This window comes from Miscanthus floridulus, chromosome 5 (genome assembly GCF_019320115.1).
Source record: "Miscanthus floridulus cultivar M001 chromosome 5, ASM1932011v1, whole genome shotgun sequence".
In the NCBI taxonomy this organism is placed as follows: domain Eukaryota; kingdom Viridiplantae; phylum Streptophyta; class Magnoliopsida; order Poales; family Poaceae; genus Miscanthus; species Miscanthus floridulus.
Window position 1 is genome coordinate 130308918 of NC_089584.1, and position 70495 is coordinate 130379412.

Consider the following 70495-nt stretch of genomic DNA (forward strand, 5'->3'; position numbering starts at 1 on the left):
AAGGCATGAGCTACTTTACTACATTCACGAGGAGAAAATTTAACTGAGAAGCTAGAAAAACTAGAGCATATCAAAGTCTTCAGTTCGAAGATACAGTAAGTCCTCCACAATGTGCCAGCCTGAAACCATCTCCCTCAATGTTTTTATTTAGAGTCAAGCAAAGATTTGTCCATTCATAAATTTCATCGATACATGAAGATCTTGCAGTTACGTTACATGGGCCATAAGTATATTGGACTCCAGAGCATTGGGCCGCTTACACAGTATAGCATTGGGCGGTTTGTTACATTTGTACCGAAGGAATTGAACACGGTTGGCCATTTCGTTCTCCACTGTTGCTGCCTGTTGGTCGCCTGGTGAGATATTTTTTTATTTTTAACACTTTTTTAAACTATTTTCAAATCTGACAATGTTTTTTTTTTCAAAACTAACACTTTGGCTGCGCCATGCATGGCGGCGCAACAGGGGCGGTCAATGGCTGCGGCGATCAATGACATGGTAGGTCTGCCGCGCCACCCGTCACGGCACGGCGGGCCTGCCGCGCCACACATCACGGCGCGGGGCTGCCGCGCGCGGCAGACCTGCTACTCCTACTCGCCTTGTACTTCTGTTGTTGTGCCTGCACACAAAGCCTGTATGGCCCTATGGGCTGGCTATGGTAGAGCAAGCTAGGAGGAGGCGTGCACACAGAGACATGTGAGTGACGTGACACCACGGTAGCGCAGGCTTCGCCATTGTGACCTGACACAATGACACCTCTCCCTCGGTCTCTGACTTGCTTTTTGATTGTGCACTTGACGCAGCGCCATTGTGACATGCACAATGTTTGAGAGCAGCTCAGGGGCTACCAGCATCTGACTGACTGTGTACCAGCCTCACAATTATGAAACAAATGCAGGACACGGCATTAATATACATAACCCATAAAAACAACTCACAAGTCACATCCTCCTCATTGCTTCAATGTTATTGGTGTGAAGTGTCTGCTTCTTTCCTCTGCCACCGCTGCCTAGGTGGCTAGCCGTGAGGCTGTCTTCTTGATGCATTAGCTCTGTTTCTCCTTCGATGGCCTGAATTCTTGGGCTTATTGCTACTGGCATTGTTTGCCAGGCCATGTTGCTCTGTTTCTAAGGTTGAAGTAGTGGTGTCTTTAGTCCCGTTCGTTTGGAGGAATTCTGGAGGAATATGAAGGAATCTAGATGAATTTGGAGGAATTTGTAAGAGAAAAACATTGTTCCGGATGAAAAAAGATGCGGATCAAGCCGGATTTAAGGGCACACGAACGGAGCCTTTGCTGGGATCAGCATTCTCTTCTTCAGCTGTTTTCTGGCATGCTGGAAGGAAGAGAAACGTACATTCCTGGTTGTATGGCAAGGTTTTTCTTTGGTTCAATCAGGCCGATTAATAAATGACTCGATTCTTTTTCTCCTGTGCCCGTGAGCTGCACACAGTCAGATGTTGGTAGCCCGTGAGCTGCTCTCAAGCACTGTGCATGTCACAATGGCGCTTCGTCAAGTGCGCAGTCAAAAAGCAAGTTAGAGACCGAAGAAAAGGTGTCACTGTGTCAGGTCGCAATGGCGAAGCCTGACCTACCATGGTGCCACATCACTCACATGTCTCTGTGTGCACGTCTCCTCCTAGCTTGCTCTACCATAGGCAGCCCATAGGGGCCATACAGGCTTTGTGTGCAGGCACAGCAGCAGAAGTACAAGGCGAGTAGGAGTAGCAGGTTTGCCGCGCCATGACGCGTGGCGCGGTAGCCCAGCGCCGTGATGTGTGGCGCGGCAGGCCCGCCGTGCGCACGACGGGTGGCACGTCAGACATGCCACGTCAGCGGTCGCCGCAACCGTTGACTGCCCCTGCCGCGCCGCCATGCATGGTGCGACAGAGTGATTTTGCTGCACCATGTGAATAGGCATGGTAGTTTTTTTTAAAAAAATTAAACAGTGTTAGATTTAAAAATAGTTAAAAAAAATGTTAAAAATAAAAAAAAAATCCCTGGTGACCAACTGGCCATGCACGCTGGCTCGAAATGGAAACCATCCGTCCGCGACCTGAGCTGCTGCGTGATCTAGGCACATGTGATGTGCACAATGACACGGAACATGGCCGCCGCCGCCGCCGCCGCTGCTGCGCGGCGTGCGGTTTCCGGTTTCCTCACATTGCTACGACCTATACAGGCTACAGCGCGGCCGATGCCACCTACGCGCACAGAAAATTCCGGCTAACTCGCTCGCACTGGCCAGTGGCAATTATAAAACGGGCAAGTACACGAGCCGATGCGCTCAAGTGCGCAAGTGCGCGCCGAAAGCCGCTACTTGATATCACTCCGCGCGTTTCCTACTCAACCCAGACTCCCAGGGCCGTGGACCACAGAGCCCCCCCGCACGTTCCCTGGCGCTCCACGGATCATGGGTGGCGGGCTGGCGGCTCCTAGGCTAGCCTGTTGGTTTGCTGGTACATGATCGTGGATTATAAGTTGGAATAATATTTTTCTCTCATATCAAACCAGTCAGTAGTAAATAATCCACGATCGTTTACGGTCTGCCGAACAGGCTGCATGAACTGGCCCAATCATGAGCTCGACGAGGCGGCAGCGGACGCCGGACGGGGCTGGGCGCTGATCGTCGCTGTACCAATGTGGCTGGCCGCTGGCGTCCCACCTCCTCACTTCGGTTCTCCCCGTCCGCCACCCGTTTCAGTGTTTCACCGAGGTGCCGCTAGCTCTGGAGGAAGACCGGCCGCGGTCGATTTCCTCGACGAGAACTAGCCATCTGCAGCGTCGTTTGAGTACACTCCATCTCCCTGTGAAACAAGACAAGGGCGTTGTTGCTGCAGATCTAGGCGCGCGCGCGGCGCCATCCGGCAGGGTGTCCATCCTGGCATCGACCCGGGCCCCGGCCGTGGCACATGGCGCTCACGCGACACGCAGCCTGGCGCCAATGAATTTCTGTTGTGATTGTCTTGGCTCCAAGTTGGCACGCTAGCTGCTGGCGGCCGTCCCGACCTCTCCTGTGCCCTCCAGGCACATGAAGCAGAAGGATACGCTCCTCCGGCCAGCTCAGCTAGCTAGCTGGACTGCTGGAGCTGGACCAACAAGGTTTGACCAGGCGCCTATGTCTTCTAGCCACTGCCTAGTGCCTCTACTGCTACCTCCGTTTTCGTTTACTTGTCACCGAATTTTTACTGTAGCAATTTTAACCATACATTTTTTCCTGTAAAAGATTTTTTTAGATACATCAAGTTTTCACATATATGATTCTTTATTGAACATACTTCATTAGTGTTATATACATTGAAGTATCTAAGATTTTTTTAGAAGAAAAAACAGATGATCAAATTTGCTACAGTAAAAAGTTGCTGGGGGTGGGGGGGGGGAGGGGCTCCATGGGTCCGATGTACGGGGGCTGGATCTGTCCCTGGGTTGTGCCACTCATGGTCCACCGAGAGCTTGTTTGGATGAACTAAAATTAACTATTGATTTTAGCTAAAAAACAGTCTAGAAATGTTTGAATCATAGTTAATAGTTCTATAGATAGATAGTCTCTCTTCAACGTGTTCGGCTGGTTTGAATCAGCCCACCACCAGCCAGCCAGCAGCAGCTGAAGCATCCATTTAAAAGCACTCAGTTCAAATCAAATTTTGGTGCCAATCAACCACATCAATTCAAAAGGTGGCGCCAAGTAACATGCTCATTGAAATACAGGCTCCACAACAAGTATCCGCAATGACACATACCAGTTACTAACTACCATTTCTAATACCACTTCATTACAACTCAAGTGTGCTTCCATGGCCATTGAAATAACAGTTCATTACCACAGCCGTACATACCACAGTTGGCTCATAAACCAATTTCCAGGCATTACAACTACAACAATTTATTACAGCAGTACATACCACAGTTCTCCATAACACTACTAGTTGGGGATTAGTGGAGCATGTACAAAACTAGTAGCAGTTGCACAAACCATGTGAAACAACTACTGAAACATGCGCCTTCAAATCTGCGCGTCTACTCCACGTACAACATGTAGCTACATTGCCATACAATCCTACTATTTCCATTTCCTAACAACGGCAAGAGGGATGCCGCTGTCGTCGTCGCCCGTGTATGGCCGCGACGAGGAGGAGAGCGACTGCACGAGGGGAGAAACCTTAGTCGTGGGGGCAACGTTTGAGAGAGAGAGCGCTAGCGGCCGGCGCATGACTCCTTGTAGGTCAGCCGAACGGCTGCACATGGGCTGCAGAACAGCTGGGCTGATCAGCCCATTCAGCATCAGCCCAACCAGCCAAAAGCAGCCCAGCCGAACACGATCCTTGTCTCAAATAAGCTGCCGCACACTTCTCTCTTCTCTTTTCTCTCACCGGCCATTCACTCTTCCCTCTTGCACCCACCATCTCTATCACCTTGCACTATGACATGCATGCACCTCCACCACCACACCTCCCTTCTCTCTTTGCGCCACTCTCTCGCTGCTTCTCACAAGGCCAGGGCTGCTGTGGAGCCGATCTAGGCTGGGGTGATGGCGGACGAGGTCCTCTAGGCTAGGGCATGGCTAAGGTACTCTAGGTTGGAGCAGTGGGTGAAATCCCAACAAATACTCGATTGGATAACAAATACATGATGTGGGTGAAACTCCCGATGATGTTGCAGCTGTTCAAGCCAATTGCGACGAGCCGACCAACGGGATGTGCCTATCGGAGCTCGACCATTTGACACTGACGTCGTGCCAAGACATCACTCTTGTTGCCTTGTTGGTCACGACGTCATAGAGGACCCAATGCTGAAGGAGTTCGTAGCCTCGATTGCTGCCAGTTGGATGGTGAGAGGCCCTTCACTGGGTGCCTGCCGGCGGCCGCTCCCCCGACAGATGTGGCCCTGTCGAAGGTGTCATGTGTCTGCACCAACACTACGCCCTTCTAAGAAGACAGCTGATGTCAACCCAGCACGTTGAATCGGTGGTTCTAGCCCCCCTAGTGGTCAACAGTCTCGTCTCCGATGTCGCCTCAGCAGGGCCAGGCACACGTCACATCACCACAGGTAGAGCAAACCGCCTCTCTCGGGTGCTGATGCATCCACATAGGACGAGGAGGGCTACCCGCCAAGCTTCGGTCCGGCCGAGATCACAAATAGTGTTAGCTAATATGCCCCTTCTATTCTAGTTATTAGGAATTATAATGGCAGTTTATAGTGAGGGTCTAAAAATATAATATGTCTCCCACAATATTATAAAAGTAAGGTTTGAGCAAATTGTTAAAAAATTGTGGAATACGAACGAACAAGTTGGACCGTGGAATATCGTGTTAAGACTACATGATTGTTTGAACTGGGACTATAAGAGGCTGCAATCCAAGATCTCTAGCTGAAATAAAAAGTTACTACTTTTTTGCCAAAAAAGAAAAGAAAAGAAATCATATACTAAGTACATGACATCTTTGTGCCTATACTCTTCTTTTTTCGAACGTAAACTTTGTGATTTCGGATACTCATCTCTTGGTGGTTGCACCATCCCTGTCCAACCTCGTGTCTGGGAAACAAATTAACAAAAGCGTTTGGTTTGTGTCGTGAAGGCATCCGGAATCATCCGATCCTAACTCCGACCCTAATCAAAGCGTTTGGTGTGCGTCTCGGAATGAAGTCATCCGTCACTAGGCCATTCTGTGTAGTCCAACGGAAAGGCAAATATCTCGGACGAGTTCGTTCCACTAGAAAGCACCGGACGACCTGATTCCTTTCCATGCTGCACCACTCCATTCCAGATCAATTGGATCTCCGGACCAAACACGCTGAGTGGGCTAAGCATTTCGTAGACATCAAAATGGCAACCTACAAAAGATTACGCATCTGCATCTCCTTTCCTTTACTCTGTCCAAGAATAAAGAGGAAGCGAGAAGGGAGACACTTCAGCATCTCGCTTTTTTTTTCTTTCTTTCTTTGTGTTGACGCCAATGGTACACCGAACCTTTGCGACAGCGTTCGTTCGATCGTGCAAATATTCAATTCCTATATAAACTAGCTAGTACCGAACCGATTCTCGCAAAAACAACCAAAAGAGTAATAGCAAATCGATTATGATATGGGAAAGCTAAAAAGGTTGCGTTAGGAACATGGTTAGTTTTCCGTTTTCTTCTGTTGGCACCGTGGCCTAGCCAGTCGTACAAGGGACGGCCATGGCCCAGCCCGTCCTGATAAGTAGTGTACGCGCGCGTACGTTAACGTCGCAATTAAACTCACGGACTCATGGTGTCCGGTGCCGGCCGTAAACTCATTCATGGCCATGATGACGGATGACCCTAATAGCTTATTCGCACAGTAATCATGGTGTCCTTGCCACGCTACGGTCGTCCTCAAGCAGTAGACACTGGGCATCGTCAGCAGTTGGTTACGTAGTCCAGGATCTGATGTTACGTAGCAGATGTTGTAGCTAGAATAGGCTTTGTAGTGCTACCGGTTACTACAGGCTATCAGTGCCATCATTCCTAATCTATCATGGTTCATCACAATCCGATCAGTAGTACTACTACACGGCAATGCCTTTGCTTACGTACGTCTTGACATGTATAACTCACTTTTTTGTTTCTCTTTTTCATTTTTTTTTCATGAAGGACTAATCCATGAGCTCAAATTGACTTGTGGGCGCGTCTCTGCACTGTACGAGAATCACCTTATGACACCCTTTGCGGCTTGCTGCGACAGTCTGTCCGAGCTGGACCGTATTGGTTGAAACTGACTGAAAATACTGTTCTAGCTGAATTGTTACGAGAGAAAAATAATGTTCCAACTAAATAAATCGTACAAGCTGAATACGGGTAAGCCGAACAGTTACGGTACACCCTGCAGATGCTGCGTATCAGCACTGCATGTGGGCCCTCGCAGTCACCAGGTCGGATACTGCCCGTGTGAATCAACTGATTCGCCTGTCTCTTCCCAGAACTGCAGGCTGTCATCCCTGGCTCCCTGTTCACTCCAGTCAGCTCACACAGCTCAACGTCCTGTTGAACTTTGAATTTGAAGAGCACACACAGTTCTTGCATCTTCACCTACAGTGCCTGCTGGAGTGCTGGACGGCTGCTGGCGCCCCATGATGCTTGATCTGCAGCCTGTGCTCAAGAACAGTATCAAGACTAGTACTCATGACAAACACGCACGCACACTCGCACAGTGTCGTTCCTGCACTTCTGCTAGTTGCTGCTACTGCGTTTTTCTCGAGCTGTCTTGCTCTGTAGCGTCATCAGTCGATCAGTGTGTGTGGAACCGGTGAGTGGTCACTGTTGAGGTGAGCAGACAGCAGTTGCCACTAAGAGGAACGGTCCCTCTCTATCTAACCATTTAATCAATTCCTCTGAAAAAGAAGATCATAATCATAATAACCTATACAGAAAGTAGGAGCACAAGGCTTTGGTGCAGCAATTGAATAAACCAGCTGTGCCCTGTGAATGGCAGGCAATAGCAACCATTGTTATGTTCGCTTGGCTAATAAGTCATGACTGATAGTACTGATGACTGATTTATTGTGAGAGAAAAATATTATTTGTTGGCTGAAAAAGTACAGCTTATAAGCCAAGCGAACACGACGCATCTATGGGAGCTCATCATTGGCGCGTGTTTAAATTTTTGTCGCTGGACAGCTCGAGACGGTTAGTTCTGGTACTCCACATGTAGAAAAAGCTGAAGAACAGTAACTGTGAATTGTCGTTAGATTATTATAATGGAACGGCTAACAAGTAACAACGTTCACAGTCGTCAGTGCCATACCTAATTGGTAGAGCTCACTTGCGCTGAATCCCTTGACCCTTGTGATGACTGATGAAGGCATGAGCTGGGTCTCGCTTTGCCGAGAAACTAGAAACAAGTGCTACTAGCTCTGTGTACGTGCAACAGATTTGACTAGCTCGAACCAAAAGTTCAGATCGTGTAACCGCTGTCCGTAAAACAATGGCCCTGTTCGCAGGTCGGTGTTGGTGCTGGTTTTCTGTGAGAGAAAAATACTGTTGGCTAGTTGAATAAGCCTGGCTGAAACCAACAAGCGAACAGGGTGAATAACTGTTGTTGCCAAAGTATAGTGCACATCAGTAATTAGCACGCTGCCGGCTCTGTATTAGATATTGATAGTCTCTCCGAAATATTATAACTTTATCTTTTGAGATGTTTACATCATAATATGGACAGCATTAAAATTGTATATTTATATAGTACTCCGAGACAAATATGCCCGTACGATGTGCCAACTCTAAATATTCATGAAAGTGTTTTCAAAGGCAAAGCTACCGATGTACCTACCGTAGAAAACACTCGTGCTATCTCCTAATTGAAGGGAATAAGGAAAAGAAGCTGGACCCCAAGTGGCCAAGCATTCGTCATTGGCACCAAGGGACGTTGATCCATCACCTCACAACTTACCTTTGCCATTATTATTAGGCTCTCCTTTTATTGCACTATACTAAGATTAGCCCAACTGATTTTTCATTTAGCACTAAAGTATTGTACCACATCTTTTTGCCTTGGGGTTGAACCGCTCCAGTACCCAAAGTATTTTTTTAAGGCCATGTTCGTTTGTCTTATATTCCTTCTTTTCAGCTTGTTTTTTCAGCCAGAACAGTATTTTTCTCTCACAACAAATCAGCCGGAACAGTGTTTCGGCTTGTTTTTTCAGCGAAGCGAACGAGGCCTAAATAAGGTCCGGCACCCAAACTTTGAGATTTGGTCTACAAGTTCAGGCCATTTGTTTGGATGCTAATCTAAGGCCAGTCTTTGTGTGGGTTTTATAAGAGTTTTATAGGTATTAAATACAATGACATGACATAGTACAAGTGGAGAGAGATGATAAAGTTTCATGAAAAAAAATATGTACACTGTTTGCAACATATGAGAGTCTTGGAATCTGAGACATAAAACTCTCTCTGAGACTGTTCTAATGATTATCCAACTAAAAAATAGATCAAACTCATCCAAACATATGGCTAACCAGTGGGCTACTTGTTAGATAAGACTTCATATATTTGTAAGGCTATTAGCCGGTGAAAAAGAGCCAATGGATCGAAAAAAGAGCAAAATGCCCAACCCACCTACCCCCACACGCGTATACAAAGAGTAAAAGAGACATTTACCACAAATCATACTTCCACCATTCCAAATTACCACCATTCCAAATTATAGGACATTTCGGCGACTTTTGTATTGCCAAAATGCCTTATAATTTGGAATAAAAAGAGTGCTATATATATTAGCTCATATATTCAAAGAGGTCTGTGTAACTTTAGACCGAGTTAACTTTAGCCTTCAGCCAGCTAGCAATTAGGATCTCTTTGAAATGCAGGATTATAGAAATATAGAAATAAGAAAAATGTAGGAATAGAATACCCTAATATCTTCAATTATATGAATTGGAAAACACAAAAGTTCCTAATGTTTGGATGAAGCACAGAAAAATATAAAAATTTGATGAGAGAGCGTGACACCAAGGCTTTTCATGAGATTTGACCTCTTGATAAATTTTCTCCGAAATTTCTATAAAACAAGCTATTTCATACAAATTTCATAAGATTTGTAGAACCTAATCCTCGTATGAAAATTTCCAAGATGTCATTCAAACGGGCCTCCTCCTTAATTTCAGGATCACGAACTAGCCGTTCGCACGAGGTAAAAACAGCTGAAGCAGCCCTTACCGCAAAACTCTAATTTAATAAAGAGAAACAACAAAGAGGATCCAAACAACATAACGAACCCGACTCGTAGCCTAACCCTAGAAGCTCCTGGCTCCTCCACAGCCGCCGCTGCCACCGCCCGGACCCCTCTCGCCCTCCTCTCCCCTCTCTGCCTCCCCTTCCCCTACTCGCCCATGCACGGGAGCACGCCCGGATGTACGCGTGGCAGGGACATCACCGCCGCCTGCGTCTACCGCCGGTGGGCCTCCTCCATCGCCGGGGGACGATACCGCAGTCGTGCCCCCCTACAGCCGCTCGTGGGGGCTAGATCTGACGCCCCATGGCCGTCTGCCCCTCCTCACGCAGAAGCCACATCCACGTTGAGCTGCATCGTCAGCGCCCGCGCCCCTCAGTCATCGGGGCTGGCTGATGCCGCCGCAGCCTCCCTGCAGCCGGGCGGGGCTGGATCCGGGGCCCCACGGTCACCTGCACCTTCGTGTGCGGAGGCCAGCACAGGAGAGCGTGCGGCTCGATCGTCGCCGCGGCCTGCAACGGGCCTCTCCACCGGTGTCGCCCAACAGGATGCCGTTGCCACCGCGACCACCTCCTCCTCCGGTGCCCCACCTCCGCCACCGGGGGAAGCCGCGGACAGCCTGGCAGCTGGGTCCACGCTGTTTGGGCCCAAGTCCGGGACTTTTGGGCCGGTCGCGGCGAAGGTGGACATCCCCAGCTCCTCCGACCCCTCACCAGTGGCAGCCCCATTCTACCTAGGTTGCACCTCGGGAGGACGCATGAAGCACCGTCAGTGGGCGGACGCTGACGACGACGGCGAGGACTTCGACGACGACCTCCCAAAAACCTATCTAGATGTTGTTCGTCGCCTGGCCAAGCCGATAGCTGCATCCACGCCGCTCGTCCAAACTCGTTCAGCCGTGGTTCTGAGCCATGGCGGAGCGGACGTGGGGCGGTAGGGGCCTAGGCGAAGGCGGAGGAAGCGCAGCGGGCCGCTCCCCCAGCAGATGTGCGGCTTGTCCGCTTGACCGGTGGATGGCCGTATCCCTGTTCGCCAACGCCTCGAACGCCGCAGTCGGGTCTCCGCCCCTGACGTCGATGGGTGGTGGGAGATCCTCGAACGACAGGAGACGCGACCGGCCTCGGCCTCGGCTGAGAAGCAGCTTCCGTCGATCCAGAAGATCCCCACGGAGCTTCATGATAGATATTTGCCTTTTCTACTCACATCGAGTAGCGACTTGTCGATTGCCACGACGTTGTCTACGCTGCCACGAGTTCCGCCACCTCGCCAGGGAATGCAAGCAGCTCAGGCATGAGGCGACGTCGACGACAAAGGATGTTGACCGGACACGCCACTCCACCCATGGCGGGAACCCACTGGCCTCCTAGCTCACACCACACGGCGGCTCGACGGGGCTGTGCAGGGTGCCGCGAGGGGCGTCGGTGGAACCCGCCGTCGATGATGGCGGCGTTGGAGTCAGCCGGCAGGGGACATCAGTTTGGGCGCACCTACCGGCTGCGTCGCTGTCGCACTATGCTTTCACAAGCCAGATCCACGGGTGTTGGAGCAATGCGTGAGTTCAGAGACTCCCGCGTGGGTCAACCCTATGCTGGAGGAGCTCACCGCCTCGATCGTCATAAGCCTAGCAGGAGCACCGGTGCCTAGGAGCCCGCCAGCGTCGGCAGCGGCCTCTCAGGATGCAGACGCATCCCGAGTGGACACTCCGGCGAAGGCTGAGTAGTGGACGTCAGTCTCGTCTCCGATGTCGCTAGTGCTGGAGACGCCACAATTCATGCCGCCAGTCGAGACGCGCCCTGACCCAGCGTTGGTCAGGGCAACCACCCTGGGCGATGCGACAGTGGTGTCTACCACGGATGATGTCAACCGCGCTGACCTCTACCGACAGACGCCTCAAGCGCTTCACCGAGCGAATCACAAAGACGAGGCAGCCACCACTTCTGGAGCTGCCCGATGTCACGGCCCACGGTGGACGTACGCCGCCCGCACTCCCCCAAAAGGAGCAGCAGATAGCGTCGTAGAGCATATCACATATCTCGGCGTTTAAATGAGATGAGCACCTTGTCCTGAAGTGCCTGGAACTAACCAGCGGGATGGCGTCTCCTTCGACCTCGGCCCTGAAGGCGTACGATGACATCTACGGCGGGGACCCTGGTAATATGCAGGCGCTACGTGAGTTGTTCCCACCAGACGACGACGTGGGTCCATGCAAACAGTGCCGCCGCCGCTCGGCAGCCCGGGCATAGCCTCCTAGCCGACGCTGTAATTCGGGTTGATCAGTGTCTAATGTAATAACATAGCTCTCACTACAGAATGCAGATCCAGTGACTTGTCTTTAGCAAGTCACATTGTAACTTTCGCTGCCAAATTCACCGTTCATCCAAGATCGAAGGGCTACAGCCACTTTTAGCCTGGGTTCTGGCTTCTCTCCCACAAAGACAGAGTGGGAGCTCGCGGCTAGCGTGAGTGGCCGGTGCGACAGGCACGCGGCCGACGTGGTGAGCGCGCAACCAGGGTGGAGCAAGTGCGCGTGGTCGGCGCAGAGAGCGACACGGTGAGCATGCGGTGGCCGCAGAGGGCGGCGAGGCGAGCTCGCGACCAGCATGTAGACCAAAGCTGCGAGAATCAGTGTGGGCCTGGAGCGCGGCGAGCGTTTGCGGCCATCGCGGAGGGTGGGCGGCTGTTACGGAGGGTGGAGCGATGAGCGCGCGACCCGCGTTCCGAGCGGGCACGCCTGGTGCGGAGGGTGGCGCGGCCAGCATGGGCTCTGAGTTTTCACCATGCGGGAGCGTTCCAGACAGAGCATGCGAGAACGGGCCATGGAGCTACTCTTCTCCTCCATGACGCCGGTCGCCGGGGCACGCAAAGAACAGGCATGCTGCTACGTGGGACAATGACGGCGACCCGGAGCTAGAGTGGCACTCGCACAGGGCCACCAAGCTCATGCTGCTGGCCAAGACGACAGACGAAGCCGACGCCTGTCGGATGTTTGACGAAACAATGATCAAAGACCACGAACGCGATGGGCCTGGCCGCCTCCACGGACGAAGTCCCACGTGGTCGTGGTGGCGGCGGAGGCGCCTCAGCCCGCAGCTCTACATCTACTTCGGTGAATTCTACTCCGGCGGAGGCGACATGGACCCTAGACCCTGCGCTGGATTCTAGAATGTGAATGCATGGAATGTGCGGGGTGTCCACTGGAACGTGCGAGGAGCAGAGGCATTAGCCGATGCCGAATGCGAACTGGAGCGCGAGCATGCGGACGCAGACTGGCCGATGGAGTGGGGCAGCGCGTCTCCTTCTCCCGCAGCTGCCTGGACAGTGGCGCTGCCCCATGCCTCGACGACCCCCCATTGGAGAGCAGGAGGAGCTGGCAGCGTCGCCTCCGGCCGCGTCGAGGCCGCCTCCACTGCGCTGCTCCCTTCGTCTCGTGGGCGACCTACGCGGCGCCGCAGCGGCCGTAGCCGACCTGGGCTGCTTGGCCTACGCCGACCTACGACCGGGGCTACTCTGCTCCTCCTCGTCTCCAAAGCTGCAACGCGTCGCACCCTCGGCGCTCCTTTGCGTCGCGCTGCACGCGGCCCCCGATGCTACCACACACCTTCCGCATCCACACCTCCGCGCTCCATCATGCCTGTCGGCCCTTCGTCGCCGTGGACCTCCTCTTCCGCATGTCGACGCTCCTCCTCGTGTTCCTGGACAATATGCGCGATGCGCCTGTGGAACGTCCCCCCGGGCTCTCGGGCCAGCCTGACCACCGCATCGTCGTGGGCGTGCTCCTCCCTCTCCTGAGTCTCGTCCAGGGCGGCGCGGCGCTCAGGACATTGATGCTCACAGCACACGGTAGAACGGCGCGCGCAAAGGAGAGCTGCTCCCGCGCTGTCTCTGTCCCTACGGGAGAGAAGCCAATCACTGGATGAAAACATCTCCAACCTCACGATCTTGCTTGGACGGTAGATGTGGCAAGGAAAGTTACGGTCTATGTCCCTCGTACACTAGATGGTCCGAGCCTCCTTATATATCTCTTCTCATAGTTAAGGACGTCGTTAAAGCGTGTTGTATTAAACTTTTCCTCTATCTTAATACACATACGCGCAAACCTTTTGTATAATCGAGAAAAAAAAATAACGTTGAAAAAAAACAAAATATGCTTGGCTCAACATAGCGAGCAAGACAAAGAAGACGACTCGGCAGCCACACGGGGCAACGTGATGGGGACATCTCATCAGTTTAAAGAGCACGCCAAAATTATTCAGGTTGAGATTCTAGGTTACATGTTCGTTGGCAATTGGATCATTATAAGAATAAATAAATGAATTTGTGCCGAATTCGATCACACACCAGCAACCACTGTTTATGGAAGAAAAAAATTGCTCTCCATTTCAACCCGAATCACTACTAGTGACCTCTCTTAATTTTAAACGTGTTCGGCTGATCTGATCTTTGATTGTTTTACTTTCAGCTTATTCTCTCCCATAGCACAGTTGAATCAAACCAAATAAGAGATGATCTCTCGCGCGTCGCTGTCAAGCAGTACTAGTGACCTCTCATCATTAACCCGCGGTGGCTCATGGCGGACGGAAGGCGCATATATAAGCGCCGCCTCCTCCTTACCCATATCCGGATTTAAATAACCAACCAACAGCACACACCAGACCAAAAACGAGACGCCAGATCAAAGGCTACACCAAATCCTCCCCCAGCACAGCAGCGGAGGCCGCGGCACCACACCTTGAGCGCGGAGCGCAGCCGCGGAGGCCGGAGACGTCGGCGACGCGCGCACGGTCCCACCGCGTCGCCGTGGAGCGGCGGCCGGAGCGCCCCGCCTGTGGCCAATGTCGGTGGAGAGAGGCCCGCCAGCGGTAAGGTCCCTGTCCCGAGCGGAGCGGTGGCGATTGGTGGGAACTGTGCGCGGTACAGTTGATAAACTTCTAGCTTTCCTGTGAGGGATGGGTGCGCTTTTCCCGTGCGTGCGTAGTACGGTTGCTCAACTTCTTCATCCATGGGTTTTCGTGGCGTAATGTTTTCCTTCGATTGCCTTATGTGATTGAGTTAGTAGGTGGTTCTAGGATTATGATTGGATTGGATGGAACAGGGGCTCGGTTTTGTTCAAATTTGAACTGCGGAGCCTGCACTGAAGCTGCTTGATTCACGCCTGTTCCGACGGTTTCTGCAGAAATCGCCGAGGTTACGGGGCTGATTGGAGTTGTGGCGCGTACGGGACATGCCAGATGTTCTGATGTTAGAGGTTGAAGTTTTGCAAGCGCGTGTTGCTGCTCTGGAGATTTAGCAGCTGTGTTGAGTGGTTGGGAGCCATGGAGTCACGGATGGATCAGTACGAGGTCATGGAGCAGATTGGTCGCGGCGCCTTTGGTGCTGCCATCCTCGTCAACCACAAGACAGAGAAAAAGAAGTATGATGCCTTGGTTCAGTTTAGTTACCGAGTCTGTTTCCCCGTGAATTTGCCTAGTTGACAGCTGTTTGCTTTGCTACTGCAGGTATGTGTTGAAGAAAATACGTCTTGCAAGGCAGACAGAGCGATGTCGCAAGTCTGCTCACCAAGAGGTCAGCAGAACAGAAATTTCCATGCACTTTTTCGTTCGTTTGTTGTCAGTTTGAACTGTCTTCAGTGAACTGATAGAGGTAATGGAAATTGCAGATGGCTCTTATTGCTCGATTGCAACATCCTTATATCGTTGAGTTCAAGGAGGCATGGGTTGAGAAGGTTGGTTCTTCAGGAACATGCTCCTGTATTTGCGTTTTATTGGGTTCCATCCTCTGTTACCTCAACACATGAGTTTTGATAGGGCTGCTATGTTTGCATTGTGACGGGATACTGTGAAGGTGGCGATATGTGAGTGCCATGTGCTTGTTTGAACTAGCTATTCTACTGCTTTTGTGATGACTCTTTTTGTCTAATTATGTTCCTCTTTGGCAGGGCTGAATTGATGAAAAAAGCGAATGGGACATACTTCCTAGAGGAGGTTGCTATAATTTTTCAGTTCCTTCTTTGCACGTATCAAGAAAACAATTTGGAAATATGTGCTAACTGTTTCTTAGTGACCTACAGAAACTACTGAAATGGTTTGCGCAATTGGCATTAGCTGTTGACTACTTGCATTCAAACTTTGTTTTGCATCGAGATCTCAAGGTAAGTGACAAAGAATAGAGATGCTGTCAGTTTAAGAAGCAGGATTCAGTGTTGACCCCTTTTCTTTTCTTTTTTGGCAGTGCTCAAACATATTTCTTACCAAAGAACAGGATATTCGTCTTGGTTAGTTTCCCATGCTATTTCAAATATAATAACTCTACATGTTTTGCAATGCTTCATTTTTGTGGTTTTAATATCTCATTTCACTTGTAGGAGATTTTGGCCTGGCCAAGACTTTAAAGGCAGATGATTTAGCCTCTTCGGTAATCTTTTTCTCTTATTTCCTTTGTTTCTTGTTTCAACACTTGTCCTTCATTTCTGTTTGTTTCTATTCTAAAGTCCTAATGAAAACTTGAACCACATGTTTGACTAATCCTTGTCTGTTTTTCTGCTTTCATTATGTTAGCTGCCTTGTCTGTTCTCAGAATCTTATTTTCTATAATGATGCTTCTTAGGTTGTGGGAACACCAAATTACATGTGCCCAGAGTTGCTTGCAGACATTCCTTACGGATTCAAGTCAGATATATGGTCTCTTGGTAATAATTTCTTACATATGAAGAGATGTTTAAATATATTAATATTAGATGCCTGTTTTAACTGTTGTCTTTGCAGGATGTTGTATGTATGAGATGGCTGCTCATCGACCTGCTTTCAAGGCTTTTGTGGGTTCTTATTTGGCTTATACTCCTCGCATCAGTATCATTATTTAACACTAGTTTCTATACAGAGATGATTTGAATATTTGTCTGCTAGTGGATGCTGTCAATTTGTGTTCAGGTCCCATCTTTGAACCACATCCTTCTTTCCATATATACATGGGTGCGAGTGTAACAAACCACTAATCAAACCATGGATTCGGCATGTAATCGGACCGTTTTCTACCAATTAATGAAATAATACGCAGCTCTCACGCATGTTTGAGAAAAAAAAATCACATCCTTTTTATAACTTATTAACGTGTAGGCCAATCAACTAGGAAAATGAGCATGTGTGTCATACACAGATTTATAGAAAAGATGACATGCCAATTGATGCAGGAAGTCCCTAAACTGCCTACTGGAAGGATCAGAGTGATTAGAGTCCATCGAAATTAAGGTATTAGCTAAGCATGCTGCTATCGAAAATGAAAGATAAGCTAGAACTATATGGTTTTCAGGATTCAGACCCAAGCCTCAGTAGGGAAGAGTGAGACTGAGCATCTTCCATTGAGGGGTTCTGGCATTAGCATCTATGCCGCTTTCAGTTCTTCTATCACTTTCATTTTATCAGTCGCCAAAAAAGACCATTGACCTCTTCAGCCTGTGGCTCTGGCTTTTGCTTGGCGTTTGTCACCCTCAGACCTTCTCTCTCTACCTACTTGGTTCCCCTCTTTATGTATTTGCGAATGCACATGACATGGGCATGCTATGTGAAGCATTATATAAGACAAGGATAAGTTTATCTTTCAGGTTCATACCATATTGGATCAAAGTTCTTCATGATCCATCCAGGAATTCATTCCTGACTTCTGTGAATGATTGAAAGTTTATGTCTCATGGCTTCCAAAATGTATGCAAGAGGTCAGGGTTTGAGTGCGTTGCATTTAAACCAATACATGTTAGAGCATGAAATTAGATGGAAGTTTTGAATAAAAAATTGCATATACCAGTTTTTTTCGACTGCACTTTAATGCTGTTGTGCCTCAGTTTCATCTCATCTCTCCGCCTTTTCGTATTTTACTATGTGGTGTTATTAATTTCAAAACTATAGAAGTTGAGGTAAGCTTAAGATTACTCCATGTTTCTTTCAGGATATGGTTGGACTGATAAGTAAGATAAATCGCTCCTCCATTGGCCCTTTGCCTACTTGCTATTCTTCATCTATGTAAGTACACCTGAACTGTACATTTGGCAATGAAATTGGACATATATAAAAGTTTTCCATCCATCTTTCTTGTTTGGACATGAATTCAAGGTCATAGCAGTTTCTCTAATGTTTGGAAACATTATCCAGTGTATGGCTAGCTAATAATCCCATTTTACTGTTGAATGCAGGAAAGCACATATCAAAAGCATGTTGAGGAAGAGTCCTGAACATCGGCCTACTGTAAGCTACAATGCAATAGATACCTCCCCTGCAGCTGCAATACTTGTTTGCCACGCACATTTATAAGATTCTTAGAGTATTTGTTACATTTTTGTTAACAGGCATCCGAGATTATAAAAAATCCATACCTGCAACCTTATGTAAATCAGTACCGTCCATTTGCTGATATATTACATCCTAGTCGATCACCAGTGAAACCTGTCACCAATTCACGGAGCAGTCAGAGAAGTATGTCTGGGAGTCAGTGTAGTAGCATTTCTGGAACTGGCAGTGATATGGATAGTATACAATCAAGTGAAATAAATGCGTCAGGACTAGCCTCAAGTTCCAACAACACCATTGAGACTGAGGGTGCTGAAACTACTGATCTTCAGAGCCATAAATACACTGCCTGTCCTGAACTCGAGAGACAAGATTCATCAAAATCCGTACAAGATAATCATCATCCCAGACATGAGAATAAGCAGCCAAAGATAATTAAGAAGATACTGACAACTCTAAGAGAGGAGAGCAAGTTTAGGGAAAGCAATTATCCTGTGAGAGCTAGCCGTGTAAAGCTAAATTCACCTAGCAATAGAGAACGCTCATCTGACGACTCAAAGCAAAGTGATATTTCCTCCAGTTCAAGATCTAGTGAAGTTATGTCACATGAATCAGCAAATGCAAGCTGTGAACCTGTGAAACGAGGACACGCATCTCCTCCCTTGAAGCATTTGGTAAGGATAAATGGTTTTCTTGTGCTAAAAGCCTTAAATCCACTTCTCTGTGTTTGCTAATTCTTTTCTGGTTCCATCTTGCAGTCACCAATTATTGAGCATTCTCCAAAGGTTAAAATTAAAGTAGATGAGCTGCTACATCCACACCCTGCCAAGCAGGTTGGAGAAGCTGTTGATGCAGCTGCAGGGAAGGTTAAGAACAGAACACTGCCCATTTTTATTAGATGCACCAGTATTCCTGCTCGGAGGCAAGGAGTAGCAAGTCCAAGCCGTCAACACACTGGGGTAAAGCGAGTTCACAATAAGGTCATGGCAGAGCATCCAAGGAGTCCTTGTCGGCCTACCCATAGTCCAAGCAATGCTCTTGTGGAACTTCCAAGTGTTCCAATTGTTCCTCCAAGTCATCTGGAAGATCTTCAGAGAAAAACAGGCAATTCACGAGCAAAATCTGCTCCACCTAGGGCTTTAGCAACCAAGGAAGACAGCAGTGCTTGCTCCAGTTCTACGACTGGTTATGCTGAAAATACCAACCAGTCTGAACCGTCTGAACCTGACTCACCAACCTATTTGGTCCCATCCTGCAAATGTTTGATACCTGACACAATCATACAAAAGCATGACATAAAAAGTAAAGCAAGTTCAGAGGTCAACACAACCAATTGTGAGAACAAAATTACTAGTAACGGTGCTATTAGTCTAAGCGCAGCCATGGTGCAACCTTCTGATATTACTGAACAAGAGATTATTTGCAAGGATGGAATGCCCTCCAGTCAAGTGGGTCAGTGCAGTGACACAGTTACTGTACCAAGTGATGAAGACAAGTTCACAGTGCAGGAACTGCTTTCATCAGTACCAGATCTTTCTTCCTTTGTCCCAACAACAGCGATGAACACTGAACCAGGCAGAGGATCCACTCCCACTCAGTCATCAGAGAAACCATCAGGTCCTCATTTAAACCCTTCTCCAGTCGAGGACATTATACATGTCATAAGCCACTGCAGTTTCCGTGTCAATGGTGAGCAGGCAGTAAAAGAAACCGGATCAGAGAGCATTGATGTTGACAAGCGTCTTAACATGGTAAGAGAAGAGATAGGTGTAAGAAGTATCGAGCCAAATCTGATACCTTCTGGACCTATAGATTCTGCTACAGTGAATCCAAATTTAGCAGAAGCTAATACTACCTTTCAGAAACCAGCCAGTACAGATGCGATAAAATTGCCCACCATACCGGAAGGAAATTTTAGTACTCTGGAGACAAACAATGGGTTTAAGCAGGAAGCAGCTCCGGCTAAGGAAATACTAGATGTGACATCCTTCAGGCAGCGAGCTGAGGCTCTCGAAGGGCTCTTAGAGCTTTCTGCAGAGTTACTGGAACACATGAGGCTGGAGGAGCTTGCGATTGTTCTAAAGCCATTTGGGAAGGCCAAGGTGTCCCCTCGAGAAACAGCAATATGGTTGGCTAAAAGTTTCAAAGGCATGATGAATGACGAAGCAAGCCGCAGTTCAACGTGAGTACACATAGCCTTTGCGCCACCCTTTTTGTTTTGGTTGATTTCTGTTTGTGCTCTGAATATGCAATGATTGTCTTGTCCTTGGCTTCTTGGTATCGTGTGTCCCCTGTTTCCATTTCAATAGTTGTTCATTCTTTACAGCACATGTTGTAAATAGCCCAGATTTGTGAACAGAAAATAAGACATGCCAGAAATGGTGTTAAAATTTACACGATTGAAGTAATAGAAAGACTAATTTGATCAATTATTGTTTTGCCTGCGTTCTCTTCTGAAACTATCCAAATTCTACCAAGAAAATGTACAAAATTGTGTTTTTGCATTTGTTGTCAGTATAATTAATTTATCAACTACTCTTAGAACACCCCACATATAGGCATTTTGATAACAGTTTGTGGCTATTTAGTAAGCTGGTTTTAGCATCAGACGCACACAACTCTTTTTTGTTCAGGCAGAGTTGCATTTTTTCTGCAGTAATTATATTATTCCTTCATTTCCGACTACTGAAACCACAGAACCTACACCATACAAGCTTACAAGTCTTCCCTTGTTATAAGTGATGCTCACACGAGCTGTAGGCTGTAGCCTTACTACCTGGTTGCAGTTGGAGCTCCATTTCTTCCCAAGCAGCTTCGCAACTTTGCTATTTCAGCCGCCCGTGTGGCCCGCTGGCTTTGAACCTCTTGCTGTTGAATGGCTGCCTGCCGCCGCTGCTACTGGTAGTCTCCTACCAAGCCCAAATGCTCTGTATTAGTGCTGAGTAATGCCATTAGTCATCATGGACACATTGGCCAGGAGACTCGTATTCACTTTACTCTGGGTTCTTTCATGGTCAAACCTCATTGCCTGGCGCAGAACACCTTTGGAAGGGGAAAGTTCCATTTCACTGCAACTTTCCATTTTCTAGATTTTCCTTTTTCGGTCGTTGGCAATGGCAGAGGAACAACAGTGAGAACAACAGTCAGAAAACGGCTCGACGAGTGCACAGGAGCCAATATCAGAGTGCACACTGAGAACTGGAGCTTATCCATGCACAGTGAGAACTGGAGCTTAGCCGGCAATTGCACATTGTCGCATTACAGTGTCGTTTCCTAGTGCCAGTTTTCATGCTGTTGGGCGTTGTCGTTTCCGTTTCTTTTTCAGATTCTCATCCCCGTAGCCCTGGGCCCTGCCTACCTGGCTTCTTGTGAAGGCCGCTCTCAAGTTGTATTTCTAGTGCAATGCGTGCCCTGACCAATACGTTCTCTAAAAAAAAAAGCCAGAGAGCAACGGCCAACTGCCCAAATTTTAGTATTCCTGACAGGCAATCGGCATCAACGGATGGCTTCTATGGGAGATCCGAAGAGCGTCTGGAACGTATCGTCCATCTTGTCTTCAGATGCCACCACAATTTCACGCAAATCATCAGCCTAGTAGAACGCCGGCCTCTATATCATCACTCGGTTCCCTGGTCTCATCTCATTATCACGACGTCTGCAGCTATGAACCATCAACGGGAGGGAGTTGTCTATGGCTACAGCGAGGCCATCTACGTGACCAGCGCCGGTCCTCCTCCGTACCCGCCTCCACCGCCGCCACCACGCCGCATGAGCCCGTTCCGCATCCTTGTAAGAGCCTTCATCGGCGCGTGCATCTTCATCGGCGTCCTCGCGCTGCTCATCTGGCTCATCTACCGGCCCCGGACGATCCAGGTCGCCGTCGCCACCGCGACGCTCGCCCGCTTCGACCTCGTCAACACCACGTCGATCACCCCGGTGCTGTCCTACAACCTCACCGCGGTGCTCTCCGTCTCGAACCCCAACAGGCGCGTGTCCATCTACTACGACCAGCTCCAGGCGGCGGGGCTCTACCAGGAGGAGCGCTTCGGCCTCGCCGCGCTGCCGGTGTCGTTCCAGGGCACGAGGCACGCCGACGCGGTGCCGGCCCTGCTCGTGGGCAACACGTCCATGGAGTTCGGGGACTCCGGCGTTGCCGCGTTCAACGATTACAGGCGCGCTGGGGTGTTCCCCGTCGACCTTTGGGTGGACGGGGTCGTGCGGTACAAGTTCGGCGAGCTGATGACCACCACGGCGAGCACGCTGACGGTCAAGTGCCATCTGGCGCTGAAGCTCATGGTGGCGTCGGGTTGGGTCGAATGTACTGTGATCGACTCCTGATGATCCAGGTCTCAAGGAAGAAGCCAAGAAGGGCGAGGTCGCCGATCGGGCCTATGGGTCGGCCCAAAGGACCCAAACCCTCTCCTTTCGGAATCTTACCATATGAATCCTGCTACCAAAAGAGGGCCAGGCAGCGTGGCCACTTCGCTTGTTTTTCCCGGCCATCGGATTGGCCGCGCGGACGGCTCATATCGTGCGAGCCCCGGTCATTTTGCAAAACAAACCTCGAACTTTAGTCGAATCAACCCGCAGTCCAGGCCTCCTCTCAGTTTTTTTTCAAAAAAGCCCTCGAACTTTACAGAAATCAACCCTCAATACATGCCTTTACCGGAGCCATCACGAAGCTTCGTGGGCGACGCTCGTCCCCTCTCCCCTCCGCCTCCTCCGCCGGACTGCCGCCCCCACCCCTGCTCTCCACTCCACCCTTCGCTTGCAGGGTCACTAGAGCGGGCTTGAATCGCGGTCGCCGATGAGCTGGCGCGACGCATTGGCACGACGGTGAGCTGGCCCCTCGCGACAGGCGGCGAGGCGGGGATCTGGCGGTGGCTCCCAGCCCGTGGGTGCGGCTGTCCGCGGGTCGCCGGCAAGCGGCGGCGCGCAAGCCACTGGCGCGGGTCCCTGCCACCGACAAGCTAGCGAGGCAGCGGGCTCCAGACACCGCGGGGGCTCCCGGCGCGGCAGCGGGCTCCAGGTGCGGTGAGACCGGGCTCGCGACGACAGAGCCACGTGCATCCGGGGCCGGCCGCACACGCGCCGTGGAACCGGCCTCATACTGCGTCGAGGAGCCGGCCGCGCCCGCGCTGGGTAGCAGCTGCGTAGGTGCCACCTCGCCACGACACTGGTAGTCGAGGCCGCCTCGCCCGGCTGACATGGCTGGGGGCCTAGTCGCTGGGCCGGTGCCACTGGCACCTCGCCCCACTGCGCCCGCCATGGCTGCCTCTTGCACTGCCCCAGCGTCGTGCAAGCCTGCAACTGCCACCTCCTGCTTCATGTGATATTACGGCTGCAATTCTTACAGTTCAGGGTAAAAATTCTTTTCCTCTCTAATGTTCTGAGGATCATACAACATGCTATATATCCATTACTAAGAACCTTGCTATTCCCTTTCCTTTGTGTGCTGTAATCTAATATAGTCAGAATCTTCCTAGCCCTTCTGCTTCTCAATTTGATTAGCAAATGCAAATAGAATTAGGAAACAAGATGAGATACGCTAGCTAATTTTCATTCGTTATACAAGTATATAGACTTTCTTGCTGCTGAATTTATCATGTTTTTTTGCAGGCTAGAAATTGTACAGTCAAATTGTTTTCAAATTACAAATTCAAAGAGCTATACAAGTATAGACAATCAAATTGTTTTCATGTACTATTAAACAAACTAATAGTTTACTACATTTTAACATGCTATTACGTCTCCGATTACTATATTTCATCCTTCAAAAAATACCCACACTTCTACATGTTGATTAGTTATACGTTTGTTTCCAGATAGCTTACGGGTCGTGACAGATTTTTTAGTCTAAAATAGTTCCATATCTCTTTAGGTGCGAGCTACTATTGAAGTCAAGGCATCAGACATCATTCACTTCACCTCTCATGGACGACCTACAAGATAAGAAATATATATGTCCATGTCTGTTTTTTCTGCTATTGAACTCAATACTGTTTAGTTCCAATGATGTTGGAATCAAAACTTACCATAGCTGTTTGTTGTAGCTATGTATGCATACCTATTTGGTAAGCTTACAATGGCTCCAATTTACATAATGACTATAATTTTTCATTGAGCTATGACATTTGGGAATATGCAGTGATGATTACCATCCATCTGTCTATTTTCTTTTCTGAACTAAGGTATATGGGAATATGCAATGATGATTATCACTCTTTTATGATCTTTCTATTGTACTTTTTTTTGAATTGAGGCATTTGGCACATGCAGTGATGAGAACCATTAGATGTATATGGTCCCTTCTTCTATTCTGAATGAACTGAGGCCATTTGGCATATGCAATAATAACCATTGCAGTCCTGTTGTTACTTTTATATGTAAGTTTTATTTAAAATAGCTATTAATTACGTTCGATATTAACAACATCACAATGGTTAACGTTGTAAACAACATACTCATACACATGTTCATTCAATTTCTTTTTTTTGGTACCTATTTTAGCTCAGAATTATAAACGGTTGCTGCCTCGATTCAGTTTAAAGGAAGGAGCGAAGTGCTTATTCAGAAATAGACATTATCCTTACCATCAGCTAGGTGAAAATCGAAATGTTCTTTGATTTTGATGCTACTTCATTAGGGTAGCATAGCTTCAGTGCTTCACAAAATTCATCTCTCATGGTGATCGGTGTTCCTGTAGCCAATTTTATTTTTGCAAGATTGAAAAATGCATATTTCAGCAAAGCATCCAATTCAAAATAGAAAATATCAATTTAGGTTGTGCCATGACCTCAGCAGATCACTTATTAGCGATTATCGATTCTATTTCACTACATAATCTGAAAAGGGACAAAACCAAATGAATAAGTACTCCAAAATTAAACATCAAGCAATTTGGCTCCCGAACGATCAAGCAGGAACTGTTGGTCTCTTTGCAGCACGATCGGCAATCCACCCTTTCAGTTGGCATTTGACTCTCGAACGGTGACCTATCAATCGGAGATAAGGCCACTACCAATAAGTCGTATGTTATATTTTCCATCTCGATACATGGCCACGGCCAATACTACTCGCAGGTTCTCTACTGGAACAGCCCTAGCTGGTGCGGCAACGCCGCGCCAATGGTTTTTTAGGTTTTATAGGCTGTGGGCCGGCTAGGAGTACATGTAGGAACTGGGCTGGGACAGCCGTTCCCGAGGCTGCTTTAGCCAGGTTTAGACTCAGAGGCCCAAACAGGAAAGAATGTATGGGCTCAGATAGGAATTGGAACGACTGTTTAGAGGGTGACCGCTGCGTTTGATAATGCAGACTGTTCAGCACCCCTTGATTTGTCCGCTGCACACAGCACGCTTACACGCGTCAAGTTCATATTATCAGTTCACCACGTGCCAGATCTCTTCCCCTCGAGCAGAGCTACGACGACAACAATACTTGTGGTCCCCTTCTGGTCAGCAATTGGGATGCAGCAGAGTCCAGGTAACTCAACCAGGAGCCTACAATGTATCTCCAATATCGGTGGCATCCCTGACGCCCACTCGCCCAGTGCAGTACATTCATCGCCCTATGCTCTATGCTCCTGGCAAATTTGGAAGCGGAGAAACGCCGCTATCTTCCGAGATGAAGCTCTGCCCATAAGACAATTACTGATATCTTGCAAAGCTGAAGCTATGCAATGGAGTGCCGATGCCAAGGACAAAGCTGTAGTTCAGGCGTGGAGCAGGTTGTTTGATCAAGCTATCAAGTTGCCCACGCAACCTACCAAACTTTCGGTCCGGAAGACGATCCATAGTCCACGGAGGAAGATGCTGAACGAGGAAGAAGAGAGAATCAGGCATCTCCTGCGCGTAAGGGTAGATAAGAGGTTAGGAGAGCAGACTAGAGAGGAAGCAGAGAACGCGAAGGAACCGGAACTCTTCTTGCTGAGCGAGGACGAAGAGAACTGTGCGAACACAGAATTCTGCGATGTGCGGCGTGTATGTAACTGCGATCTGCGCGTGTATGTTGCGGTCATGCGGGACAGGCTTTTCCTTAGAAAATCTCAAATCTACCACGGCGTACAGCGTACGGCGTACCGTGTACCAGTACCAGAGGGCGAATAGTCGTGTTCAGACTCCAGGCTCCAGGCGAACTCCCCCACGAAATTTCGGCTAAAACAGCCCAAAACACAGCCACTTATATAAGAACTACTTTGATTGATACGGTATAAGACCTTTCCGCGAAGTTGACATCTCTAGCTCCTTTCCGTAGTTCCTTAACCCGATTTTTCCACACACAAAACGTAAGAAACAGCTGCAAGTTTGCCGTGTAGGATAATAAAGAACAACGATCCGGTCCTACCATTCTACCAACGGAAAAACCAGACGCGTCTCGAACTCTGAATAACGAAACGCGGTTCCATTCCAAAGTCGAGTCTCTCATTTCTCCGCGTTCCTCATCTCGATCGCTGCATATAAATACTACTGCATATAGGTCGTGTATCCGTCACAAAGTACGTACTCGGTGGCAATCAATCACAATCTCAAGCAAATTCACCACGCACACACTTGTGTCTGCAACAGCGAACGAGCGAAATGGCGGCCTACGAGAAGCACCAGCCGGAGGCTCCGCTAAACGCGGCGTACTACGGCCAGCCGATCCCTCCGCCGCAGCCGGCGTACTACCCACCGCCGCCGCCGCCACCACCACGACCCGCCCCACGCCGTGGCGGCTGCGCGCGCTGCCTGCTCGGCTCCCTCGTGGCCCTTGTCGTCGCGCTCGGCGTGGCCGTCCTGGTGCTATGGCTCATCTTCCGCTCGGACAACCTCAAGGCCTACGCCGACTCCGCCGCGCTGTCCCGCTTCGACCTCGGCAACGGCAACGGCAACGGCGGCGGTGACCTCCTCCAGTACAACCTCACCGTGGTCATCCGCGTGCGGAACCCCAACCGCTTCGGGATCCGCTACGACTACGCCGAGTCGCAGGCGTTCTACGACGGCGACCGCTTCGGGTTCGCCCCGCTGCAGCCGTTCTACCTGGACAGCAAGAGCGACGCCAGGATCACGGCCACGTTCGGCGGCTCGACGGTGGTAGACGACGACGACGCGCGGCGCACGTACAGGAGGGAGAACGGGGAGGGGTTCTACTACGTCAAGGTGAAGGTGTACTCGGACCTTAGCTTCAGGGTTAGGGTCATCCGCCGGCATGATTTCAAGAGCAAGATCACCTGCGTGCTGCGGTTGCCCGTGCCCGCTGCCGGTGGCAACGTCAACACCACGGCGCTGACAACGCTGGGGACGAGGTGCGACGTCGACTTCTGATCCTTGCCGGTTGTCCAAAGGCCATCCTTTGACAGTTTGTATTATTTGGCCGGCCGGGGGGGATAACGCTAGCTGTCGACAATATCTATCTTTGATTTTGAACTGTAGTCTGTTAATGTCGTTTGATTCTCACGACCATTCTTTTCTTCTTTTCTATGTATATGAATGAATAAACCTGAATTTTGCGTTCGTTGATTCCATATCTTGGTGTCTTTACAGATTATTTATTCGACCTTGTATATACTCCATCTCCATGCTATGCCAAATGCAGGAAAACACACGTAGTCTTTCTTTCCAAAGGATGGTAACCGTAGATTTATTAGAAAAGAAAGGTAAATAACCTAGTTTATACACAGAAAAAAAACTATACAACTAGGTGAGCCAAAACGCTTCCTGACCAGACTATCCAACTTGCTTTAGAAAGTAGCATTAGCACAACTAGACAAGACAAACAAGCTGAAAATAGAAAAACCTACTACGGATACACTACAACATCATCTACCCACTACGGGCTTGTTTGCCAGACCTCCGAGAGCAGCTTACGGGTTGAATCCGGGAGAAATTCTGACAAATAGTTTTTTACTAAGAAATGATTCTTTGCTGATTCTATAAAATGATTCTCTCGGTGGTTCCTTTAGTTTTTTTTTTTTTTTTTTTTGCTTTGGGCCTGTTCGCTTGTCTGAATTCTTGAGGAATCTGGATGGTTTGGAGGAATTTGTGAGAGAAAAACATTGTTCCGGATGGAAAAATAAGCGGATCAAACCGGATTTAAGGGCACGCGAGATCGCCCTAGTTTCGCCTGGCTCCTAGGTGCTTTAGTTGCCTTTTACACTAGTTTAGTTGCTGTTTTCAAGGGCTGAAATAGGGTGACTGATCTTGTATTCTTGTACCTTTTTTTTTCTCTCTTTTTCGTCTAATATATATTGAACGGCAAAGCTCTTGCCGCACCTTTGAAAAAAAATGAAGTGATTCTATGAAATGAACTAAGGGGGTAGGAGCTGAAAAAAAGTAACTTCTCCTGATTTATTCCACGCACAGAATTACTATTCTTTCCGTTCCAAATTATAAGACGTTTTGTCTTTTCTAGATACATTGCTTTTAGTATGCACCTAGGCAAAATGTATATCTAAGTGCATAGAAAAAATTATGAATCTAGAAAAGCCAAAACGTCTTATAATTTGGAATGGAGGGAGTACATGATAGAGTTTATTATAGAAAATCAATTTCAATCAAAGAATCACCTTCCACAAAAAATCTAGAGTAAGAGGAACTCTGCCAAATAGGCCATATAAACACCCTCGGAGAGCAACACTGAGCACTACTAATAACCCAACATGTTAGATATAACAAGCAAAAATAAGCATTCAACTTGGTGAGCTTGCCACACTCTTGACAAGATACTTGAAGATAGACCCACGTAAAGAGGATGTCGAGGCCTTGTACAATTTGATCTAGGCACCTCCAGATCTGAGGTCTTGTATGATTTTATCCAGGCACCTGATATACCCCTTGGTACATTAGCATCTAGGTGCAACTAGCAACATGCCTGATACAAGAAAACAAAAATCTAAAACGGCAAATCCTTCATGTAGTAAGGGGTTGTTTGGTTGGCACCCTGACTTTGGGGTGGGTGGGTGGGGGGGGGGGGGGGGGGGGGGGGGGGCTACACACGGCAAATCGATCCAACCCAACGAACATCAGGATGGACACTGACCCAGGTGAGTTTCTCAGGTCAGGAAGTGAAAGTGCATCTAGATCCTAAGTTGATTTTGGTCGATTGAATATCGACGTGATTAAAGGACTAACATATTTGATGAGATTATATGCATTTGTTTAATCACATGTTAATGTCTATGATTGGTCTAAGTGAAGCAAATGACATACAAATGAGAATTGAGTCCAATTTTGGTTTGTGAAATGGAGAAATGATAAGCATATGTTGAAAATGGTAAAAGAGGCATGGTTTGATGGTTGCAATTTTTCTTAAACATGAAACTTGTTTATAATGAATAATATTAAAATTTGGAATTTCATGATCAATCGAAGGCAATCATAAGAGTTGAAGAATGAATGAGACATGAGTGATTGTATATGGATTGGTCTCTCAAGGAAAACTTGCCAAATCAAATCGAGTATGTTGATGGTGGATTTTATATTGATCAAAAGCAATGGTGAATCAATTGGGAGCTTTATTGTCTCAAAACTGATATAAATGAGATATGCAAGCAAGAATCATGGTATTGGAGAGATGGATCTCAATGGATGATTAATGTTGATTCAAGACATGGTGTGATGTGAGGATGGCAAGATAGGATGAAGGTAGTATGGAAAAGGCTTTGATAAACTAAGCGAAGGTGAAGGGCAAGCGAGTATTTCAACCTCTTAAGATAACATTATTGTTCATATGCCATTGTATTCACACTATCTCTTCACAGGGGAGTTGCGACCAACTTTGTCTCAGTCCTTGAGCAAATCCTCCTTGAGCCTGTGACTTGAACTATTTCAACACATAAGAGTTTAATTCATAGCTTTAAGTCACTTTAACTCTTGATTAAGTAATTATTTGATAATTGATATTGCATGGCTTCTCTTGTCTTGATTAGTCCCTCGGTGCTAACCTTAGCGCTTGAATCTTTTCCCTAGACTTGGTTGATACAAAGCCAGTTGCTTGCCCTTCACCTTCACTTAGTTCCTAAAAGCCAAATCCTTGCTTAACCATTCATCCTATCTTACAATCCTCAAGTCAAGGGTTACTTCACAGAGATAATATGCATTCATTGGTCCACATCATCAATATCATGGTCCTTGCTTAAAATTAACCGTTTGCTTTTAATTCAATATTAGGATCAATCAAAGTTCCATGTGTTGATATACTAATTTGTTTCCATGTGACCAAACAACCTACCATTGCACTTTCTTTTGATTCACCATTGCTCTTGATCACACATTTTGAACTATACTAATAAACTACCAATACTTCTTATAAATGCAAGCCAATCATCATTGAGACCAAACCATATCCATTTCTCTTAGTCTCAGTTTACTTTACCAATTTGCTTGACTTTTCTTGTACTCAAGATATGAAATCAGTTTCATATGGTTAGTTACAATAAATCGATCCAAAACTCATCAAACTCATTAGTCCTTGAATTGCTTTGTCATTCAACCACCAAAACTCAATAAAGGCTCAAATACACTTATAATAATGTCGCCTGAACACTGCCACCACCACTGCTTCTCTACACTTGCCTTGGTGTTCATGTCCTCAGCGGCCATGATTTGTCCAATGACCTCCTTCAAGCCTTGCAAGTGGCACGTTTGGAACACCCTAAAATAACCTTCTCCCTAACAATGGCAGCTGGAGGTGCATGTCATCTATAAATCTTTTGTGATTTTAGACATACCAACTCTAGAAAACTTAGAGAAAAGAATCTGAGAAGACAAAACTTCCAAAGACCTCAGGACCTCATGCCCAATGTCATTCTCACCTCCCAACTGTGATTGCTGCTATTTTATTTAGAATCTCTTTATCCAACGGCTAACGAAAATATTCTCATGTGCGAGGCAATCCCTCCCTCATCATCTACTAAATGAAACATCAAAAAATGGGATGGAACAACGGTTCATCAGGCCATCCCTCGTCTCATAAACAAACACACGCAAAAGGGATAATTGTTCAAAACAAAATTATAACTTTCTAATTGTTTTTAAAGACTATAAGGTGTTTCAGTTTTTGACTTGTGTTTAAAGCCTTAAAGGTTTCCTACCAGAATTAGTACTTAGTCAGGTCCTCTTCCTTGGTTCAGTTTAGTTACCGAGTCTGTTTCCCGTGAATTTGCCTAGTTGACAGCTGTTTGCTTTGCTACTGCAGGTATGTGTTGAAGAAAATACGTCTTGCAAGGCAGACAGAGCGATGTCGCAAGTCTGCTCACCAAGAGGTCAGCAGAACAGAAATTTCCATGCACTTTTTCGTTCGTTTGTTGTCAGTTTGAACTGTCTTCAGTGAACTGATAGAGGTAATGGAAATTGCAGATGGCTCTTATTGCTCGATTGCAACATCCTTATATCGTTGAGTTCAAGGAGGCATGGGTTGAGAAGGTTGGTTCTTCAGGAACATGCTCCTGTATTTGCGTTTTATTGGGTTCCATCCTCTGTTACCTCAACACATGAGTTTTGATAGGGCTGCTATGTTTGCATTGTGACGGGATACTGTGAAGGTGGCGATATGTGAGTGCCATGTGCTTGTTTGAACTAGCTATTCTACTGCTTTTGTGATGACTCTTTTTGTCTAATTATGTTCCTCTTTGGCAGGGCTGAATTGATGAAAAAAGCGAATGGGACATACTTCCTAGAGGAGGTTGCTATAATTTTTCAGTTCCTTCTTTGCACGTATCAAGAAAACAATTTGGAAATATGTGCTAACTGTTTCTTAGTGACCTACAGAAACTACTGAAATGGTTTGCGCAATTGGCATTAGCTGTTGACTACTTGCATTCAAACTTTGTTTTGCATCGAGATCTCAAGGTAAGTGACAAAGAATAGAGATGCTGTCAGTTTAAGAAGCAGGATTCAGTGTTGACCCCTTTTCTTTTCTTTTTTGGCAGTGCTCAAACATATTTCTTACCAAAGAACAGGATATTCGTCTTGGTTAGTTTCCCATGCTATTTCAAATATAATAACTCTACATGTTTTGCAATGCTTCATTTTTGTGGTTTTAATATCTCATTTCACTTGTAGGAGATTTTGGCCTGGCCAAGACTTTAAAGGCAGATGATTTAGCCTCTTCGGTAATCTTTTTCTCTTATTTCCTTTGTTTCTTGTTTCAACACTTGTCCTTCATTTCTGTTTGTTTCTATTCTAAAGTCCTAATGAAAACTTGAACCACATGTTTGACTAATCCTTGTCTGTTTTTCTGCTTTCATTATGTTAGCTGCCTTGTCTGTTCTCAGAATCTTATTTTCTATAATGATGCTTCTTAGGTTGTGGGAACACCAAATTACATGTGCCCAGAGTTGCTTGCAGACATTCCTTACGGATTCAAGTCAGATATATGGTCTCTTGGTAATAATTTCTTACATATGAAGAGATGTTTAAATATATTAATATTAGATGCCTGTTTTAACTGTTGTCTTTGCAGGATGTTGTATGTATGAGATGGCTGCTCATCGACCTGCTTTCAAGGCTTTTGTGGGTTCTTATTTGGCTTATACTCCTCGCATCAGTATCATTATTTAACACTAGTTTCTATACAGAGATGATTTGAATATTTGTCTGCTAGTGGATGCTGTCAATTTGTGTTCAGGTCCCATCTTTGAACCACATCCTTCTTTCCATATATACATGGGTGCGAGTGTAACAAACCACTAATCAAACCATGGATTCGGCATGTAATCGGACCGTTTTCTACCAATTAATGAAATAATACGCAGCTCTCACGCATGTTTGAGAAAAAAAAATCACATCCTTTTTATAACTTATTAACGTGTAGGCCAATCAACTAGGAAAATGAGCATGTGTGTCATACACAGATTTATAGAAAAGATGACATGCCAATTGATGCAGGAAGTCCCTAAACTGCCTACTGGAAGGATCAGAGTGATTAGAGTCCATCGAAATTAAGGTATTAGCTAAGCATGCTGCTATCGAAAATGAAAGATAAGCTAGAACTATATGGTTTTCAGGATTCAGACCCAAGCCTCAGTAGGGAAGAGTGAGACTGAGCATCTTCCATTGAGGGGTTCTGGCATTAGCATCTATGCCGCTTTCAGTTCTTCTATCACTTTCATTTTATCAGTCGCCAAAAAAGACCATTGACCTCTTCAGCCTGTGGCTCTGGCTTTTGCTTGGCGTTTGTCACCCTCAGACCTTCTCTCTCTACCTACTTGGTTCCCCTCTTTATGTATTTGCGAATGCACATGACATGGGCATGCTATGTGAAGCATTATATAAGACAAGGATAAGTTTATCTTTCAGGTTCATACCATATTGGATCAAAGTTCTTCATGATCCATCCAGGAATTCATTCCTGACTTCTGTGAATGATTGAAAGTTTATGTCTCATGGCTTCCAAAATGTATGCAAGAGGTCAGGGTTTGAGTGCGTTGCATTTAAACCAATACATGTTAGAGCATGAAATTAGATGGAAGTTTTGAATAAAAAATTGCATATACCAGTTTTTTTCGACTGCACTTTAATGCTGTTGTGCCTCAGTTTCATCTCATCTCTCCGCCTTTTCGTATTTTACTATGTGGTGTTATTAATTTCAAAACTATAGAAGTTGAGGTAAGCTTAAGATTACTCCATGTTTCTTTCAGGATATGGTTGGACTGATAAGTAAGATAAATCGCTCCTCCATTGGCCCTTTGCCTACTTGCTATTCTTCATCTATGTAAGTACACCTGAACTGTACATTTGGCAATGAAATTGGACATATATAAAAGTTTTCCATCCATCTTTCTTGTTTGGACATGAATTCAAGGTCATAGCAGTTTCTCTAATGTTTGGAAACATTATCCAGTGTATGGCTAGCTAATAATCCCATTTTACTGTTGAATGCAGGAAAGCACATATCAAAAGCATGTTGAGGAAGAGTCCTGAACATCGGCCTACTGTAAGCTACAATGCAATAGATACCTCCCCTGCAGCTGCAATACTTGTTTGCCACGCACATTTATAAGATTCTTAGAGTATTTGTTACATTTTTGTTAACAGGCATCCGAGATTATAAAAAATCCATACCTGCAACCTTATGTAAATCAGTACCGTCCATTTGCTGATATATTACATCCTAGTCGATCACCAGTGAAACCTGTCACCAATTCACGGAGCAGTCAGAGAAGTATGTCTGGGAGTCAGTGTAGTAGCATTTCTGGAACTGGCAGTGATATGGATAGTATACAATCAAGTGAAATAAATGCGTCAGGACTAGCCTCAAGTTCCAACAACACCATTGAGACTGAGGGTGCTGAAACTACTGATCTTCAGAGCCATAAATACACTGCCTGTCCTGAACTCGAGAGACAAGATTCATCAAAATCCGTACAAGATAATCATCATCCCAGACATGAGAATAAGCAGCCAAAGATAATTAAGAAGATACTGACAACTCTAAGAGAGGAGAGCAAGTTTAGGGAAAGCAATTATCCTGTGAGAGCTAGCCGTGTAAAGCTAAATTCACCTAGCAATAGAGAACGCTCATCTGACGACTCAAAGCAAAGTGATATTTCCTCCAGTTCAAGATCTAGTGAAGTTATGTCACATGAATCAGCAAATGCAAGCTGTGAACCTGTGAAACGAGGACACGCATCTCCTCCCTTGAAGCATTTGGTAAGGATAAATGGTTTTCTTGTGCTAAAAGCCTTAAATCCACTTCTCTGTGTTTGCTAATTCTTTTCTGGTTCCATCTTGCAGTCACCAATTATTGAGCATTCTCCAAAGGTTAAAATTAAAGTAGATGAGCTGCTACATCCACACCCTGCCAAGCAGGTTGGAGAAGCTGTTGATGCAGCTGCAGGGAAGGTTAAGAACAGAACACTGCCCATTTTTATTAGATGCACCAGTATTCCTGCTCGGAGGCAAGGAGTAGCAAGTCCAAGCCGTCAACACACTGGGGTAAAGCGAGTTCACAATAAGGTCATGGCAGAGCATCCAAGGAGTCCTTGTCGGCCTACCCATAGTCCAAGCAATGCTCTTGTGGAACTTCCAAGTGTTCCAATTGTTCCTCCAAGTCATCTGGAAGATCTTCAGAGAAAAACAGGCAATTCACGAGCAAAATCTGCTCCACCTAGGGCTTTAGCAACCAAGGAAGACAGCAGTGCTTGCTCCAGTTCTACGACTGGTTATGCTGAAAATACCAACCAGTCTGAACCGTCTGAACCTGACTCACCAACCTATTTGGTCCCATCCTGCAAATGTTTGATACCTGACACAATCATACAAAAGCATGACATAAAAAGTAAAGCAAGTTCAGAGGTCAACACAACCAATTGTGAGAACAAAATTACTAGTAACGGTGCTATTAGTCTAAGCGCAGCCATGGTGCAACCTTCTGATATTACTGAACAAGAGATTATTTGCAAGGATGGAATGCCCTCCAGTCAAGTGGGTCAGTGCAGTGACACAGTTACTGTACCAAGTGATGAAGACAAGTTCACAGTGCAGGAACTGCTTTCATCAGTACCAGATCTTTCTTCCTTTGTCCCAACAACAGCGATGAACACTGAACCAGGCAGAGGATCCACTCCCACTCAGTCATCAGAGAAACCATCAGGTCCTCATTTAAACCCTTCTCCAGTCGAGGACATTATACATGTCATAAGCCACTGCAGTTTCCGTGTCAATGGTGAGCAGGCAGTAAAAGAAACCGGATCAGAGAGCATTGATGTTGACAAGCGTCTTAACATGGTAAGAGAAGAGATAGGTGTAAGAAGTATCGAGCCAAATCTGATACCTTCTGGACCTATAGATTCTGCTACAGTGAATCCAAATTTAGCAGAAGCTAATACTACCTTTCAGAAACCAGCCAGTACAGATGCGATAAAATTGCCCACCATACCGGAAGGAAATTTTAGTACTCTGGAGACAAACAATGGGTTTAAGCAGGAAGCAGCTCCGGCTAAGGAAATACTAGATGTGACATCCTTCAGGCAGCGAGCTGAGGCTCTCGAAGGGCTCTTAGAGCTTTCTGCAGAGTTACTGGAACACATGAGGCTGGAGGAGCTTGCGATTGTTCTAAAGCCATTTGGGAAGGCCAAGGTGTCCCCTCGAGAAACAGCAATATGGTTGGCTAAAAGTTTCAAAGGCATGATGAATGACGAAGCAAGCCGCAGTTCAACGTGAGTACACATAGCCTTTGCGCCACCCTTTTTGTTTTGGTTGATTTCTGTTTGTGCTCTGAATATGCAATGATTGTCTTGTCCTTGGCTTCTTGGTATCGTGTGTCCCCTGTTTCCATTTCAATAGTTGTTCATTCTTTACAGCACATGTTGTAAATAGCCCAGATTTGTGAACAGAAAATAAGACATGCCAGAAATGGTGTTAAAATTTACACGATTGAAGTAATAGAAAGACTAATTTGATCAATTATTGTTTTGCCTGCGTTCTCTTCTGAAACTATCCAAATTCTACCAAGAAAATGTACAAAATTGTGTTTTTGCATTTGTTGTCAGTATAATTAATTTATCAACTACTCTTAGAACACCCCACATATAGGCATTTTGATAACAGTTTGTGGCTATTTAGTAAGCTGGTTTTAGCATCAGACGCACACAACTCTTTTTTGTTCAGGCAGAGTTGCATTTTTTCTGCAGTAATTATATTATTCCTTCATTTCCGACTACTGAAACCACAGAACCTACACCATACAAGCTTACAAGTCTTCCCTTGTTATAAGTGATGCTCACACGAGCTGTAGGCTGTAGCCTTACTACCTGGTTGCAGTTGGAGCTCCATTTCTTCCCAAGCAGCTTCGCAACTTTGCTATTTCAGCCGCCCGTGTGGCCCGCTGGCTTTGAACCTCTTGCTGTTGAATGGCTGCCTGCCGCCGCTGCTACTGGTAGTCTCCTACCAAGCCCAAATGCTCTGTATTAGTGCTGAGTAATGCCATTAGTCATCATGGACACATTGGCCAGGAGACTCGTATTCACTTTACTCTGGGTTCTTTCATGGTCAAACCTCATTGCCTGGCGCAGAACACCTTTGGAAGGGGAAAGTTCCATTTCACTGCAACTTTCCATTTTCTAGATTTTCCTTTTTCGGTCGTTGGCAATGGCAGAGGAACAACAGTGAGAACAACAGTCAGAAAACGGCTCGACGAGTGCACAGGAGCCAATATCAGAGTGCACACTGAGAACTGGAGCTTATCCATGCACAGTGAGAACTGGAGCTTAGCCGGCAATTGCACATTGTCGCATTACAGTGTCGTTTCCTAGTGCCAGTTTTCATGCTGTTGGGCGTTGTCGTTTCCGTTTCTTTTTCAGATTCTCATCCCCGTAGCCCTGGGCCCTGCCTACCTGGCTTCTTGTGAAGGCCGCTCTCAAGTTGTATTTCTAGTGCAATGCGTGCCCTGACCAATACGTTCTCTAAAAAAAAAAGCCAGAGAGCAACGGCCAACTGCCCAAATTTTAGTATTCCTGACAGGCAATCGGCATCAACGGATGGCTTCTATGGGAGATCCGAAGAGCGTCTGGAACGTATCGTCCATCTTGTCTTCAGATGCCACCACAATTTCACGCAAATCATCAGCCTAGTAGAACGCCGGCCTCTATATCATCACTCGGTTCCCTGGTCTCATCTCATTATCACGACGTCTGCAGCTATGAACCATCAACGGGAGGGAGTTGTCTATGGCTACAGCGAGGCCATCTACGTGACCAGCGCCGGTCCTCCTCCGTACCCGCCTCCACCGCCGCCACCACGCCGCATGAGCCCGTTCCGCATCCTTGTAAGAGCCTTCATCGGCGCGTGCATCTTCATCGGCGTCCTCGCGCTGCTCATCTGGCTCATCTACCGGCCCCGGACGATCCAGGTCGCCGTCGCCACCGCGACGCTCGCCCGCTTCGACCTCGTCAACACCACGTCGATCACCCCGGTGCTGTCCTACAACCTCACCGCGGTGCTCTCCGTCTCGAACCCCAACAGGCGCGTGTCCATCTACTACGACCAGCTCCAGGCGGCGGGGCTCTACCAGGAGGAGCGCTTCGGCCTCGCCGCGCTGCCGGTGTCGTTCCAGGGCACGAGGCACGCCGACGCGGTGCCGGCCCTGCTCGTGGGCAACACGTCCATGGAGTTCGGGGACTCCGGCGTTGCCGCGTTCAACGATTACAGGCGCGCTGGGGTGTTCCCCGTCGACCTTTGGGTGGACGGGGTCGTGCGGTACAAGTTCGGCGAGCTGATGACCACCACGGCGAGCACGCTGACGGTCAAGTGCCATCTGGCGCTGAAGCTCATGGTGGCGTCGGGTTGGGTCGAATGTACTGTGATCGACTCCTGATGATCCAGGTCTCAAGGAAGAAGCCAAGAAGGGCGAGGTCGCCGATCGGGCCTATGGGTCGGCCCAAAGGACCCAAACCCTCTCCTTTCGGAATCTTACCATATGAATCCTGCTACCAAAAGAGGGCCAGGCAGCGTGGCCACTTCGCTTGTTTTTCCCGGCCATCGGATTGGCCGCGCGGACGGCTCATATCGTGCGAGCCCCGGTCATTTTGCAAAACAAACCTCGAACTTTAGTCGAATCAACCCGCAGTCCAGGCCTCCTCTCAGTTTTTTTTCAAAAAAGCCCTCGAACTTTACAGAAATCAACCCTCAATACATGCCTTTACCGGAGCCATCACGAAGCTTCGTGGGCGACGCTCGTCCCCTCTCCCCTCCGCCTCCTCCGCCGGACTGCCGCCCCCACCCCTGCTCTCCACTCCACCCTTCGCTTGCAGGGTCACTAGAGCGGGCTTGAATCGCGGTCGCCGATGAGCTGGCGCGACGCATTGGCACGACGGTGAGCTGGCCCCTCGCGACAGGCGGCGAGGCGGGGATCTGGCGGTGGCTCCCAGCCCGTGGGTGCGGCTGTCCGCGGGTCGCCGGCAAGCGGCGGCGCGCAAGCCACTGGCGCGGGTCCCTGCCACCGACAAGCTAGCGAGGCAGCGGGCTCCAGACACCGCGGGGGCTCCCGGCGCGGCAGCGGGCTCCAGGTGCGGTGAGACCGGGCTCGCGACGACAGAGCCACGTGCATCCGGGGCCGGCCGCACACGCGCCGTGGAACCGGCCTCATACTGCGTCGAGGAGCCGGCCGCGCCCGCGCTGGGTAGCAGCTGCGTAGGTGCCACCTCGCCACGACACTGGTAGTCGAGGCCGCCTCGCCCGGCTGACATGGCTGGGGGCCTAGTCGCTGGGCCGGTGCCACTGGCACCTCGCCCCACTGCGCCCGCCATGGCTGCCTCTTGCACTGCCCCAGCGTCGTGCAAGCCTGCAACTGCCACCTCCTGCTTCATGTGATATTACGGCTGCAATTCTTACAGTTCAGGGTAAAAATTCTTTTCCTCTCTAATGTTCTGAGGATCATACAACATGCTATATATCCATTACTAAGAACCTTGCTATTCCCTTTCCTTTGTGTGCTGTAATCTAATATAGTCAGAATCTTCCTAGCCCTTCTGCTTCTCAATTTGATTAGCAAATGCAAATAGAATTAGGAAACAAGATGAGATACGCTAGCTAATTTTCATTCGTTATACAAGTATATAGACTTTCTTGCTGCTGAATTTATCATGTTTTTTTGCAGGCTAGAAATTGTACAGTCAAATTGTTTTCAAATTACAAATTCAAAGAGCTATACAAGTATAGACAATCAAATTGTTTTCATGTACTATTAAACAAACTAATAGTTTACTACATTTTAACATGCTATTACGTCTCCGATTACTATATTTCATCCTTCAAAAAATACCCACACTTCTACATGTTGATTAGTTATACGTTTGTTTCCAGATAGCTTACGGGTCGTGACAGATTTTTTAGTCTAAAATAGTTCCATATCTCTTTAGGTGCGAGCTACTATTGAAGTCAAGGCATCAGACATCATTCACTTCACCTCTCATGGACGACCTACAAGATAAGAAATATATATGTCCATGTCTGTTTTTTCTGCTATTGAACTCAATACTGTTTAGTTCCAATGATGTTGGAATCAAAAGCTTACCATAGCTGTTTGTTGTAGCTATGTATGCATACCTATTTGGTAAGCTTACAATGGCTCCAATTTACATAATGACTATAATTTTTCATTGAGCTATGACATTTGGGAATATGCAGTGATGATTACCATCCATCTGTCTATTTTCTTTTCTGAACTAAGGTATATGGGAATATGCAATGATGATTATCACTCTTTTATGATCTTTCTATTGTACTTTTTTTTGAATTGAGGCATTTGGCACATGCAGTGATGAGAACCATTAGATGTATATGGTCCCTTCTTCTATTCTGAATGAACTGAGGCCATTTGGCATATGCAATAATAACCATTGCAGTCCTGTTGTTACTTTTATATGTAAGTTTTATTTAAAATAGCTATTAATTACGTTCGATATTAACAACATCACAATGGTTAACGTTGTAAACAACATACTCATACACATGTTCATTCAATTTCTTTTTTTTGGTACCTATTTTAGCTCAGAATTATAAACGGTTGCTGCCTCGATTCAGTTTAAAGGAAGGAGCGAAGTGCTTATTCAGAAATAGACATTATCCTTACCATCAGCTAGGTGAAAATCGAAATGTTCTTTGATTTTGATGCTACTTCATTAGGGTAGCATAGCTTCAGTGCTTCACAAAATTCATCTCTCATGGTGATCGGTGTTCCTGTAGCCAATTTTATTTTTGCAAGATTGAAAAATGCATATTTCAGCAAAGCATCCAATTCAAAATAGAAAATATCAATTTAGGTTGTGCCATGACCTCAGCAGATCACTTATTAGCGATTATCGATTCTATTTCACTACATAATCTGAAAAGGGACAAAACCAAATGAATAAGTACTCCAAAATTAAACATCAAGCAATTTGGCTCCCGAACGATCAAGCAGGAACTGTTGGTCTCTTTGCAGCACGATCGGCAATCCACCCTTTCAGTTGGCATTTGACTCTCGAACGGTGACCTATCAATCGGAGATAAGGCCACTACCAATAAGTCGTATGTTATATTTTCCATCTCGATACATGGCCACGGCCAATACTACTCGCAGGTTCTCTACTGGAACAGCCCTAGCTGGTGCGGCAACGCCGCGCCAATGGTTTTTTAGGTTTTATAGGCTGTGGGCCGGCTAGGAGTACATGTAGGAACTGGGCTGGGACAGCCGTTCCCGAGGCTGCTTTAGCCAGGTTTAGACTCAGAGGCCCAAACAGGAAAGAATGTATGGGCTCAGATAGGAATTGGAACGACTGTTTAGAGGGTGACCGCTGCGTTTGATAATGCAGACTGTTCAGCACCCCTTGATTTGTCCGCTGCACACAGCACGCTTACACGCGTCAAGTTCATATTATCAGTTCACCACGTGCCAGATCTCTTCCCCTCGAGCAGAGCTACGACGACAACAATACTTGTGGTCCCCTTCTGGTCAGCAATTGGGATGCAGCAGAGTCCAGGTAACTCAACCAGGAGCCTACAATGTATCTCCAATATCGGTGGCATCCCTGACGCCCACTCGCCCAGTGCAGTACATTCATCGCCCTATGCTCTATGCTCCTGGCAAATTTGGAAGCGGAGAAACGCCGCTATCTTCCGAGATGAAGCTCTGCCCATAAGACAATTACTGATATCTTGCAAAGCTGAAGCTATGCAATGGAGTGCCGATGCCAAGGACAAAGCTGTAGTTCAGGCGTGGAGCAGGTTGTTTGATCAAGCTATCAAGTTGCCCACGCAACCTACCAAACTTTCGGTCCGGAAGACGATCCATAGTCCACGGAGGAAGATGCTGAACGAGGAAGAAGAGAGAATCAGGCATCTCCTGCGCGTAAGGGTAGATAAGAGGTTAGGAGAGCAGACTAGAGAGGAAGCAGAGAACGCGAAGGAACCGGAACTCTTCTTGCTGAGCGAGGACGAAGAGAACTGTGCGAACACAGAATTCTGCGATGTGCGGCGTGTATGTAACTGCGATCTGCGCGTGTATGTTGCGGTCATGCGGGACAGGCTTTTCCTTAGAAAATCTCAAATCTACCACGGCGTACAGCGTACGGCGTACCGTGTACCAGTACCAGAGGGCGAATAGTCGTGTTCAGACTCCAGGCTCCAGGCGAACTCCCCCACGAAATTTCGGCTAAAACAGCCCAAAACACAGCCACTTATATAAGAACTACTTTGATTGATACGGTATAAGACCTTTCCGCGAAGTTGACATCTCTAGCTCCTTTCCGTAGTTCCTTAACCCGATTTTTCCACACACAAAACGTAAGAAACAGCTGCAAGTTTGCCGTGTAGGATAATAAAGAACAACGATCCGGTCCTACCATTCTACCAACGGAAAAACCAGACGCGTCTCGAACTCTGAATAACGAAACGCGGTTCCATTCCAAAGTCGAGTCTCTCATTTCTCCGCGTTCCTCATCTCGATCGCTGCATATAAATACTACTGCATATAGGTCGTGTATCCGTCACAAAGTACGTACTCGGTGGCAATCAATCACAATCTCAAGCAAATTCACCACGCACACACTTGTGTCTGCAACAGCGAACGAGCGAAATGGCGGCCTACGAGAAGCACCAGCCGGAGGCTCCGCTAAACGCGGCGTACTACGGCCAGCCGATCCCTCCGCCGCAGCCGGCGTACTACCCACCGCCGCCGCCGCCACCACCACGACCCGCCCCACGCCGTGGCGGCTGCGCGCGCTGCCTGCTCGGCTCCCTCGTGGCCCTTGTCGTCGCGCTCGGCGTGGCCGTCCTGGTGCTATGGCTCATCTTCCGCTCGGACAACCTCAAGGCCTACGCCGACTCCGCCGCGCTGTCCCGCTTCGACCTCGGCAACGGCAACGGCAACGGCAACGGCGGCGGTGACCTCCTCCAGTACAACCTCACCGTGGTCATCCGCGTGCGGAACCCCAACCGCTTCGGGATCCGCTACGACTACGCCGAGTCGCAGGCGTTCTACGACGGCGACCGCTTCGGGTTCGCCCCGCTGCAGCCGTTCTACCTGGACAGCAAGAGCGACGCCAGGATCACGGCCACGTTCGGCGGCTCGACGGTGGTAGACGACGACGACGCGCGGCGCACGTACAGGAGGGAGAACGGGGAGGGGTTCTACTACGTCAAGGTGAAGGTGTACTCGGACCTTAGCTTCAGGGTTAGGGTCATCCGCCGGCATGATTTCAAGAGCAAGATCACCTGCGTGCTGCGGTTGCCCGTGCCCGCTGCCGGTGGCAACGTCAACACCACGGCGCTGACAACGCTGGGGACGAGGTGCGACGTCGACTTCTGATCCTTGCCGGTTGTCCAAAGGCCATCCTTTGACAGTTTGTATTATTTGGCCGGCCGGGGGGGATAACGCTAGCTGTCGACAATATCTATCTTTGATTTTGAACTGTAGTCTGTTAATGTCGTTTGATTCTCACGACCATTCTTTTCTTCTTTTCTATGTATATGAATGAATAAACCTGAATTTTGCGTTCGTTGATTCCATATCTTGGTGTCTTTACAGATTATTTATTCGACCTTGTATATACTCCATCTCCATGCTATGCCAAATGCAGGAAAACACACGTAGTCTTTCTTTCCAAAGGATGGTAACCGTAGATTTATTAGAAAAGAAAGGTAAATAACCTAGTTTATACACAGAAAAAAAACTATACAACTAGGTGAGCCAAAACGCTTCCTGACCAGACTATCCAACTTGCTTTAGAAAGTAGCATTAGCACAACTAGACAAGACAAACAAGCTGAAAATAGAAAAACCTACTACGGATACACTACAACATCATCTACCCACTACGGGCTTGTTTGCCAGACCTCCGAGAGCAGCTTACGGGTTGAATCCGGGAGAAATTCTGACAAATAGTTTTTTACTAAGAAATGATTCTTTGCTGATTCTATAAAATGATTCTCTCGGTGGTTCCTTTAGTTTTTTTTTTTTTTTTTTTGCTTGGGCCTGTTCGCTTGTCTGAATTCTTGAGGAATCTGGATGGTTTGGAGGAATTTGTGAGAGAAAAACATTGTTCCGGATGGAAAAATAAGCGGATCAAACCGGATTTAAGGGCACGCGAGATCGCCCTAGTTTCGCCTGGCTCCTAGGTGCTTTAGTTGCCTTTTACACTAGTTTAGTTGCTGTTTTCAAGGGCTGAAATAGGGTGACTGATCTTGTATTCTTGTACCTTTTTTTTTCTCTCTTTTTCGTCTAATATATATTGAACGGCAAAGCTCTTGCCGCACCTTTGAAAAAAAATGAAGTGATTCTATGAAATGAACTAAGGGGGTAGGAGCTGAAAAAAAGTAACTTCTCCTGATTTATTCCACGCACAGAATTACTATTCTTTCCGTTCCAAATTATAAGACGTTTTGTCTTTTCTAGATACATTGCTTTTAGTATGCACCTAGGCAAAATGTATATCTAAGTGCATAGAAAAAATTATGAATCTAGAAAAGCCAAAACGTCTTATAATTTGGAATGGAGGGAGTACATGATAGAGTTTATTATAGAAAATCAATTTCAATCAAAGAATCACCTTCCACAAAAAATCTAGAGTAAGAGGAACTCTGCCAAATAGGCCATATAAACACCCTCGGAGAGCAACACTGAGCACTACTAATAACCCAACATGTTAGATATAACAAGCAAAAATAAGCATTCAACTTGGTGAGCTTGCCACACTCTTGACAAGATACTTGAAGATAGACCCACGTAAAGAGGATGTCGAGGCCTTGTACAATTTGATCTAGGCACCTCCAGATCTGAGGTCTTGTATGATTTTATCCAGGCACCTGATATACCCCTTGGTACATTAGCATCTAGGTGCAACTAGCAACATGCCTGATACAAGAAAACAAAAATCTAAAACGGCAAATCCTTCATGTAGTAAGGGGTTGTTTGGTTGGCACCCTGACTTTGGGGTGGGTGGGTGGGGGGGGGGGGGGGGGGGAGGGGGGCTACACACGGCAAATCGATCCAACCCAACGAACATCAGGATGGACACTGACCCAGGTGAGTTTCTCAGGTCAGGAAGTGAAAGTGCATCTAGATCCTAAGTTGATTTTGGTCGATTGAATATCGACGTGATTAAAGGACTAACATATTTGATGAGATTATATGCATTTGTTTAATCACATGTTAATGTCTATGATTGGTCTAAGTGAAGCAAATGACATACAAATGAGAATTGAGTCCAATTTTGGTTTGTGAAATGGAGAAATGATAAGCATATGTTGAAAATGGTAAAAGAGGCATGGTTTGATGGTTGCAATTTTTCTTAAACATGAAACTTGTTTATAATGAATAATATTAAAATTTGGAATTTCATGATCAATCGAAGGCAATCATAAGAGTTGAAGAATGAATGAGACATGAGTGATTGTATATGGATTGGTCTCTCAAGGAAAACTTGCCAAATCAAATCGAGTATGTTGATGGTGGATTTTATATTGATCAAAAGCAATGGTGAATCAATTGGGAGCTTTATTGTCTCAAAACTGATATAAATGAGATATGCAAGCAAGAATCATGGTATTGGAGAGATGGATCTCAATGGATGATTAATGTTGATTCAAGACATGGTGTGATGTGAGGATGGCAAGATAGGATGAAGGTAGTATGGAAAAGGCTTTGATAAACTAAGCGAAGGTGAAGGGCAAGCGAGTATTTCAACCTCTTAAGATAACATTATTGTTCATATGCCATTGTATTCACACTATCTCTTCACAGGGGAGTTGCGACCAACTTTGTCTCAGTCCTTGAGCAAATCCTCCTTGAGCCTGTGACTTGAACTATTTCAACACATAAGAGTTTAATTCATAGCTTTAAGTCACTTTAACTCTTGATTAAGTAATTATTTGATAATTGATATTGCATGGCTTCTCTTGTCTTGATTAGTCCCTCGGTGCTAACCTTAGCGCTTGAATCTTTTCCCTAGACTTGGTTGATACAAAGCCAGTTGCTTGCCCTTCACCTTCACTTAGTTCCTAAAAGCCAAATCCTTGCTTAACCATTCATCCTATCTTACAATCCTCAAGTCAAGGGTTACTTCACAGAGATAATATGCATTCATTGGTCCACATCATCAATATCATGGTCCTTGCTTAAAATTAACCGTTTGCTTTTAATTCAATATTAGGATCAATCAAAGTTCCATGTGTTGATATACTAATTTGTTTCCATGTGACCAAACAACCTACCATTGCACTTTCTTTTGATTCACCATTGCTCTTGATCACACATTTTGAACTATACTAATAAACTACCAATACTTCTTATAAATGCAAGCCAATCATCATTGAGACCAAACCATATCCATTTCTCTTAGTCTCAGTTTACTTTACCAATTTGCTTGACTTTTCTTGTACTCAAGATATGAAATCAGTTTCATATGGTTAGTTACAATAAATCGATCCAAAACTCATCAAACTCATTAGTCCTTGAATTGCTTTGTCATTCAACCACCAAAACTCAATAAAGGCTCAAATACACTTATAATAATGTCGCCTGAACACTGCCACCACCACTGCTTCTCTACACTTGCCTTGGTGTTCATGTCCTCAGCGGCCATGATTTGTCCAATGACCTCCTTCAAGCCTTGCAAGTGGCACGTTTGGAACACCCTAAAATAACCTTCTCCCTAACAATGGCAGCTGGAGGTGCATGTCATCTATAAATCTTTTGTGATTTTAGACATACCAACTCTAGAAAACTTAGAGAAAAGAATCTGAGAAGACAAAACTTCCAAAGACCTCAGGACCTCATGCCCAATGTCATTCTCACCTCCCAACTGTGATTGCTGCTATTTTATTTAGAATCTCTTTATCCAACGGCTAACGAAAATATTCTCATGTGCGAGGCAATCCCTCCCTCATCATCTACTAAATGAAACATCAAAAAATGGGATGGAACAACGGTTCATCAGGCCATCCCTCGTCTCATAAACAAACACACGCAAAAGGGATAATTGTTCAAAACAAAATTATAACTTTCTAATTGTTTTTAAAGACTATAAGGTGTTTCAGTTTTTGACTTGTGTTTAAAGCCTTAAAGGTTTCCTACCAGAATTAGTACTTAGTCAGGTCCTCTTCTAGTTTTACACCACGCTTGTTTACCATTTTTTTGAGAAGTTACAAAGATGTATATAACCCACGTCCTTTACACTCACACCATACATATACATACAAAGAAAGAGATTAGGAGGTTTTAGCCTCGAGTGCAGGGGAAATGTGCAGGACCGAACACACATGCGTATGTACCTTATTTTTCTACAAACAACAGGCCAACCCTAGCCTGTCTCCACCTGGCTTCCTCCCCGCCGCCGCCGTCACCGGTCGCCGCTCCGGCAAGCGCCAGCGCCTCCCCCTCGCCTCCCTCACAGAGATATGCTACACGCGTCTCCCCTCCCCTCCCCCACCCCACTGGGCGCATGCGGGCGCAAGCGCCTCGGCGCCGCGACCGCCAACACCACATGGGGCGACCTCGCAGCCACCACTAGAGGCCAGTAGGCCACCTCCCCGCCACCACCAACCGCGTCTGCCTCGCAGCCATCACCGACGGTTGACTCCCCGTCGCCGGTAGTGTCATGCACCACCACCGATGTTGACGCTGATGGCCCCGAAGTGTTGCCACTGAATCCCGTCGCCGGAGTCACCAAGGATGGCCACGACCACCCTCTGGCTCGCCCACCGTCAAGGGAAGGTGAAGCATCTAGGCCCCTAGTTGGGTTTTGGGGATTAATGATAATACGTGATTACTATGACTAACGTGTGTTTTGTAGAGGCAATTAAGTTAGGTCATGGTAATGGAGATCGACCGGGCTATCATGGTGGTCATGCCCCTACGATGAAAATTATTTTTGTTTTCAAAGGATCACGATAAGGTTAAGGATGGACTAGTTCTAAGTGTTGATTAGAGTTGAAGAGGCACTTAGAGTAGTTTAGGACTTTGTTTTTCCTTTAGCCGTACTATTAAGGGGGTATGGACGGGTAGCTTGACCTAGGTGAGTCTAGTGGGTTAGGTGTGGTGCACACTTGCTAAACCTAGCACTAGGTAGCTCCTAAAAGCCCTTAGATCCATTGGAGCAAACTTCATTCACATATGATCGAGAGTTGGAAGTGAATCGAGGGTCAAATACTGACCAGACGCTGGCTCTGAGGTGACCAGACGCTGGCGCAGAGTCCGGTCAGTTCATTTGATCTAGGTGAAATCATCTGGTGTGACCGGATGCTGAGAGGTGAAGTGACCGAACGCTGAGTCCTAGCGTCCGGTCAACTACAGTAAGGTTCTAGAGAGGGAAAATCATGGCCGGACGCGTCCGGTCATATTTTAAACACTAGAGTTCGGGGAGAACTGACCGGAGTGTTTGGTCAACATGACCGGAGCGTCCGGTCAACATGACCAGAGCGTCCGGTCACCCCACAGAAGCACATAAAGGTTCGTTTTTTAGTCATTGTTATAAATACTTCATTCATTCATGTGTGGGGGTACTTTTGCTCATTCCAACAGCTGAGAAACACCTTTGAGAGTGCCAAGAAGAGCAAGGTCCTAGTGAGGTGATTGAGATTTGAGAATCCCAAAGAGAGCCCTCATTAGTGAGATCAAGAGTAGCAAAGTGTGCATCCACCCTTCTCATTAGGCTTGTCGTGGTCAAGTGAGAGTTCGTGCTTGTTACTCTTGGTGATCGCCATCACCTAGACGGCTTGGTGGTGATTGGGAGTTTGGTGATCATCCGGCAGAGCTTGTGGATGACCCAACTCAAGTTGTGAGCGGTTGTAGGGTGATTCACCGCGACGGAGTGTCAAAGAATCAACCCGTAGAGAGCACTTGATCCTTGTGCGGATCAAGGGGGAGCTACACCCTTGCGTGGGTGCTCCAACGAGGACTAGTGGGGAGTGGCGACTCTCCGATACCTTGGCAAAACATCACCGCGTTCCTCCTTCTCTATTTACTTTGAGCATTTACTTTGAGTAATTCAATTCTTGTCATTTACATTCATAGAATTGCCATGCTAGAGTAGGATTGGAACATAGGTTGCTAAACTTTTGTGCGGTAGATCAATAGAAACACTTTCTAGGCACAAGGGGTTAATTGGGCTAACCATAGGACTTAATTATTGCAAAGAAATTTAGAATTAGCCCAATTCACCCCCCTCTTGGGCATCTTGATCCTTTCAATTGGTATCAGAGCCTCGTGCTCACGTATTTAGGCTTAACCGCCTAGAGAAAGATGTCTCACGGGGATGGACCTCCTCCTATCTTTGAGGGGGATGATTTTCCATATTGGAAAATCCGCATGGAGGCGTATTTAGAAGCTCTAGATGTTGGAATACTTAGAGCCGCCTCACAAGGCTTCCCAAAACCTCGGGATGCTACACACCTACAAGGCGATGAGGTGAATTATGAAAAATGGAATGCAAAGGCTCGAAACACCATCTTTAGAGGCCTTTGCAAAGATGTGTTCAACCGGGTGAGGAACCACAAAGACGCCCATGCACTATGGTCGGACGTTTGTGCGCTCCATGAGGGAACAAAGAGTGAGCGTGAGGAACGCTATCATCTTGTCATGAAAAAGCTTAACTCTTTTGAGATGCTTCCCAAAGAATGTGCTAATGAAATGTATTCACGCTTGAATGTTCTTGTAGAGGAAGTCAATGGGCTTGGACTCACTCAAATGCAACCATCCGATGTTGTAAGAAAGATCTTGAGTGTCCTCCCATTGACAAATATGGGCATATTGTGACCAGTGCTTCATCAAGGTGATCTTTCCACCGCTACACCAACACAAATCTTGGGAAAGATCAATGCTCATGAGATGTACATGCACATCACACCACAAGATGGCTCATCCTCTACTAAGAAGAAAGAAAAAGACTTAGCATTCAAAGCTAGCCAAGAGAAGGGCAAAGCAAGGCTTGAGTATGAGAGCTCAAGTGATGATGAAGTTGATGATGCAAGCCTTGCTCTCATGGTGAAAAGAACCGCCAAGATGCTAAAGAAGCTCAACAAGAGTGGCATCAAGTTCGATGGCAAGAAGAAGAAGTTCTTCACAAGCTCTAGAAGGAAGCCAATCTCTGAGATGGATTGCTACAATTGTGGAGAACTTGGTCATCTAGCACATCAATGCACAAAGCCCAAGAAAGACAAGTACAAGAACAAGTACAAGGGCAAGAAAGATGACTCAAGCAATGAAGAAGAAGATGAGAAGAAGAAAAACAAGCCATACAAGAAGAGAGATGGCAAGAAGGACTTCCACAAGAAGAAGAAAAGTGGAAAGGCATACATCGTCGGTGATTGGCTCACGGACATTGATTCATCTAGTGGCTCATCCGATGATGATAGTGACAACGAGAAGGTGGCCGCCATTGTTATTGACTCTTCATCATCTTCACCGCCACCACCGCCATCATCCCCTACACACCTATGCCTTATGGCCAAGGGTGATCGCAAGGTATCAAATGATGATAGTAGTGGTGATGAACATGCTAGCAATGATGATAGCGATAGTGATGATGATGAATATGAATCACCTTCTTATGATGATCTTGTTAAATTGCTAAATCAATACACTAAGATCATTAGAAAGAGTAGAGCTAAGAATGAAAAACTAGAGGCTAAGAATGATTCACTTTTAGCAAAATGTGATATAGCCGAAAAGGCTAGTGTTGAGCTTAGAGAAGCAAATGATGCTATATCATCCAAACTCAAGGAGCTCAAATCTTCTAAGAAAGAGCTTAAAGATAAACATGATAAACTTGAGGGGATGCACAAAGAGCTCATCACTAGCCACAACAAGCTAAAAGAAGAATATACTACTCTTAAGATTAATCATGATAATCTTGTCATTGCTCAAGAATTTCTATCCAATGAGCCACATGATGCTACTAACAATGTTGTTAAGATTGATATAGCTACATCATGTGATGATTTGATCATTGAGAGCATTGAGCAAAGTTCTAGTAGCAAGGGCAAGCAAGTGGTTGAGGCCGATGATTATGATGAGTTTGTCAAGCTCAAGAATGACAATGAAAAGCTCAAGAAAGATCTTGAAGAGCTCAAGACCACCAACACCATAGTGCTTGAAACTAGTGATCATGATGGTGACTTGATTCTTGAGAATGAGAAGCTCAAAGAAGAGAACAAGAAGCTCAAGCAAGAGAAAAATAATGATGCTCTCAAGGAAGAGAACAAGAAGCTCAAGTTGGAGAAAGAGCATCTCAAGATTGGATTGAGCAAGTTCACAAGAGGCAAGCATCTTCAAAGTGAGCTACTAATGAACACCGTCATGAAGATGGATAGAAGTGGCATTGGGTACATGGCAAACAAAGAGAAGAAGGCTCAAGCTCAACAACAACAAAAGCCAAAGCCAAAGAAGTGTTTTGAGTGTGGACAAGAAGGCCACTTTGCCCATGAGTGCCAAACTCCACCACCACAACCCTTGCCCAAGCATGCTAGACCTTTTGCCTTCAATGCTCATTACATGCTTAGAAAGGATTCTAGTGGAAAGATGAAAGTCATGTTCTTAGGACCTCCAAACAAGAATAGGCCTAAGAAAATTTGGGTTGCAAAGTCACTTGTTGAGAAGGTGAAGGGCCCTCAACAAGTTTGGGTTCCTAAAGCTTGATCTCTTGTGTGTAGGTGAACTACAAGACCGGTGGAAGTCATTGGGTTATTGATAGTGGTTGCACACAACATATGACCGGTGATCCTCGTATGTTCACCTCACTAGATGAAGAAGTAGATGGACAAGAAAGAATCACATTTGGAGATAATTCTAAAGGGCAAGGTTAAAGGATTGGGCAAAGTGGCAATATCAAATGATCATTCTATCTCAAATGTGCTCTATGTTGCTTCATTGAGCTTCAACTTGCTATCCGTTGGACAATTGTGTGATCTTGGCTTCCAATGCTTGTTCACCGAGAAGGAAGTTGTTGTATCTAAGAAGGATGATGATCAAGTGATATTCAAAGGATTTAGATACAACAACCTATACTTAGTGGATTTCACCTCCGAAGATGCTAACTTGAAAACATGCCTATTCACCAAAACAACACTTGGGTGGCTATGGCATAGAAGACTTGCTCATGTTGGGATGAGCTCACTCAAGAAGCTAATGAAGAATGATTTGGTGAGAGGGTTGAAGGATGTGAAGTTTGAGAAGGACAAGCTTTGTAGTGCATGTCAAGCCGGCAAGCAAGTTGCAAATACTCATCCAACAAAAGCTTTCATGTCAACCACAAGAGTGCTAGAACTCCTTCACATGGACTTATTTGGACCAACAACATACAAGAGTTTGGGAGGAAATCTTTATTGTCTTGTGATTGTTGATGACTATTCAAGATACACATGGGTATTCTTCCTTCATGACAAATCTAAAGTTGCATCTTGCTTCAAGAAGTTTGCCAAGAGAGCACAAAATGAATTTGAAGTGAAGCTCAAGAAGATTAGAAGTGACAATGGGAAGGAATTTGACAACACAAACATAGAAGCCTATTGTGATGAAGTTGGGATCAAGCATGAGGTCTCCGCAACATATACTCCTCAACAAAATGGTGTAGTTGAGAGAAAGAACCGGACATTGATCACTCTTGCAAGAACAATGCTAGATGAGTACAACACCCTCAAAGCTCTATGGGCGGAAGCTATCAACACCGCATGCTATGCATCCAACCGCCTATTCCTTCAAAAGTTCCTTGGCAAGACACCTTATGAGTTGCTCAATGGGAAGAAGCCGGACGTCTCCTTCTTTAGGGTGTTTGGTTGCAAATGCTACATCTACAAGAAGCGGCAACACCTAGGGAAGTTTCAAAGACGTTGTGATATTGGTTTTCTTGTTGGTTACTCATCAAAGTCCAAAGCATATAGAGTATTTAATCATGCCACCGGCTTGGTTGAAGAAACATATGATGTGGAATTTGATGAATCTAACGGCTCCCAAGGAGCACATGAGAATCTTGATGATGTAGGTGATGAACCATTGAGGGAGGCTATGAAGAACATTCGGTTGGAGACATCAAGCCTAAAGATGATGAAGATGATGTACAAGTGATTGATCCACCTTCTTCATCAAATGTGCCACAAGATGGTGATAAAGATGGGAGAGTAGAAAATGAAGACACTCATGTCTCCCATGATCAAATGGTGGTACAAGCACAAGATGTTGATGCTCCACAACCTCCTCCTCAAGTGGTCAATAGAAGAAACACACCTCTACTACAAGATCATCCACAAGATCTCATCATAGGGAGTCCATCAAAGGGTGTAATGACTCGCTCACAAAAACTTGCTTCATTTATTGCACATCACTCTTTTGTCTCTTGTTTGAGCCTACTAAGGTAGAAGAAGCTCTTCAAGATCCGGATTGGATAAATGCCATGCATGAAGAGTTGAACAACTTCACCCGCAATGAAGTTTGGACTCTTGAAGAGCGGCCAAAAGGTGCAAGAGTCATTGGAACAAAGTGGGTGTTCCGCAACAAGCAAGATGATCAAGGTGTAGTTGTGAGGAACAAGGCAAGACTAGTTGCAAAGGGGTTCTCTCAAGTTGAAGGTTTGGATTTTGGAGAGACCTTTGCACCGGTTGCAAGACTAGAAGCCATTCGTATCCTCCTTGCATATGCATCACATCATGACATGAAACTATATCAAATGGATGTGAAAAGTGCATTTTTAAATGGCTTTATTAATGAACTAGTCTATGTTGATCAACCTCCCGAGTTTGAAGACCCTAGATATCCTAATCATGTTTATAGGTTGTCCAAGGCGTTATATGGGCTTAAGCAAGCCCCAAGAGCTTGGTATGAGCGCCTTCGGGACTTCCTTATTGAGAAGGGCTTCACCATTGGGAAGGTCGACACCACACTATTCACCAAGAAGCTTGATGGGCATATCTTCATTTGTCAAGTGTATGTTGATGATATCATCTTTGGATCATCAAATGAAGATTCTTGCAAAGAGTTTGGTGAATTGATGTCGAAGGAGTTTGAGATGTCAATGATTGGAGAGCTTACATTCTTTCTTGGTTTTCAAGTCAAGCAAATGAGAGAAGGGATTTTCATCTCTCAAGAGAAATATACAAATGATCTTCTCAAGAGATTCAAGATGGATGAATGTAAGCCAATCAAGACACCAATGCCAACTAATGGACATCTCGACCTAGATGAGGGAGGTAACACTGGTTGATCAAACTCTCTACCGCTCTATGATTGGTAGCTTGTTATATTTAACCGCATCTAGGCCCGACATCATGTTTAGTGTGTGTATGTGTGCTAGATTTCAAGCTAATCCTAAGGAAACTCATTTAATTGCCGTTAAAAGAATCCTTAGGTATCTTAAGCACACACCAAGCATTGGCCTTTGGTATCCCAAAGGAGCTATATTTGAATTAGTTGGCTATTCCAATTTGGATTATGCCGGTTGCAAAGTGGATAGAAAAAGCACATCCGGAGGGTGCCATTTGCTTGGTAGATCACTTGTGTCTTGGTCCTCCAAGAAACAAAATAGTGTGGCTTTGTCCACCGCCGAAGCGGAATACATTGCCGCGGGTGCTTGTTGTGCACAAATTCTTTACATGAAACAAACTTTGCTAGACTATGGTGTAGTTCTAGAAAAAGTACCTCTTTTGTGCGAATATGAAAGTGCGGTAAAACTTGCAAATAATCCGGTTCAACACTCACGCACCAAGCACATTGATATCCGCCATCACTTTCTTAGAGATCATGTTGCAAAGAATGATATTTCATTAGAAGGTGTAAGGACCGAGGATCAATTGGCGGATATCTTCACTAAACCGCTAGATGAGGCGACTTTTTGTCGATTGCGGAATGAGCTCAATGTTCTTGATTTTAGTAACTTCACTAAAAAATGAGCTTGTGTTGTCCCTTGCATTGCATTGTAATATACAACATGTTTACTCTTTATGGTAATGCATATAGGGCTTGTCTAACATGGTTAAGATAACCGCCGAAAAGCGTGTGAAGAAGCTTAACCTTGGATCAAACTTGACAAGCAACTAGATTTACTTTCAAGTATTGCATTGCATATGCATGAATGTTACTTTGTCGTTTATCTTCAATTGCCCTCTTATTGCCTATTTTCTTAAAAAGAATTTTAGTCTAAGGCAAAATATTTTAAAAATTTTGAGGGTTTGAGAGAGGTCACTCACATCAGTCCCAATTGGTGTTTATTTGGATCTTATTGAAGTTGGGACTTGGTTGGGAATAGGCAGCACGAAGGACTTTGAAGATTTGCTGGAAAATGGGTGACCGAACGCTGCATCGGACTCTGGTGTCTAGCATTCGGTCAGTTCACAGGAGGTGAACTGCTGCCGAGAAGGAGTGACCGGATGCTGAAATAATGTTTTCCCAGCATCCGGTCAGATGGCGATCCAGCATCCGGTCGATCGAAGACGAAGGAGACTGCTTACACCGGACTCTGGCTGCGTCCGGTCTAGGTTCATCGGACGCATCCGGTCACGATTCTAGGGATTTTGGACCTCTCTGGAATCGAACGGAGCGTCCGATCAATAGGAAACGTGCGGTTTTAGGACTTCTTCTCCGTTTCCTTTTCTGTCTCATCGGGGGCCACCCATATAATCCATCCACCATGACCCAAGGCCGCATTCACGCCGTCTTTGCCTATAGTCAAGCCGCCATAGCCATGCCGCTGCTGCCCACGCCTCTGCTCCGTGCTGCCTACCGGTAGCCGTGCCCACGTCGCCGCTCGCCCTACGCGCCTTGCTCCCACGCCGTCGTGCTGGAGTTCATCTGTCCGCCCGTAGCAAGCCACGCCACTGCACTAGCGTGCCTCCCATGCCCTAGCTCCAGTGCCATCGCCCATGCTCGTGCCCTCATTGTATTGCTCGGCCATCGAATCTCGCCACAATCCTAACCCTAGCCTTGAAGTGTCGACCCGGTGGTTCCCTGATTCGTTCCTTTTCTTATCGATTCACCGGTTCGTCAGGTAGCAAGCCCTCGTTTCCAATTTCGCATCTAAATGCTTGCTTCTTAGGGTTTCATATCTCTAGATATATCGTAATTATTCATATATCCTATCTATTCTATCGTGCAACGAGTCGGTGCCGTTGTGGTTCCATTGGCAATTGTCAGTTAACTCATGGCCAAGCTTGTGAGTATGGATCGAGGCCAAGCCTCGGAAGTGATAGTTGATTGTTGATCTTCATTAGTGACAATTATTCTTTTAGATCCATCAGATGGCTCCTGTCAAGAATGTTGGAGGTGGTCCCGGTGATGAGGATCTAAGGCCCCCGCCTCGCCAGCCTACAGATGCAAAAGGCAAGGCGACAAAGAAGCTAGCGATGAGGAAGCACAAGTACCCTGATGCAGATACAGTGAGAGCAACCGCAGTTGCATAGGCCACAGAGCGCATAGAGAGAGGAGGAGCTTGGAGTGGTGTTGTTATCGCAGATCAGCTTTCTCCATCTACGAGGGCTGCACTTGAGCAGGTTAAGTGCCATCAGGGTGGTCCAACTAGGACTCTCATGGTTGGAGGATGGCATGTCGCTATTGATGAGAGTCAGTCTCAAGGGGAAGCCTCAGCAGCAGCCACAACTAGCAGAGCAGACTCAGGAGGGAGAACAAGCCAAGGAGACAGAGCAGGCACCTCAGCCACAGCTTTGCCACTCTGGTCATATCCGTGCTCTAGTCAGACCGAGGTCAGAGACACAGCAGAGGGGTTCTCGCCCACCGCCTAGACCACAAGGTCTGCCTCCAGTGACTCACTTGAATTTGAGGGCCGCCACGGCCAAGCAGGTTCAACAGCTTAGATTTGTTGACTTTGAGCAGTGGTTCCCGCCGAGGCGAGATGAGCGTGCTTCAGAGGGTTTCTACACACCTCTGTAGGAAGATTTTTATAATGCATATCTTAACAGTGGGGCAGTATTCAAATCTCAGAGGGTGTGCAACATTGAGACCATTGTAGCATTAGCTGGAGATCATATTCGCCCTTACCTAGCTTACCTGCCAGGGCTCACAGATTTACTTGGACGGATAGGCTTATATATTCCATCTTGGGTCCGTCAGTTCTATGCTACACTCTAGATTGACCCACAACATAGATTTATACACTTTGCATTCAGAGGCAGAGATTACATGTTGATGAACATTAGGGTCAGAGAGATACTCAGGCTTCAAGAGCAGCCCATCCGGCTACATGAGGTTTGCTATGGACAGACAGCGCCCCCTAGACGCCCTCATGGTGATATGGTGCCCCCTATAGATCTAGTCCACCATTGCTTCACAGAGCCTTTCGGTGAGGGGTCGAGCAGGACACCTAGTGATCTCACTTCGACTGCTAGAGTGCTTGATGCCATTATGAGGAGGACACTGTTTCTAAGGATGGGGTATCGCGAGGGCTTGACTCACATACAGTTATGGTTACTAAACACTCTGATGCAGCAGATAGTGTTTGACATTTGGGATCTTCTCCTATCAAAGATGGAGGATACTATTGCAGAGGGGTTCAGGGGTCACAGGCAGCTGCCATATGCTCACTGGATTACATTCCTGATCCACAGGGCAGTTACTGTAAGGCCACCAGAGATGCTGGCAGAGTATAGTGATGCTACTACAGAGTTCCCTGCATACAACATGACTCAGATGATCTGTCATAGTACAGTGAGGACACCCAGTCAGTCGAGCCGACGTCCAGAGGTGCTAGAGACTGTAGCTCAGCAGGATGAGACCATCAGGAGCATAACAGCTATAGAGGAGGAGTAGCTTGATGCTCAGTAGGAGGGGATTGTCGTGAGCGACCCAGGTGACAGCTCAGATGATGACTACCAGCCTATTCCTCAGATGCCTCCACATCGACATGACCATGAGGCTGGTAGTTCTAGTTCAGCTCCACCTACACCGTAGATAGACCCTACTCTACTTGCCATACTTGAGTGGATGAGGCAGAATCAGGCTTGCGAGGCTCAGGAGACAGCTGCCACTTTTGCTCAGGTTCAGACTAGGCAGGATGAGTTCTAGCGACAGCAGCAACAGCAGGCTATACAGTAGCAGTAGCAGGCCATGTTTCAGCAGCAGCTTCTCATGCAGCAGCAACTACTGGGGTTTATGTAGCATGTTGTGATAGCTATTGGGGCTCCACCGCCACAGCCTTCACCCCAGCTTGGTCAGCCTGCCACCACTTCTATGACTCCAGCATTACAGCCTAGTGGGCTTCAGAGTCAGGGACAACCAACAGCACAGTTTGCGTCACCTATAGAGCATGTGTCCTAGTGGTTTACCTCGCTAGTGTTAGCCCCGCAGTTCACACCTCTTCAGATGGGCTTCACACCTGACTCAGACTTCCTCGCTGCTAGTGCTAGATACCTTAGTCTCCAGGAGCCTTGGAGCGACTTTCAGTGAGTTGACAAGGCAACCTACTCCACCATATTTACATGTCCCAGGTCCTTCTACAGTTGCACCTATTACCGGGTCTACAGAGATGCTCCCTTCCTTTGTTGCATCATCAGAGCCACCTGCTTCAGTGATACCTGCACAGTCTATGGCCACTCCAGTCTCTGATCTGACCCAGACCGCTTCAGCATCGCTTCCAGCTACACAGGATCAGATAGCTCAGAGCTCAGGGTTAGATGATGATGGCACACAGTTCCAGCTCGCTCCTCGTACCTCAGCGCTCGACTCATCCGCTATAGCCCCACTGACCGACCCTTAGGTTTTGGTGTTTGACGCCAAAAGGGAAGATGGATCGAGTATGTTAGACCTAGGAGGAGCGACTTAGGGGGAGCTTAGTTTATCTATTATATTTGGTTTTTATGTGTGATACACTATTATGCATTCATGAGTTTACTTTTATGCATCAAACTATATTTATGTGATAGTGATATCTACGTGATCGTGATATGTGACATGTGTGCTCTCTACTTTGAATCTTTTATATGTCATATCACTAGTGTTATGCTCATTTGCTTTGCTTCCATGTTTTACTCCGATGCAAATGAGCTTTATTAGTTGTACGCATGCTTATTTCATATCTTTTGAGTACATCATGTTGGCTTGGGTCATATAAGCTTGCCTAACTCTTTTGTTCTTATTGTCAAAAGCTTATATGAACCAAGCATGTTAAAAACCTCAACTCTTTCACATACTCGAGGTGGTATTGTCATCAATCACCAAAAATGAGGAGATTGAAAGCATCTAGGCTCCTAGTTGGGCTTCGGGGTTTAATGACAATACGTGATTACTATGACTAACATGTGTTTTATAGAGGCAATTAAGTTAGGTCATGGTAATGGAGATCGATTGGGCTATCATGGTGGTCATGCCCCTTACGATGGAAATCGTTTTAGTTTTCAAATGATGGACAACAAGGTTAAGGATGGACTAGTTCTAAGTGTTGATTGGAGTTAAAGAGACACTTAGAGTAGTTTAGGACTTTGTTTTTCCTTTGGCCATACTATTAAGGGGGGTATGGATGGGTAGCTTGACCTAGGTGAGTCTAGTGGGTTAGGTGTGTTGCACACTTGCTAAACCTAGCACTAGGTAGCTCCTAAAAAGCCCTTAGATCCATTGGAGCAAACTTCAATCACATATGATCGAGAGTTGAAAGTGAATGGAGGGTCAAATACTGACCGGACGCTGGCTCTAGGGGTGACCGGATGCTGGCGCAGAGTCCGGTCAGTTCATTTGATCAAGGTGAAATCGTCTGGTGCGACCGGACGCTGAGAGGTGAAGTGATCGGGACGCTGAGTCCCAGCGTCCGGTCAACTACAGTAAGGTTCTAGAGAGGGAAAATCACGACCAGGACTGCGTCTGGTCAGTGTTGAACGGACACTATCCAACGTCCGGTCACATTTTAAACACTGGAGTTCGGGGAAAACTGACCAGAGCGTCCGGTTAACATGACCGGAGCAGTCTGATCACCCCGCAGAAGCACATAACGGTTCGTTTTTTAGCCATGGTTATAAATACTTCCTCCATTCGTGTGTGGTGGTACTTTTGCTCATTCCAACAGCTGAGAAACACCTTTGAGAGTGCCAAGAAGAGCAAGGTCCTAGTGAGGTGATTGAGATTTGAGAATCCCAAAGAGAGCCCTCATTAGTGAGATCAAGAGTAGCAGAGTGTGCATCCACCCTTCTCATTAGGCTTGTCGTGGTCAAGTGAGAGTTCGTGCTTGTTACTCTTGGTGATCGCCATCACCTAGACGGCTTGGTGGTGATTAGGAGTTTGGTGATCATCCGGTAGAGCTTGTGGATGACCCAATTCAAGTTGTGAGCGGTTGTTAGAGATTCACCGCGATGGAGTGTCAAAGAATCAACCCATAGAGAGCACTTGATCCTTGTGCGGATCAAGGGAGAGCTACACCCTTGCGTGGGTGCTCCAACGAGGACTAGTGGGGAGTGGCGACTCTCCGATACCTCGACAAAACATCGCCGCGTTCCTCCTTCTCTATTTACTTTGAGTAATTCAATTCTTGTCATTTACATTCATAGAATTGTCATGCTAGAGTAGGATTGGAACATAGGTTGCTAAACTTTTGTGCGGTAGATCAATAGAAACACTTTTTATGCACAAGGGGTTAATTGGGCTAACCATAGAACTTAATTATTGCAAAGAAATTTAGAATTAGCCCAATTCACCCCCCCTCTTGGGCATCTTGATCCTTTCAATTGATGTCGGAGCCTCGTGCTCACGTATTCAGGCTTAACCACCTAGAGAAAGATGTCTCACGGTGATGGACCTCCTCCTATCTTTGAGGGGGATGATTTTCCATATTGGAAAATCCGCATGGAGGCGTATTTAGAAGCTCTAGATATTGGAATACTTAGAGCCGCCTCACAAGGCTTCCCAAAACCTCGAGATGCTACACACCTACAAGGTGATGAGGTGAATTATGAAAAATGGAATGTAAAGGCTTGAAACACCATCTTTAGAGGCCTTTGCAAAGATGTGTTCAACCGGGTGAGGAACCATAAAGACGCCCATGCACTATGGTCGAATGTTTGTGCGCTCTATGAGGAAACAAAGAGTGTGCATGAGGAACGCTATCATCTTGTCATGAAAAAGCTTAACTCTTTTGAGATGCTTTCTAAAGAATGTGTTAATGAAATGTATTCACGCTTGAATGTTCTTGTAGAGGAAGTCAATGGGCTTGGACTCACTCAAATGCAACCATCCGATGTTGTGAGAAAGATCTTGAGTGTCCTCCCCATTGATAAATATGGGCATATTGTGACCATGCTTATCAAGGTGATCTTTCCACCGCTACACCAACATAAATCTTGGGAAAGATCAATGCTCTTGAGATGTACATGCACATCACACCACAAGATGGCTCATCCTCTACTAATAAGAAAGAAAAAGACTTAGCATTCAAAGCTAGCCAAGAGAAGGGCAAAGCAAGGCTTGAGTATGAGAGCTTAAGTGATGATGAAGTTGATGATGCAAGCCTTGCTCTCATGGTGAAAAGAACCGCCAAGATGCTAAAGATGCTCAACAAGAGTGGCATCAAGTTCGATGGCAAGAAGAAAAAGTTCTTCACAAGCTCTAGAAGGAAGCCAATCTCCGAGATGGATTGCTATAATTGTGGAGAACTTGGTCATCTAGCACATCAATGCATAAAGCCCAAGAAAGACAAGTACAAGAACAAGTACAAGGGCAAGAAAGATGACTCAAGCAATGAAGAAGAAGATGAGAAGAAGAAAAACAAGCCATACAAGAAGAGAGATGGCAAGGACTTCCACAAGAAGAAGAAAAGTGGAAAGGCATACATCATCGGTGATTGGCTCACGGACATTGATTCATCTAGTGGCTCATCCGATGATGATAGTGACAATGAGAAGGTGGTCGTCATTGTTATTGACTCTTCATCATCTTCACCGCCACCACCGCCATCATTCCCTACACACCTATGCCTTATGGCCAAGGGTGATCGTAAGGTATCAAGCCCCTACACACCTATGCTGGCTTCGAGGTGACTGGACGCTGGCGCAGAGTCCGGTCAATTTATTTGATCAAGGTGAAATCGTCTGGTGCGACCGAACGCTAAGAGGTGAAGTGACCGGACGCTGAGTCCCAGTGTCCGGTCAACTACAGTAAGGTTCCAGAGAGAGAAAATCACGACCGAACGTGTCCGGTCACATTTTAAACACTGGAGTTCGAGGAGAACTGATCGGAGCATCCGGTCACCCCGCAGAAGCACATAACGGTTTTTTTCAGCCATGATTATAAATACTTCCTCTATTCGTATGTGGGTGTACTTTTGCTCATTCCAACAGCTGAGAAACATCTTTGAGAGTGCCAAGAAGAGCAAGGTCCTAGTGAGGTGATTGAGATTTGAGAATCCCAAAGAGAGCCCTCATTAGTGAGATCAAGAGTTGCAAAGTGTGTATCTACCCTTCTCATTAGGCTTGTCGTGGTCAAGTGAGAGTTCATGCTTGTTACTCTTGGTGATCGCCATCACCTAGATGGCTTGGTGGTGATTGGAAGTTTGGTGATTATCCGACGGAGCTTGTGGATGACTCAACTCAAGTTATGAGTGGTTGTGGGTGATTAACCGCGATGGAGTGTTAAAGAATCAACCCATAGAGAGCACTTGATCCTTGCGTGGATCAAGGGGGAGCTACACCCTTGCGCGGGTGCTCCAATGAGGACTAGTGGGGAGTGGCGACTCTCCGATACCTCTGCAAAACATCGCCGTGTTTCTCCTTCTCTATTTACTTTGAGCATTTACTTTGAGTAATTCAATTCTTATCATTTATATTCATAGAATTACCATGCTAGAGTAGGATTGGAACATAGGTTGCTAAACTTTTGTGCGGTAGATTAATAGAAACACTTTCTAGGCACAAGGTGTTAATTGGGCTAACCATAGAACTTAATTATTGCAAAAAAATTTAGAATTAGCCCAATTCACCCCCCCCTCTTGGGCATCTTGATCCTTTCAGAAGGTGACGCCGCCACAGCCACCGCGGAGGCAAGGCAAGATGGATGTGTTCGGCATGTCCCCGCACTGTCTGCCGGTGGGTCTGGATGCCGCCACCACCGTGGCCACATCCGGACCTTTGGGACCCAATGTGGTGACGCCGGACACCACTCGCTCCTCCTCCCTCTCTCCGGGTGCAGCCCCGTTCTACCCACGTTGCTCCGCCGGATGGCGCTCGAAGCGACGTCGATGGGAGGACGACGACGGTGAGTGCGACGACAACCACCCCACATCCTACCTTGATGCCCTTCGTCGCCCGGTGAAATTGGTATCTGCATCCCCGCCATGCACTCAGACTTGCCCAGTCGTGGGTGGGGGCCATGGTGGAGCGGACACCAGACGACAGGGATCTCAACGAAGACAGAGGAAACGTAGCCATCCGCACCCATAGCTGTTGTGCGGCATGCCTGCTCGGCCCATGGATGGCCGCGTCCCTGCTGGCCAATGCCTTGGCTGCCGTGGACAGGTATCCGCCCCAACGCCGATGGGTGGCGTGAAATCCTTCCATGGCAGGAGACAGATTCTGCGGCTGCCAAGGTTGAGCCTCACCGTGGTCCAATGTAGTTTTCGTAGGCCCAGAAGATTCCCGCAGAGCTTCACAGCAGATGCTTCAACTGCCTTTCCTACTCGCACGGAGTAGCGACTTGCCGATTGCCTCGGCGTTGCCTGCGCTGCCATGGCTTCTGCCACCTCGCCAAGGATTGCAAGCAGCTCAGGTCTGCTTCGACGACGAAGGTGAAGGGCGGCGACCTATCATGGAACGCTGCTCGTGGCAGCGACCCATCAGCCTCCCAGCACGTGCCCCATGGCGGCCCATCGCCGTGTTGGGTGCCACGGGGGGCACTGATGGTACCCGATGATGACGCAGGCGGCGCCGGAGTAAGTCGGCAAGGGACACCAGCACGGACGCGCCTACTGACTACGGTGACAACACCGCTACTTCTAGTGATGCACACCTCCACGAGCCAGATCCGTTGGAGTTGTAGGAGTGCGCACGTGCGGGACCTCCCGCACGGGTCAACCTAATGCTGGAGGTGCTCACCGCTTCGCTCGCTGTCAGCCGACCAGCAGGGGCGACTAGCCCTCAGGAAGTGGAAGCGTCGCTGGCAGACACCAGTTCGCCAACAAAGGCAGCTCAGTGGGTGACGGGCTCACCTACGCTGTCGCCTGTGCAGGGGCAGCCACACGTCACACCACCGCGAGAGGGACAACCTGGCACCGTGGATTCCGAAGCATTCCTATTGCCACCTCGAGGAGGTCACCACGACATTGTGGATGCCAAGGCGTGTGCACAAAGCCCCGACACCACCCCCATAGGCACGGATGTGGCCACCCCTCCTAGATCAGCTGACTCCGCCGCCCAAAGGCTCAAGCGATTCACCGACAAGATCCTACGTAAGGCGCCATCGCCATCGCTGCCGCTGCCGCTGCCGACTGTGGAGGCACAACCAAGGTTGCTGACCCGCAGCAGGAGGATCGCTGCACAGCCACTCTCCCGCGTTCCGGTTTCTAAGCGGGAGAGGTGCTGATGATGAATGAAATGGAATTCATTGACGGGCAGATGAGGCCGCCTTCCACATGACAGCCAAGAACGTCTACGACAGCATCTTCGTCGACTAGCTCAATCCCTCGCAGGCTGAGGCAATGTGACAACTCTTTTCGGAATCACAGGGAGAGCGACCGAGGCACCACGCATGCAAGCGCGTCTAATCGCCGGTGATGGCTAGGTAGCATGATTAGCGAGTAATGGCTCATGATCTCCTTCCGCTAGGGAGGGCAGAGCCGATTGTATAACACTATTCCCTAGTGTATCTTTCACTATTTCTCGATCTTAATATAGAACAAAAATATTGTGCGACCATGTTCAAACACTGATGGGCCGCGTCTTATCCTGCCACCAAACCCGAGGCCCTTTGACGCGTCGGGAGTAAAGTTTAGGATGTGTCACATCGGGTGTCACATAGGGTCTCACATCGGATGTTCGGATACTAATTATAAAACAAATTACAGAAGACATGACTAATTCGCGAGACGGATCTATTGAGCCTAATTAATCCATCATTAGCGCATATTTACCGTAACACAACATTGTCAAATCATGGACTAATTAGGCTTAATAGATTCGTCTTACAAATTAGTTTCAATCTATATAATTAGTTTGTAATTAGTCTATATTTAATACTCCAAATTAGTGTTAAATATCCGATATGACAGGACTTAGGGAAACCAAACACCGCCATTTGGTACTCACCAAAAATATGCAGACAGTTACACCCACTCATAAAATGCCAATTCTTCCGGGACTTCGCTTTTCAACGGGCAGACGCTATAATTCACCTCCTCGTTCGTTGCCCGCCTGCCTTTTCCAAGTTCCAGTCGCAGTCCGATCCTTGCTTGAACTGATCAACATTCCTGTGAGTCAAGGACGCCTGCGCCACTTTCCCAAACATTACAACGGCCGTAAGCCAGTAAAAGTCCCGTGAGATCCTCAGAAATCACCACAGCGTACGGCCTGTGCTGTGTACATAGACGTGTCCATGGATATATGTAGCTGATAATCTCATCAGTAACACTTGTTCGTGGATCAGAAGTTGCAGAAGGCAATGGCCAGCCACGAGCACAAGATCCACCACCTCGACCAGCCCTACTACGGCCCGCCCATCCCTCCCGCAGCACCGACGGCCGCCGGTGCCGGCGTCCGCCCGCCGGCGCGCAGCCGTGACGCGTACGCGCTCTTCTGCCACGCCTTCCGCGTGCTGACGCTCGTGCTCATCGCGCTCGGCGTCGTGGCGCTGGTGCTCTGGCTCATCTACCAGCCCAGCAGCCTCAGGGCGTCCGTGGACTCCGCGCAGCTCACCCGCTTCGACCTCGCCAACGCCAACGCCAATAACGGCACCCAGCTGCTGCGCTACAACCTCACCGTGGGCGTCAGCATCCTGCATCCGCAACCCGAACCGGAAGCAGGCCGTGCTGTACCGGCGCCTGGACGCCGTAGCGCTCTACGGCGGCGAGCGGTTCGGGTACGTGGACTTCCCGCGGACGCGGCAGGACCGGAAGAGCACGATGGAGGTGCGGCCGAGCTTCCATGACTAAGTTCATGACTACAAATGAGTTCATGACTAAGCACAAATAAGTTCATCTCACAAAAAATGAGTTCATCTCACAAAAAAATAAGTTTTTTTGTTGAATGTGCTTGGATTCAGTTTTTTTTAGTATTTATTTGTGAACATGTAGTCCCACTTTCTTAAAAATGTTCGAAATATTTATGAAATGATCATGGACCAAAATTTAATATAAGCACGTAAATTTTGAAACACCGTACTTTTATTTGAAACTTAATATATACACGTAGAAATTTATTTAAACTATAGAAAACCGTAAATGATTTTCAAATTTTTTTGTACTTTTACGCAACAACATATATGCAGTCTATTTCAAGTAAAAATATTGTTGTTACAAGTACTATTTTGATTAGAATATTCACCTGTCTTAATTAGTTAAAATAATAAAATAATTAATTTTTTGAGGGAAAAATATTTAATAAAGATGAACCTTTCACGTGCGACCTCCAAGCCCACAGTCGGCCCATCTATCCCTCCCACCCAACCCTAGGTCACAACACACACGGACATAGCCTATCTATCGAGCCACCACTCCCTCCGCACCCCCTCTTCTATTCGCTCTCTCCTGCTCCCTCTCCGCAGCTCTCCCACCCGGTGCTCTCTTCCTCATGGAGGAGCTCGATTCTACAAGGAAGATCTCGATCCGGTTAGGAGGTCCCGGATCCGTCTCGGGTCCAAGAGGCGGCCACGGACGGGCTTGGGATGCGGAGGCGTGGGCTCGAGATGCGGCAGTGGCGTAGATCCGAGCAGCGGCAGCCGGCGTAGGTCCGGGATGCGGTGGCTGTAGTTTCCATGAGGGCCAAGGAGGCAACAGCGGCGTGGCTCGAGAGGCGCGGAGCCATGAGATGCGGCAGCGGCGCGGGATGTGGCGGCGCACCCCCATCAGGCGGCACTCTGGGAGGAGCTGGCGGTTCGAGCTCTGAGGAGGACGAGGCCACGGCGGCGGCGGCGGCCACCACTACCCACGACGACGCGCGCTCCTGACGTCACTACAATGTGAGACAGCCCTCCATCTCCTCTTGTGTAATTTATCTGCTTGTGTAAATACAATTATGGTTTGATCTCGTCATCTCGTGTGTGTTTATGGCCGGCTGCTAAGTGTGGACTCGAGATCGATAAATGTTTAGTGAACTGCTAGATAAATTAATCTTTGATTTGTAAGTGTACTACTGCTACATGTTTTTTCATCATCTGTAGAACATGATTTTGAACTAAATGCAGGTAAAAAAATACTGGTCTCAGATATGAATTAGTTTTCTTAGTAAACATCACCGAAGAGAGCACTAGTTTGCTGACAAAAATAATTTTGCCATTAAGAGCTATTGTTATTTTTTCCCTCCAATCTAAGATTTCTGAATTGGTCTCTCTTGTTTTCTGAATTGATTACAATATTAAGTAAAACAGAAAGTTTTGTGAACAGTAGTCATATATGTAAGATGATGATTTTACAGATAGATATACAGTATTCCATGAAACGAGTAGACTTGCATCTATTTTTCTCTGAAAGGGTCTCTCATGATATATTTGTGCCATTTAATTGTTTGAGCATTAATGAAGTGTAACTGTTTTGAGTCATTCTTTTCAGAAGGTTGTACTTCATTAGTCAAACTTTCAGCCTGTTCGCTTGTTGGTTTCAGCCAGCCCAAACCAGCCAGCCAACAGTGTTTTTCTCTCACAATAAACCAGCACCAGCCAGCCCAAATCAGCCCAGAAACCAACCAGCAAACAGGTCGTTTGTGTCGGGTTCATAAACCCGAGGTCCCTCGTAGACCGGCTTCCCAACAAAAAGCTCGGCCCAAGCAGACAACGAGCAACTCATGGGCCGGCCCAAGTATCTGAACAAACAGGCCAGAACGGCGATCCAATCACCGACCGGAATGTCTGGTCAAGGAGGAGCGACACCCGTTTTCTGACTCCGGCCCACCTCACCGACCGGAGCGCTCGCTCCGACTCCAGCCGCCTTCGGATAGCCTCTCCGACCAGAAGGCCTGGCCAAAGCACTACTTCCGACTCCGACCCCGCGTCTCCGACCGGGGTACGTAGAAGCCCTGCTCACCGCTCTTCTCTGACTGGCACAACCAGAGCCGACTGGGACCAACCGACCGGGGACGCCCGCCTGGAAAGGACCAGTGAACGAACGGAGAAAGCAAGGCAAGGCGCTCAAGTCAAACCACGACACCAGAGACCGTACCCTGTACACCTGCAGGAACAGTACTCTGCAACCGTCCTGACACAAACAGTGTTGTAGGCGCCGATATTTTCCTCTACAGTATTGTGGGTGCCGTTAACTCCCATATGGTAAGGCCCTCCACATGCCTCTGGGCATCAACAGTGTTGTGGGCGCCGGGATTTACCGTACCGAGCGAACATAGTGAAACTCCTCACATGCCTCTGGGCATCGACAGTATATGTAGGTATCGACATCTGCCATACCCGAACAAGGCGACATAACCTCCCACGTGCATCTGACATCCAACAGTGTTGTGGGCGCCTACCATCATCTTGTACCCGACGGCGTGGGCAGCAAGGCTTAGAAGCATATGTATTCCCTCCCTCTCACTTGTAAGGTCATCCCTTTCATTTATAAAAGGGGATGCGCTCTCTTCCAAGAAACTCAGTTAATCCAAAGGGAATTCCAGATTCATTAGATCGACCAAGTTTACTAGTTCACAACCACAGAACCGCTAGGTTTGGACCTCAAGCACACACTTAATCACTTAGTTCATAGCGGAGCTCCTGTCGCTCTCGGCCCTTCCGACCGGAGCCGACCGGACCTCTTGTAGACCCCATCTTTCTCCTTCTCGTTTGTAACCCCACTGCAAACTTCGAGCACTTGGACTCAGGAATAAAGTCACCGACCGACTCAAACTGTACGTAGGGCATGTTGCCTGAACCAGTATAAACCATGTGTCATTGAGTGCTAAGTCACCTCCGATCACAACATACGACAAAACTACAAACATTTACTTGTTGGTCACTTTCTGCACCGACATTTTGATTTTAAATGAGCAATACATTATAGTCACTGCATTTGCATAATTCAATTGCAGTTCCCACCACCATATGGCGCCCAGCCTGTCATGTATAATAGTCAACCTGGAGCATCACCACAGGGTTACATGCATCCTGCTGGTTACATGCATCTTGTTAATAGTACATTTTATGCCTCTCTAAATTATTCTCTGTTCTGAAGCCAAAAAGTTTGTGTCTGATAACTTATCTTTTGAAATGCCAAACTTAGTGTTTTTTATGCCATGCGTATATCTAGTTGATGCTGATAATGATGATGTACTACTCAAAATGCACTGGTATTTTTATGCTCGTTACAGAACAATATCTAGACATTGTATGATTTCCTAGATAATTTTGTTCTGTTAGAAATGAACCTTTCATTGTTGAATTAATACATTCTTTTGAAATAAAGATACACCTCATGCATTATCACTGTTGTTTGGCAGTTCTGGGTGGTTTCATTGATATGCAATTCTGGATACTTTTGTTTGGTAGTTCTAAAGATTTGCAAGGACACAATTGGAAAGCAAGATTGTAGCTTGAAGTGAATTTCAGCTTTTATTGATTTTTATCTTCTGGTAGTAGGGCCTGTTCTGGGGAATAAATATGGCTACATATGTATGTAAATGTGCGGAAGAGAGCTTGCACCCTTGTTGCAGCCCGATCAGCTAATCCAACAGTCAGCTACTGAATCCAAATACATACTGCATAAGCTAATCACACTATATTATCTTTGTGGTTTCAGTAACATGTGGTTTTAGCTGAATGTCTATACTAGTTTCCTGTATTTATCTTTCAATTTTATTATTACCTAAATCCTAAAGGCTACAACTATTTATCTGAGTAGCTTCAAAATGCTTTTACTGGTGGCAGAACACTGTTTTTAGCTTTTACTGATGGTAGTTGCTTCTTCATATACAATGTGTGGTAGTTCATATATGTTGAGATGATATAACTTAACAATCCTTTTTGCATGTATCAGACTTGTATTAGGCTGTACTCTGCTTTCTCTTTAATGCAATGAAATGTAGCTCTCCTCTGTTTTCAAAACAAAAAGGCTGTACTCTGGCCCTGTTTACTGATAATCCTTTCTGAACTTGCTTTTAGCATGTGACCTCCAATATATGAGATTTTTTTAACAAGAAGGTCTTGTTTAGATTACAAGTTTTTTCACTCTCTCTCCATCACATCAAATCTTTGGACACATGCATGGAGTATTAAATGTAGATAAAAAAAATAACTAATTACATAGTTTGATTGTAAATTACGAGACGAATCTTTTAAGCCTAGTTAGACCATGATTGAATAATAATTGTCAAATATAAACGAAAGTGCTACAGTTGCCGAATACTGATTTCTAACGGCGATAGACAAGGCCGAAGATGGCAAGTCCGGCGAGTTGTCAATGCATGTGGCGGATTATTACTACACACTTAACTATAAGCATTGATGTCCAACTGAGCGGCCTGGTGTTCGCGGCAGAGCATTAA

At 46.7% G+C, this 70495-nt stretch overlaps 5 protein-coding genes and 1 pseudogene across 8 annotated transcripts; all 6 read left to right on the forward strand.

The window, feature by feature from the left end:
- Positions 1 to 14284: 14284 nt before the first annotated feature.
- Positions 14285 to 20867, forward strand: LOC136450781 (serine/threonine-protein kinase Nek5-like). The gene is made up of 15 exons (XM_066451397.1): positions 14285 to 14541; positions 14856 to 15092; positions 15178 to 15244; positions 15339 to 15404; positions 15487 to 15533; positions 15618 to 15663; positions 15750 to 15830; positions 15911 to 15953; positions 16044 to 16093; positions 16286 to 16367; positions 16444 to 16493; positions 17621 to 17694; positions 17865 to 17916; positions 18018 to 18632; positions 18717 to 20867. Exons 2-15 carry the CDS (start codon positions 14995 to 14997, stop codon positions 20142 to 20144), a joined length of 2799 nt encoding a protein of 932 aa, XP_066307494.1. The 5' UTR covers positions 14285 to 14541; positions 14856 to 14994; the 3' UTR covers positions 20145 to 20867.
- Positions 20060 to 22405, forward strand: LOC136450782 (NDR1/HIN1-like protein 10). The gene is made up of 2 exons (XM_066451398.1): positions 20060 to 20140; positions 21620 to 22405. The coding sequence occupies exons 1-2, from the start codon at positions 20116 to 20118 to the stop codon at positions 22294 to 22296; spliced, it is 702 nt and encodes a 233-aa protein (XP_066307495.1). The 5' UTR covers positions 20060 to 20115; the 3' UTR covers positions 22297 to 22405.
- Positions 22406 to 26457: 4052 nt separating this feature from the next.
- LOC136453591 (NDR1/HIN1-like protein 10) lies at positions 26458 to 27462 on the forward strand. The gene has a single exon (XM_066454150.1). The coding sequence runs from the start codon at positions 26535 to 26537 to the stop codon at positions 27258 to 27260; it is 726 nt and encodes a 241-aa protein (XP_066310247.1). The 5' UTR covers positions 26458 to 26534; the 3' UTR covers positions 27261 to 27462.
- Positions 27463 to 31137: 3675 nt separating this feature from the next.
- On the forward strand, positions 31138 to 39868 carry LOC136450780 (serine/threonine-protein kinase Nek5-like). Of its 4 annotated transcripts, XM_066451396.1 has the most exons (13): positions 31138 to 31198; positions 31293 to 31358; positions 31441 to 31487; positions 31572 to 31617; positions 31704 to 31784; positions 31865 to 31907; positions 31998 to 32047; positions 32240 to 32321; positions 32398 to 32447; positions 33575 to 33648; positions 33819 to 33870; positions 33972 to 34586; positions 34671 to 36821. In XM_066451396.1, the coding sequence occupies exons 2-13, from the start codon at positions 31293 to 31295 to the stop codon at positions 36096 to 36098; spliced, it is 2634 nt and encodes an 877-aa protein (XP_066307493.1). In that variant the 5' UTR covers positions 31138 to 31198; the 3' UTR covers positions 36099 to 36821. The 4 variants fall into 4 exon arrangements, 1 of the variants encoding a protein (XP_066307493.1); XR_010758422.1 differs by lacking the exons at positions 31138 to 31198; positions 31293 to 31358; positions 31441 to 31487; ... (1 more) ...; positions 31704 to 31784; positions 31865 to 31907 and adding exons at positions 37574 to 39274; positions 39794 to 39868 and having other exon boundaries at positions 32398 to 32451; positions 34671 to 36094; XR_010758423.1 differs by lacking the exons at positions 31138 to 31198; positions 31293 to 31358; positions 31441 to 31487; ... (3 more) ...; positions 31998 to 32047; positions 32240 to 32321 and adding exons at positions 37574 to 39274; positions 39794 to 39868 and having other exon boundaries at positions 32412 to 32562; positions 34671 to 36094.
- A 2544-nt stretch (positions 39869 to 42412) lies between these two features.
- Positions 42413 to 43423, forward strand: LOC136453592 (NDR1/HIN1-like protein 10). The gene has a single exon (XM_066454151.1). It carries the CDS (start codon positions 42490 to 42492, stop codon positions 43219 to 43221), a length of 732 nt encoding a protein of 243 aa, XP_066310248.1. The 5' UTR covers positions 42413 to 42489; the 3' UTR covers positions 43222 to 43423.
- Positions 43424 to 65474: 22051 nt separating this feature from the next.
- On the forward strand, positions 65475 to 65964 carry LOC136455349 (NDR1/HIN1-like protein 10; annotated as a pseudogene).
- Positions 65965 to 70495: the final 4531 nt, after the last annotated feature.

Coding starts and splice junctions, on each gene's coding strand:
- LOC136450781 (XM_066451397.1), top strand. CDS start 14,995: ATGGAGTCACGGATGGATCAGTACGAGGTCATGGAGCAGATTGGTCGC. Junction 15,831..15,910: donor TTTTGCATCGAGATCTCAAG/GTAAGTGACAAA, acceptor CTTTTTTGGCAG/TGCTCAAACATATTTCTTAC. Junction 17,695..17,864: donor ACTTGCTATTCTTCATCTAT/GTAAGTACACCT, acceptor TGTTGAATGCAG/GAAAGCACATATCAAAAGCA.
- LOC136450782 (XM_066451398.1), top strand. CDS start 20,116: ATGACGAAGCAAGCCGCAGTTCAAC. Junction 20,141..21,619: donor GAAGCAAGCCGCAGTTCAAC/GTGAGTACACAT, acceptor CGACGTCTGCAG/CTATGAACCATCAACGGGAG.
- LOC136453591 (XM_066454150.1), top strand. CDS start 26,535: ATGGCGGCCTACGAGAAGCACCAGCCGGAGGCTCCGCTAAACGCGGCG.
- LOC136450780 (XM_066451396.1), top strand. CDS start 31,293: ATGGCTCTTATTGCTCGATTGCAACATCCTTATATCGTTGAGTTCAAG. Junction 33,649..33,818: donor ACTTGCTATTCTTCATCTAT/GTAAGTACACCT, acceptor TGTTGAATGCAG/GAAAGCACATATCAAAAGCA. Junction 33,871..33,971: donor GTCCTGAACATCGGCCTACT/GTAAGCTACAAT, acceptor TTTTGTTAACAG/GCATCCGAGATTATAAAAAA.
- LOC136453592 (XM_066454151.1), top strand. CDS start 42,490: ATGGCGGCCTACGAGAAGCACCAGCCGGAGGCTCCGCTAAACGCGGCG.